This window comes from Moschus berezovskii, chromosome 17, assembly GCF_049115385.1.
Source record: "Moschus berezovskii isolate FMDL1 chromosome 17, NW_MosBer_1.0, whole genome shotgun sequence".
Lineage (NCBI taxonomy): Eukaryota > Metazoa > Chordata > Mammalia > Artiodactyla > Moschidae > Moschus > Moschus berezovskii.
In genome coordinates this window covers 75,747,789-75,819,877 of record NC_142476.1, presented here as the reverse complement: position 1 = coordinate 75,819,877, position 72,089 = coordinate 75,747,789, and the positions used below count along the sequence as shown (strand labels likewise).

Genomic DNA, 72,089 nt, shown 5'->3' with positions numbered 1-72,089 from the left:
AAACCATAGCCTTTACTAGACGGACCTTTGTTGGCAAAGTAATGTCTCTGCTTTTTAATATACTATCAAGGTTGGTCACAACTTTCCTTCCAAGGAGCAAGCGTCTTTTACTTTCATGGCTTCAATCAGCATCTGCCCCAAAAAATAAAGTCTAACACTGGTTCCACTGTTTTTCCATCTATTTCCCATGAAATGATGGGACCAGATGCCATGATCTTCGTTTTCTGAATGTTGAGCTTCAAGCCAACCTTTTCACTCTCCTCTTTCACTTTCATCAAGAGGCTTTTTATTTCCTCTTCACTTTCTTCCATAAGGGTAGTGTCATCTGCATATCTGAGGTTATTGATATTTCTCCCAGCAATCTTGATTCCAGCTTGTGCTTCTTCCAGCCCAGCGTTCCTCATGATGTCCTCTGCATATAAGTTAAATAAGCAAGGTGACAATATACAGCCTTGACTTACTCCTTTTCCTATTTGGAACCAGTCTGTTGTTCCATGTACAGTTCTGACTGTTGCTTCCTGACCTGCATACAGATTTCTCAAGAGGCAGGTCACAAATTTAAAATGTTAAAACTTTTTTAATATCAGTATGATTTTTCTAATACTTTTCTAGTGAAAAATAATTCATACCTTAAAATTATTACCTCATTGAAAAGTTCCTCATGTATTTATAAATGGAAGTTAATACTATGAATTATGCTCACTGAAATTCATTAGAGGTTTCTGCTTCCATGATTGGGGCTTCCCAGGTTCCTCAGTGGTAAAGAATCTGCCTGCCAATGTGGGAAACTTGGGTTTGATTCCTGGGTTGGAAAAAATCCCATGGAGGATGAAATGGCAACCCACTGCAATATTCTTGCCTGGAAGTCCCATGGACAGAGGAGCCTGGCGGGCTACAGTCCAAGGGGTTGCAAAGAGTCGGACAACTAAGCAACTAACACTTTCAACTAATAGTAATAAAATTTGGAGAATCTTCCCATTTTTTAAAATTAATATGAAAATACTTATAATAAACACAAATCTATGTAATCATAATTAAAACTCACATGTGTCTGATTAATGGGAAAAGATATGTTTTCCTAGATATAGATGAAGTGTAAAGAATTGCTTTTTTTCATAGTTACAGTGCTTAATTAAATGATTTTGCCTGTTTGAGCTTTTGGCAAGTATTTCACAAACATTTGTGTGAGGATGAGATTCAAATATCTAAACAGTCATATATAGAAATAAGTAGAAATGTCCTAATGACTTCAGGGATTTTGATCTCATGATCAAATTCTCAAATATCCTGCATATATTTTATGAATATATTATGCATAAAAGATGAATAACTTCAAACTCCTTCAAATCAAGGAAATGATAATAAAACTAAGGTCATTTGTAAAAAAAATATTGCTTTACAAAATGTCAGCAGCCCCAAATAAAACATAATTTTTTAATTAAATATTTGTAAAAATAAAATTAAGGAAATAGGTTAAATGTGATGGCAATCAAGAAATACACACACCCATACACATGCAATCTGCCTGCAAGCAGGAGACCTGAATTTGAACTTTGGGTCAGGAAGATCCACTGGAGAATGGAATGGCAACCCACTCCAGTATTCTTGCTTGGAGAATTCCATGGACAGAGGTACAGTTCATGGGGCCTCAAAGAATCGGACACAACTGAGCGACTAACACTTTCACTTCTATACACATGCAAGCATGCACACACACACAAACACACACATCGTGATGCCACATTGAGAAAATAAACAAGTCTGGTTGATAGACTACAGTGAGTACTTCTTGGTGTTTGGAAAACATTTTAAAAGGATCTGAAGTGTGAGTACTCAGAAGAAAGGAAGACAGAATGAAGATAGCACTACTTTTGTTTATTTTTTTAAAAAGTACATTTGCTCAAACCTTACTCTTTATTATTGATTCATTAGCATATGTTTATCTATTAACAGTACATCACAACATGTTATAAATGACTAAGAATTAATTGAACACATTAGGAAGGATAACTCTTCTCTATTTGAAGCTGTATTTGAGATTGGAATGAAGGACTGCTCTGCAGAGGTGAAACAAATACTTCTTTAAAAATTACTAAAATAGTTCATAGATAGTTTGGGAATAGGATAATTCTTTCCAACCATTGATATGGAAAACATTTAGAGGTTAATATCCCATACCCCCTCTTTTCTCTCAGTCCAATGTCTCTGAAGTTGGGTGACTCAAAACACCTGCAGTGTCAGAGTCAAACATCTACAAAGAGGGACTGGAATATCAGAATCCTATGTAAGAAATTAATCATTAGAGTAAACATGTTAACTATTAATTAGAAATTAACCATTAGAGTGGGAAAATTCCTTATTACTCAACTTCCTAATGCTTGGATATCATCACAGCTGTGATTGATTTTGTACTTAGTAAAGCATTCGCATTTTCCATTGGTGTGATGAAAGAATGAGCTTAGCTTTCGCTTTGTTTCTGTCAATGGAATCAACCTCTATTTTAATATTTTAACATCATAATGTTATAGAATTCTACTTAACATCTCTGAATTAGCCACAATTAAACAAAACCCTTAATGCTGGACATATTATATTTGTATTAGTGTAGAAAGATATCATGCCAGTATCAGATGTCAATAAATGTATATTTATTGAATGAACAAATGAATAAAATTTCATAATAAGACTTTAAGAGTTATACTGTCCATGGAATTCTCCAGGTGAGAATACTGGAGTGGGTAGCCTTTCCCTTTTCCAGTGGATCTTCCCAATCCAGGGCTTGAACGTATATCTCCTGTATTGCAGGCAGATTCTTTACCAGCTGAGCTATAAGGGAAACCCCAGAGTTACTACACTATTGTCTAAATATTAGTTCTTAGAATACACAAAAGGAACCACAAGAAGAAAACAAACCCATAAGACCTACTCCATAAATCACCGGAAAACACAAATATCTCAAAGAGAAATATTTAAAAGTAAAAACAAAGTAACTAATAATAATGAGGCAGCAGGCAAAACAAATATTTTGATTGGGGCAACTTTAATTTTCACAAGTTGTTAATAAAACATGTTAGTTATTTAAATTGTACTAAAATTTGGTCAAAAAGTATGCACAAAGATAATGTGGGAAACAACATCAATACCGGGAAACCAAAACGTACTCACAGTTTCCGGTGGAAATATTAATATCAGAAAAAGTAGAGACCAGAGCAATCAATTTTGGATCAAGATCTCTTTTGAGAAATAAGAGATGAAAGGATTGATGCAATTCAATTAAAGCTGATTGTACTAAATTATTTCATCTCTAGGTTTGACACAGATTTCCACAAGCAAAATACCAGAGACAATGTCACTTTATTAGTATACAGTAGAAAGTAGGGAATTCACTTAAAATAGATCAAAGTTCATGAGATGATCCTCACTTTCCTATTTAGCAAAACTGGTGTGGATTTAAGCTTATTAATTGTAAGATTGACAAAACCTTGTAATTGGCATTATGGACAAATGGATAGTAGATGTTTACAATATAAGAATGTTATTGTTTGAGTACCAAATTGTTATAAAATTGCTTTCATAAGATTTGTACATTTCTAGATTATGTATGCATTTTTCAAAGTTTTAAATAATTTTCATTGAAGCAATAAAACTAGTAATTTATATATATATATATATATTGTCAACGATCGTCGTTCAGTTGTTCAGTTATGTCTACTCTTTGCAATCCCATGGACTGTAGAATGCCAAGCTTCCCGGTCCTTCACCATCTCGCAGAGCTTGCTCAAACTGTTGTCCATTGATTTCAGGATGCCATCCAGCCATCTCATCCTTAGTCCTCCCCTTCTCCTCCTGCTTTCAATCTTTGCCAGCATCAGGGTCTTTTCCAGTGAGTTGGCTCTTCACATCAGGTGGCCAAAGTATGGAGTTTCAGCTTCAGTATGAGTCTTCCAGCCCAAGGGACTCTCGAGAGTCTTCTCCAACACCACAGCTCAAAAGCATCAATTCTTCAGAGCTTAGCCTTCCTTATTGTCCAATTGTTGTATGCATACATACATGACTACTGGAAAAACCATAGCTTTGACTAGATGGACCTTTGCAGCCAAAGTGACACCCCTGATTTTAATATGCTGTCTAGAAAAGCTATGACTTTTCTTTCAAGGAGCAAGTGTCTTGTAATTTCATGGCTGCAGTCACCATCTACAGTGATTTTGGAGCCCAAGAAAATAAAGCCTATTACTGTTTCCATTGTTTCCCTTCTATTTGCCATGAAGTGATGGGACCGGATGTCATGATCCTTGTTTTTTGAATGTTGAGTTTTAAGCCAGCATTTTCATTCTTTTCACTGTTCTTCACTTTCTGCCATAAGGGTGCTGTCATCTGCATAGCTGAGGTTATTGATATTTCTCCCAGAAATCCTGATTCCAGCTTGTGCTTCATCCAGCCCTGCATTTTATATGATATACTCTGCATATAAGTTAAATAAGCATAGTGACAATATACAGCCTTGACGTACTCCTTTCCCAAGGAGTCTATTGTTCCATGTTCATTTCTAACTGTTGCTTTTTGACCTGCATACAGATTCCTCAGGAGGCAAGTAAGGGTGGTCTGGTATTCCCATCTCTTGAAGAATTTTCCACATTTTGTTGTGATCCACACAGTCAACGGCTTTAGCATAGTCAATGATGCAGAAGTAGATGTTTATCTGGAACTCTCTTGCTCTATGATCCAACAGAAGTTAGCAATTTGATCTCTGGTTCCTCTGCCTTTTCTAAATCCAGCTTGAATATCTGGAAGTTCTCAGTTCATGAACTGTTGAAGCCTGGCTTGGAGAATTTTGAGCATTTCTTTGCTAACATGTGAAATGAGTCCAACTGTTTGGTGCTTTGAACATTCTTTGGCATTGCCCTTCTTTGGGATTGGAATGAAAGCTGACATTTTCCATTCCTGTGGCCACTGGTGGGTTTTCCAAATTTGCTCACTTATTGAGTGCAGCTCTTTCACAGCATCATCTTTTAGGTATTGAAATAACTCAGCTGAAATTCCATCACCTCCACTAGCTTTGTTCGTAGTGATGCTTCCTAAGGCCCACTGACTTTGCACTCCAGGATGTCTTGGTCTAGGTGAGTGATCACACCATCGTCGTTATCTGGGTCATCAAGATCTTTGTTTATAATTCTTCTGTGTATTCTTGTCACCTCTTCTTAATATCTTCTGTTATGTCCACACTGTTTCTGTTCTTTATTGTGTGGGGACATAATTTCTTTGCATGAAATATTTCCTTGGCATCTCTAATTTTCTTGAAAAGACCTCTAGTCTTTCCCATTCTATTGTTGTCCTCTTTTTTTCTGTTTCTCTATTGTTTTCCTCTGTTTCTCTATTTCATGCATCTATCTATCTATATATACATTTTTATATTTACACACACATATACATATGTATATGCCTGACTTTTGTGGAAATAAGAGAGATTTTTTTAAAGACTTCTTGATAAACATTTGAGTAGTGTACCCCAAACAGATACAAGCTGTTGAAAATATTGGATCCATGCTTATTTCTACTCTCAGAGCATTGAGACAACTCTTTTGTTGTTGTTGTTCAGTACTTTTCATTTTTTGTACCTACTAAAAATTAAGAAAACACTTTAAGATTGAGATAAATACCTAAGCACCTCCATACTTGAGTATTTTTCATGACAGGATATAATTAAGCAGTACAAGAGTGTCTCCTCTAGCACACAGGCTAGTAGATTGACACTGGAGGTTCTTATCTTTCATAGGATGCTTACTCCAGATCAGTGATTTTTTCTTTTTTTTTCTGTTACAAGTGTTCCTCAATGATACTGTACAGGAGCATCTCACTCACTGCCTCAAAATTACTAAGGAAGGAAACAATTTTATAAAGACTCTGGAAGAAACCTATAGCTTTTCTTCACTTTAAGTGCAAATCAAGAAGGGTTTGTATGTGTGTGTGATTTTCAAGTCTGTACATTTTTTAAAAGAAGGAAAGGATCTATTTTCTTGCCAATCTTTGGTATAAAAGATTTGATAAATCTGTTATCAAAATCTCCAGAGAGCAAACATTCCAAAGTATAAAAAATTTAATGCAAATCTCTTTTACTGCTTCCAAATTTTACATACTAAACACAGAAACAAATTCTTCACTGCCGAGGGGTTATTTCTAAATTGAATAACAATAAACCCCTGTGGAACTAACAAAATAATTTCATGTCACTGTTCTTTTAGACATTGAGACTATCTTCTTCTTTAAAGAACAGAAATGCTAATAAATTTCCCTGGATTTATTTTACCTTGCAAATTATCACTTGAGGGCCTCACACAACTAAAATACCATATGATTTCTGGAAAATTTTAGCATTTTCCTGAGTTTCTGAAATAATATAGTATTTTTAATAATTATTCCTGAACAAGACACATGATACACATGATCAAATCTCAAAATACTTTATATTAATGCAATCTATGTGCTCAATCTTCTACTAGCAACGAAGTATCTAAGAGCTCAAAAGAAGAGAAAATGCTATTTTATATCATATTGCATACTATTTATTAAGCATAATTAACTACATGATTTATATTTAGCTTGTCATTTATAAATATATTCATATCCTCTTTTTAATGTTATTACTACATTGTAATATTTTCCTATAATAAGCTGAAAGTTGATAAGCATTCAGATCCTGCTGAAGTGCCAGTAAGGAAAATAATATTTAAACAATAAACATTCTCTCAGAAACATCATTTAATACTAACAACATGAAATGAAAATATATTAATTTCAAAATATTATTATTTCTAAAACACTGAAGAATTAACTCTTTTGACATTTGCTCTCTAAATTTGGCTTTTCTGGTAAAAATGCCTCCAATAAAAATATTAATACCATAACAAAGTAATGGTATTGCCTGTGAGTGTCCATGAGTTTCTGGCAGAGTCATGAGTCGACATTGCCTGCTGAGGGGTTAGGGGCACTGGATACAACAGTGCTGGCATAAGTCCTTTTGGAGAAGGTTACCATTACTGCCATAATCCCTACCATAGTTTGTCTTCGGGCCAAACAACAGTTTGAGTGAACTCCAGGAGTTTCTGATGGACAGGGAGGCCTGGCGTGCTGTCGCAAATAGTTGGACATGACTGAGCGACTGAACTGAACTGATCAACAGAAAATTGGATTAAAGATTTACTGAGCATGGCCCTGCCCATCAGAACAAGACCCAGATTCCAGACCCACAGCTAGGCCCTCCCATTAGGGAGCTTCCACTAGTCTCTTATCCTCTGATGAGGCCAGAAAGACTGAAAATTAGAGTCACAGAAAACTAACCAAACTGATCACGTGGATCACAGCCTTGTCTAACTCAATGAAACTATGAGCCATGCTGTGTAGGGTCACCCAAGACAGTCAGGCACAGTGGAGAGTTCTGAAAAAACGTGGTACACTGGAGATGGAAATGCAAACCACTTCAGTATTTTTGCCTTGAGAATCCCATGAACAGTATGAAAAAGCAAAAAGATATGACACTGAAAGATGAACTCCACAGGTCTGTAGGTGCCCAATATGCTACTGCAGAAGAGTGGAGAAATAGCTCCTGAAAGACTGAAGAGATTCAGCCAAAGTGAAAACAATGCCCAGTTGTGGATGTGACTGTGGTGGTGTTGGAAGTAAAGTTCAATGCTGTAAAGAACAATATTGTGTAGGAAACTGGAATATTAGGTCCATGAACAAGGTAAATTGGAAGTGGTCAAACAGGAGATGGCAAGAGTGAATATCAATATTTTAGGAATCCGTGAACTAAAATGGACCAGAATGGGAGAATTTAATTCAGATGACCATTATATCCACTACTGTGGGCAATGATCCCTTTGAAGAAATGGAGTAGCCCTCATAGTCCTACTTGTGCATTCAATTTCCCTATGATGAAAAGAACATCTTTTTTGGTGTTAGTTCTAGAAGGTCTTGAGGTCTTCATAGAACCATTAACCTTCAGTTTCTTCAGCATTAGTGGTTGTGGCATAGACTTGGATCACTGTGATATTGAATGGTTTGCCTTGGAAATGAACAGAGACCATTCTGTCATTTTTGAGATTGCACCCAAGTACTGCATCTCAGACACTTTTGTTGACTATGAGGGCTACTTCATTTCTTCTTTAGTTCAATAGTCTATTTTTAAACCAGTGATCCTATATACATGTGTTCAGTTCAGTTCAGTCGCTCAGTCATGTCCGACTCTCTGCGACCCCATGAATCACAGCACGCCAGGCCTCCCTGTCCATCACCAACTCCCGGAGTTCACTCAAACTCATGTCCACAGAGTCGGTGATGCCATCCAGCCATCTCGTTCTCTGTCGTCCCCTTCTCCTCCCGCCCCCAACCTTTCCCAGCATCTGTCTTTTCCAGTGAGTCAACTCGTCGCATGAGGTGGCCAAAGTATTGCAGTTTCAGCTTCAGCATCAGTCCTTCCAATGAACACCCAGGATTGATCTCCTTTAGAATGGACTGGTTGGATCTCCTTGCAGTATAAGGGACTCTCAAGAGTCTTAATCCAATATTTTAGTTTCTGAGAACTTGATATATAGCTAGTTAAAATTGAAATGATCTGCTAGCATAAAATGTACATCAGATGTTGAAGACTTTGTAAAAAAAATAAAATCTATTGATAATATGCTGTAGATTATTTGTTAAATGACAGTATTTTGCACATAGCAGGCCAAATAAATCATTAAAATTATTTTTACATTCTCCTTTTTACTTTTTAAAAATGACTATTAGAAAATTTTAAATCACATATGTTGATTTCATTAAACTGTTAATAAGCAGTGCTGCTATAAGCAATTTGTCTGCCTGCAAACAAGTTTTATTCTTAAAAGAGAAAATGTTGCCATTACATTTGCATCAAAATTCCATACTTTCTGCACATTTATTTGAATGAGAGAATAATCAAAGTGTTTTTGTCTTATAAAGAATAAAATGTTCATTTGCATTATTGTTTCTAACTTCTCTAAAGAAAAGCTTGCTTTTTTGATCAATGAGTATAGAAGTGATGGATGCTAATCTAGAATTATACAGAGTAAACCATAGTGCAGTTAGGTTTTTAAAAGTAATATCTGTAGAATATTAAGCTATATTCCTAAAGGAGAATGTTTTATTCTTATGTTTTTAGCAAAGCAAGCTATCAATCAACAGAATAGCTCAAACATTCACTGGCTGAATAAATAGTAATTGCAAAGAGACTTGCAGGAAGAATCCTTACACATACCATAGCATCTAGTGACCTTTTTTAGATCTCTAAAGGAAGGCAAGGCACTTGCTATAATAAAATCTTTTTGGGACAAAATTATCAATGAAAAAAGCATAATAGAAGCCAAGTGAAAAAAGAAAGTTCGGCAGAATAGTGTCCCATAAAAGCAAGAATATTGAAAACTCAAGGCCACAAGGTCAAATATTTTTATAATGTATTTTTTCTGTTTGCTAGTGATAGAATTGGAAAATTTATTTTCTTAGACTATGAAAATGATTTTGACTTACTGTGGGTATTAGTTTCCCATTGCTGCTGTAATAAATAACTTGTCACAAGCTTAGTAACTTAAAACTGAATGACTCTGAAGGCAGTAGGGGAGAATCTATCTCCCAGTTTTTCTGCATCCTAAAGGCTTTTCCCATTTCTATTACTCTCACCTTCCTGTTGCTCTTCTATAAGAAACTTATGATTACATGGGGCTCATCAGAATAATTCAAAATAGTCTCTCCAACTTTAGGTCATTCACTTAATTATATATGCAAAATACCTTTGCCATGTAAATAAACATATTCCCAGGTTTACTCTGCCTATCATACCATCTTATCACCAGAACATCATGGAGTATTCTAGCAACTGTAATAATAATATGTCATCACAACACATAAACAGATACAGAACACAGTACCATATAAATTAGTCAATTATGATACCATTTTTTGGTAAATGCTCAATTATATTAAATACTTAAAAATGCTAAATGTCAAAAAAACTAATTTTAAAAAACATATGACACTAATTTTACATTTGTTGCTCATGTTTTTGTTGTGAGATCCAAAAAAAATCACTGCCAAGCCCAATATCATGAACCTTTCCCCTATTTTTAATCTTAAGAGTTTTGCAATTTCAAGACTTACATTGAAATATTTAATTCATTTTGCGTGTCATGTAGGGTGTAAACTGGTAGTCTTATTCTTTTTTGTGTGACTATCCAGTTTTCTCAACATAATTTGTTGAATTCCTGACCAGGGATCAATCCTGGGTCTCCTGTGCTTCAGCCAGATTCTTCACCAGCTGAGCCACCACAGAAGCCCCAGTTTGTTGACAAGACAAATTTTTCTCCATTGTATATTCTTTTATAAAAATAACACATTTTATTTAACCCAATATCTCTAAAATATTACTTGAACATGTAATCAACATAAACAATTATTACCGAGACTACATTTTTATACTAAGTTCAGCGTGTATTTAACCTTATAGAACATCTCAATTTGGACCAGCATTCATTCTTATCTTTATTTCCCTAAATGCACTGTCTTTTTCTCCTCCATGCTTTTAAATTTCTTCTCTTAATCACTGGCTCTTGAAATAAGTCAGAAAGAGGGGAAAAAAAGAGACACTCCATTTTGTTTCTTGACAATCTTGTCTAAGATCACTTGATCATATGCATGTGGGTTTACTTTATTTCTTGTCTCTGTATTCTGTTCCATTGATCAAGCAACAAAGGCAAATTTTGATAAAAAAAAAGGCTGAATCAAGTTAAAATGATTACACAGCAAAGGAACCAATCAACAGAATAAAAAGCAATGTACTGAATAAGAAAACAATGTATCTCATGAGGGATTGGTATTCAAAATATGTGGGGACTCAGAACTTCATAAAAAAAAATCTCAAATAATCTAGTAAAAACTAAACAAAGACTTGAATAGACATTGCTAAAGTTTCTAAAGTTAAGGAATCTCTTGTGTATCTTAAAGCATGTGCTTTTTTGTATTATAATCTCGGTAGATTCTGAGCCTTTCTGTTGGTGAGTGGGAGGCCATTCACAATGGGATTACTGCAGCAGCATACATTACTTTAGGAAGAACTTGTAAATGAGTAACATGTTGCTTCTGGTAACCAAAAAAGCCCCCAAAGATGTTGGATTCGTTTTAACATTGCACATGCTGAAAATGGTAGATAGAGGTGTTAAGTGTCAAACAGAGCAGCTCTGATTTGACTATATCATGTCCAGAAAGTAATCAAAGTGACAGGGACTTGTCCTACTGCTGGGCAATGTCTCATCCCTCAGTGAGAGTGTGTGTGTTTGTGCACATGCTCCTTTGTGAATGGGTGTATATCGAGAATGAGTGTGTCAAATTTCTGAGAAGGATGACTTCAAAATATTGTTATATCTGTATCCTGAGAAAATAATGAATATGGTTAGGCTCTTCACTGTAAAGCATGTGTACAATGGCAGAATTGTAATTTACCCAGATTTGGGTAAAAAAAAAAAAATATATATATATATATAGTCTCTTAGAAAGTGAAGCAAACAATGTGAAGAGAGGCTGTTGAAATAGGCACTGAATAGAACATAGAAGGAAGATGCAATAGAAAATTATTTTCTGGTCACCAATCAGATAAAGTCAATAATTTCTATAATACCATGTATGCATGCCTGCTCAGTTGCTCACTCATGCAAAGAGAAAAAGTCATGCTCTTTGTGATCCTAGGACTGTAGCCCACCAGATTCCTCTGTCCATGGGATTTTTCAGGCAAGAATACTGAAGTGGATTGTCATTTCCACCTCCAGCAGATCTTTCTGACCCAAGGACTGAACCCATATCTCCTGTGTCTCCTGCATTGGCAGGCAGATTCTTTAACACTGAACCACATGGGGAGCCCAATGTTGTTTATAGGACACTTATTAAAGGGTGTAATGTATGTTAATTTGCAGTCATCTGTTCCTGGGAGCCAGTCATCTTTTATCAAGTTGGAGCAATGACCAAATTGGGTTGCTAAGGGGAAAGAAAGCAGGCACAACGGCCCCCTCCATAAGTATGTCTATGATAGAACTTAATTAGTTTAAGGCTTTTTTTATTCTATATTGGATTGTATCAGGTATTTTTACTGGGTAAGAGGGTGTTCCATGTGATACCAGTTTGCTAAGGCAATTCTAAGTGCCCAGGTTTGTTGTTGTGGAGGCAATAAGTTGTGTCTCTTTGTGGCCCTATGGATTGTAGCATGCCAGCCACATCTGTCCTTTACTATCTTCCACAGTATGCTCAAATTCATGTCCATTGAGTTGGTGATGCTATCTAACCATCTCATCCACAGACGTCCCCTTCTCCTTTTGCCCTCAATGTGTGCTAGCATCAGGGACTTTTCCAATGAGTCAACTCTTCACATCAGGTGGCCAAAGTATTGGCCAGCTTCAGCATCAGTACTTCCAATAAATAAATATGCAAGACTGATTTCCTTTTGGGTTGACTGGTGTGATCTCCCCGCTGTCTGAGGGACCCTCAAGAGTCCTCTCCAGCACCACAATTCAAAAGCATCAATTCTTCAGTGCTCAGACTTCTTTATCCTCCAAACTCACATCTGTAAATGACTACTGGAAAAACCATAGCTTTGACTAGATGGACTTTTGCTGGCAAAGTGATGTCTCTGCTTTTTAAAAAAATTATTTTTAATTGAAGGCTAATTACTTTACAATATTGTGGTGGTTTTTGCCATATAATGACATGAATCAGCCATGGGTATACATGTGTACAAACATCCCAAACCCCCTTCCCACCTCCCTCCCCATCCCATCCCTCTGGGCTGTCCCAGGGCACCAGCTTAGAGTGCCCTGTTTAATGCATCATACTTGGACTGGTCATCGATTTCACATATGGTAATATACATGTTTCAATGCTATTCTCTCAAATCATCCCACCCTCAGCTTCTCCCACAGAGTCCAAAAGTCTGCACTTTATATCTGTGTCTCTTTTGCTGTCTTGCATATAGGGTTGTCATTACCATTTTTCTAAATTTCTTATATATGCATTAATATACTCTATTGGTGTTTTTCTTTCTGACTTACTTCACTCTGTATAATAGGCTCCAGTTTTATCCACCTCATTAGAATTGATTCAAATGCATTCTTTTCAATAGCTGAGTAATATCCATTGTGTATATGTACCATAGCTTTCTTATCTATTCGTCTTCAGATGGACATCTAGGTTGTTTCCATGTCCTAGCTATTGTAAACAGTACAGAAATGAACATTGGGGTACGTGTATCTCTTCTAATTCTGGTTCCCTTGGTGGGTATGCACAGTAGTGGGATTGCTGGGTCACATGGCAGTTATATTTCCAATTCATTCCCACCAACAGTGTAAGAGGGTTCTCTTTTCTCCACACCCTCTCCAGCATTTATTTTTTGTAGAGTTTTTTGATAGAGTTTTGTAGAGCCATTCTGACCAGTATGAAATGGTACCTCATTGTGGTTTTGATTTGGATTTCTCTGATAATGAGTGATGTTGAGCATTTTTTCATGTGTTTGTTAACCACTTGCATGTCTTCTTTGGCAAATGTGTGTTCAGTTCTTTGGACCATTTTTTTTTTTTTTGATTCAGTTCAGTTCAGTTCAGTTGCTCAGTCATGTCCGACTCTTTGCGACCCCATGAATCGCAACATGCCAGGCCTCCCTGTCCATCACCAACTCCCGGAGTTTATCCAAACTCATGCCCATCGTGTCGGTGATGCCATCCAGCCATCTCATTCTCTGTCGTCCCCTTCTCCTCCCACCCCCAATCGCTCCCAGCATCAGAGTCTTTTCCAGTGAGTCAACTCGTCGCATGAGGTGGCCAAGATATTGGAGTTTCAGCTTTAGCATCAGTCCTTCCAATGAACACCCAGGATTGATCTCCTTTAGAATGGACTGGTGCTTAGTTTGCTATTATTTTCTCTCATTCTGAAGGCTGTCTTTTCAATTTGCTTAGAGTATCCTTCACTGTGCCAAAGCTTTTAAATTTAATTAGGTCCCATTTGTTTATTTTTGTTTTTATTTCCATTACTCTGGGGGGTGGGTCATAGAGGATTTTGTGATATGTCAGAGTGTTCTGCCTATGTTTTCCTCTACGAGTTTTATATTTTCTGGTCTTACATTTAGATCTTTAGTCCATTTTGAGTTTATTTTTGTATATGATATTAATGAATGTTCTAGTTTCACTCTTTTACAGGTAGTTGATTAGTTTTCCCAGCACCACTTGTTAAAGAGATTGTCCTTTCTCCATTGTATATTTTTGCCTCCTTTGTCAGAGATAAGGTGTCCGTAGTTGTGTGGATTCATTTCTTGGTTTTCTATTTTGTTCTATTGATCTATATTTCTGTCTCTGTGTCAGAACCATACTGTCTTGATGACTGTAGCTTTATAGTATAGTCTGAAGTCAGGTAGCTTGATCCCTCCAGTTATATTCTTCTTTCTCAAGATTGCTTTGACTATTCAAGGTTTTTTTTTTTTTTTTGTATTTCCATACAAATTGTGAAATTATTTTTATTTTTATTTTTTTTAGAAAGAAAATTAAAACAATCAATTACAAAGATGTCACACAATCATATACCTTTGGTAACCATAAAGTAAGGCTGATGCAATGTGTATTGCTAGTAGTTGTGTAATTGAAGGAAGTCTTTTGAAAAGCAATTTAGATATTTATAAATGCCGTAAAAATGTTTATAATCTTTGACCCAAGTAATCCCATTTGAAACTTGATCCTAGGAAGTAATTAAATTATTTGTTCTAGTTTGAAAAACACCATTGGTAGCTTAATAGGGATTGTATTGAATCTATAGATTGCTTTAGGTAGTATACTCATTTTCACTGTATTGATTTTTCTGATCCATGAACATGATATATTATTCCATCTATTTGTGTCATCTTTGTTTCCTTTTATTAGTGTTTTATAGTTTTCTATATATATATGTCTTTTGTTTCTTTAGGTAAATTTCTTCCTAAGTATTTTATTCTGTTTGTCACAATGGTGAATGGGATTGCTTCAATTTCTCTTTAATTTAATTCTCTTTAATGTTTTCTCATTGTTAGTGTATAGGAATGCAAAGGATTTATGTGCATTAACTTGATATCCTAAAAATTTACTATGTTCACTAATTAGCTCTAGTAATTCTCTGGTGGTGTCTTTAGGGTTTTCTAGGTACAGGATCATGTCATCTGCAAACAGTGAGAGTTTTACTTCTTCTTTTTCCAATCTGGGCTCTTTTTATTTGTTTTTCTTCTTTGATTGCTTTGCCTAAAAATTCCAAAACTATGTTGAATAGTAGTGGTGAGAGTGGACACCCTTGTCTTGTTCCTGACTTTAAGGGAAATGCTTTCAATTTTTTGCCATTGAGGATATTTACTGCAGGTTTATCATGTATGGTTTTTATTATGTTGAGGTATGTTCCTTCTATGCCTGCTTTGTGGAGAGTTTTTGTCATGAATGAGTGTTGAATTTTTTCAAAGTCTTTCTCTGCATCTATTGAGATAATCATATGGTTTTTATCTTTCAACTTGTTAATACAGTGTATCACATTAATTGATTTGAGAATATTGAGTAGTGCTTGCATCCCTGGGATAAAGCCCACTTGATCATGATGTATGATCTTTTTAATATGCTGTTGGATTGTGTTTGCTAGAATTTTGTTGAGGATTTTTGCATCTATGTTCATCAGTGATATTGGCTTGTGGTTTTCTTTTTTTGTGTGGCATCTTTGTCTGGTTTTGATATTAGGGTGATGGTGGCCTCATCAAATGAGTTTGGGAGTTTACCTTCCTCTGCGATTTTACGGAAGAGTTTGAGTAGGGAAGGTGTTAGCACTTCTCTAAAATTTTGGTAGAATTCACTTGTGAAGCCATCAGTCCTGGGCTTTTATTTGTTGGAAGATTTTTTATTACAGCTTCAATTTCCGTGCTTGTGATGGGTCTGTTAAAATTTTCAATTTCTTGCTGTTTCAGTTTTGGAAGGTTAAACTTTTCTAAGAATCCATCCATTTCTTCCAAGTTGTCCATTTTATTGGCATATAGTTTCTGATAGTAGTCTCTTTTGTGATCCTTTGTATTTCTGTGTTGTCTGTTGTGATTTTTTCCATTTTCATTTCTAATTTTGTTGATTTGATTTTTCTCCCTTTGTTTCTTGATGAGTCTGGCTAATGGTTTGTCTACTTTATTTACTTTCTCAAAGAACCAGCTTTTAGTTTTGTTGATTTTTGCTATAGTCACCTTTGTTTCTTTTTCATTTATATCTGCTCTAATTTTTATGATTGCTTTCCTTCTACTAATTCTAGTGTTCTTCATTTCTTCTTTTTCTAATTGCTATAGGTGTAAAGTTAGGTTATTTATTTGATTTTTTTCTCTTGTTTCTTGAGGAAAGCTTGTACTGCTATGAACCTTTCTTTTAGCACTGCTTTTACTGAATTTCACAGGATTTCGGTTGTTATGTTTTAATTTTCATTTGTTTTAATGCATATTTTTATTTCCTTTTTGATTTCTTCCATGATCTGTTGGTTATTCAGAAGCATGTTATTTAGCCTCCATGGGTTTGTATTTTTAATAGTTTTTTTTTTTTTTTTTCCTGTAGTTGACATCAAATCTCACTGCATTGTGATCAGAAAAGATGCTTGAAATGATTTCAATTTTGTTGAATTTTTTAGGGGTAGATTAATGGCCCAGGATGTGAGAATGTTCTGTGTGCACTTGAGAAAAAGGTGAAATTCATTGTTTTGGGGTGAAAGGTCCTATAGATATCAATGAGTTCTAACTGGCCCATTGTATCATTTAAAGCTTGTGTTTCCTTGCTAATTTTCTGTTTGGTTGTCATAGAGTGAGTGGGGTATTAAAATCTCCCACTATTATTGTGTTACTGTTAATTTCCCCTTTCATACTTGTTAGTGTTTGCCTTATGTATTGAGGTGTTCCTATGTTAGTTAAATATATATTTATAATTGTTATATCAGCTTCTTGGATTGGTCCTTTGATCGTTACGTACTATCCTTCTTTGTCTCTTTTCATGGTCTTTATTTCAAAGTCTATTTTATCTGATATGAGTATTGCTACTCTTGCTTTCTTTTCGTCTCCGTTTGCATGAAATATCTTTTTAGAGCCTTTCACTTTCAGTCTGTATGTGTCCCTTGGTTTGAGGTGGGTCTCTTGTAGACAGCATATATAGGGATCTTATTGTATCTGCATTTTTATGCACTGTCTATGTTTGTAATAACTTTTCTTCCAAGTTGCAAGCATATTTTAATTTCTCAACCCAACAAAAAGGTCTAGGACAAAATACTTCACTTGGGATCACCTTCATGGGAAATAGATGGAAAAACAGTGGAAACAGTGTCAGACTTTGTTTTTTTGGGCTCCAAAATCAATGCAGATGCTGATTGCAGCCATGAAATTAAAAGACACTTACTCCTTGGAAGGAGAGTTATGACCAACCTTGATAGTATATTAAAGAGCAGAGACATTACTTTGCCAACGAAGGTCCATCTAGTCAAGGCTATGGTTTTTCCCGTGGTCATGTATGGATGTGAGCGTTGGACTGTGAAGAAAGCTGATCGCCGAAGAATTGATGCTTTTGAACTGTGGTGTTGGAGAAGACTCTTGAGAGTCCTTTGGACTGTAAGGAGATCCAACCAGTCCATTCTAAAGGAGATCAATCCTGGGTGTTCATTGGAAGGACTGATGCTAAAGCTGAAACTGCAATACTTTGGCCACCTCATGCGACGAGTTGACTCACTGGAAAAGACTCTGATGCTAGGAAAGGTTGGGAGCAGAAGGAGAAGGGGACGACAGAGAATGAGATGGCTGGATGGCATCACCGACTCTGTGGACATGAGTTTGAGTGAACTCCGGGAGTTGGTGATGAACAGGGAGGTCTGGCGTGCTGTGATTCATGGGGTAGCGGAGAGTCAGACACGACTGAGCAACTGAACTGAACTGAACTGATCCCACACTGCTCTCTCTAAAAACCAATTACAAAAACTTTCAGCAAATGTTGGTTAAGTCTATAGCAGAAGCTCAGTAGGACTCAGTAAGTGCAGCACAGCCCAACACAAAGCCACACAACACAAGGTACTACATAACTAGTAGGTGGCATCTCAATGCACATTCATGATCAGACAACAAGTCATTTAGCAAGCCCAGAGCAAAACAGACAGATTCTGGTCCAAGTGAAGACTGTTTAACTACTGTGTTCTCTGTGCCAACTGTCTTGTTGTTGCCCCTTGGAAGCAAGATCAACTCCCCACTGAAATAATGGTTTGGATATAAAAACTTATGATCCTGCACTCTCACTAAGGGGATACATGAAATGTTTCTTCCTTACATAATGGATAAAGTAAAGTGCTCCTAAGCTGATCATAAAATTAGTTAGCAAGGCTGAGAAGCAAATGACTGGAAGGGTTACTGTGATTACGGTTCCTGGAATTTCATGGTTTGAAGTTCCCATCACCACCAAAAGAGAGAGCTATCTAGCTTTCTTATTGGCCTTCTCAGAAAATAGGGTGAAAGCAAAAAAAGGAGGGGTGAGGCTACACAGATGCCAGTAGTTTAAAATATAAAAAATGGAGTCAAAATTCGAATCGTAATTTGCTTCTGGGAATGATAGATTTCTTAGGGTCTATGTTTAAGTTAAAAGGCACAACTTCTGCCATTCAAGGAAAACTGTTAACAATGAGATCAAACTACTACTTAGTTATGAGTTTAGTCTGTGTCTTAAGGATTTCTTAGCAGCCTGGGAAATCTGGCCTGCATCAGGCAATGTGAACTCAAGGTACAAGACATACATTTCCTCCCATCAATACTCAATGGTAAATAAGTTAGGAATAAGGGTGGAACTATGCAAATAAGAGCCAAGAAAGAAAACAAGAAAATAATCTGACTCCTTGGTCTCTGGCACAGGTGACCAAACTGGCTGCTCCAGAAAGCGAGACTGAGAAGATCACCGTTTGATAGCCTGCAAAGATGTACAACATCAAAATCCAAACTACCAATCAACTAAAGGAAGTCAACCTTGAATATTCATTAGAATGACTGATGCTGAAGCTGAAGCTCCAATACCTTGGCCACCTGATAAAGAGCTAACTCATTGGAAAAGACTCTGATGCTGGGAAAGATTGAGGGCAGGAGTAGAAAGGTCTGACAAAGGATGAGATGGTTAGATGACATCACTGACTCAATGGACATGCGTTTGAGCTAATGCCAGGAGATAATGAAGGACTGGGAAGCCTGAACATGCTGCAGTCCGTAAGGTCTCAAAGATTCAGACATGGCTTAGCTAATAAACAACAACAACAATCAACCAACCAACCAAAGACACATACAAATGAAAGAACCATAGATTTGTAACATCTCTTGGACCTTGTTTTATGCAAAACATAGACCTGCTTGCAAAAAAACCCCACAAAACATAAACCTACTCACAAAAGAACTCTTTTCACTAGTTATCATCTCCTACAGTTTTGGGTGTAAACTTGTAGTGACCTTTCAAAATATTATCATATATTTTACTTTCTAAAAATGAAAAGTATAATGTATATAGAGAGAGTCAGGAGTTTCTGTTTTTTATTCTACACAAATGATTTGTTAATAGATTTTAATACATGGTTTCTATATCAATACATATAGATATGTCTCACAAATTGCTTTTGCAATTAATTTTATTTCCTGTTAAGGCAGACCCTCATTAGTCTTCCTGATTTTTTAAATTATACATTTTATTCTGGAATAACTGTAGATTCACATTCAGTTGTAATAAGAAAGAGATATTTCCTACCACTTTACAAGACGGTATCATCTTGCAAGACTACAATACTGAGTTTGTCAAAAAGTAATTTGGCTTTTTCTATCAGATGTAATAGAAAAACCGGAATGGACTTTTTGGCCAACCTAGTACAACACTACAACCAGGATACTGACAGTGCTTTAAAAATGTAGAGAACACTTCTATCACCACAAGGATCCCTGTGGCTACCTCACTTCCCGTCTGCCCCTACTCCTTCCTTAGGCCTTGGAAAACTGTAATCTCTCCATGCTATAACTTCATCATTTTAAGAAATGTTATGTATGAATGGAATAATACAATATGTATTTAGAATTATTTTAATGTAGCATAATTCTATGAAGATGTATTATGAGTTTTGTATGTATCACATTGTTGAAAGTATGCATTGATGTTTGTTTACCCATTCACTTGTTGAAGGACCAGTTCGTTTACCCACTAGTTTGCTAAGGTGATTCCAGACTTTGGCCATTACAAATAAACATGCTATAAACATTTATGAAACAATTTTGTATGAAATATAAGTTTTCATTTATCTGGGATAAATGTGCAATGGCAGATCACATGTTAGTTTTATGTTCACTTTTAAGAAACTGTCAAATTACTTTCCATGGTGGCAATGCCACTTTACATTCTCCCGTCTAACGTAAAAATGACCTGATTTTTTGCATCCTGATCACATTTCGTATCACTGTTTTAAAAAATCAGCCATTCTGATAAGAAAGGAGTACAGTTATATTTCATTGTGTTTTAATTTGTATTTCTTGAATGGCTGATGTTGAGTATCTTCCATAGGTTTGCCATGTGCAGAGTTGTGATTGTTAATTTTATATATCAACTTTACTAAGCGATGGTACCAAGGTATTTGATCAAAGACCAGTCCAGGTAACATCAAAGGAACTTTTAGATGAAATTAAAATTTCAGTCAAAAGACTTCGTAAAGAGCAAATTATCCTTCATAATGTGGATCGACCTCTTCTATTTAGTTGAAGTTCTTTTAAAAAATTAAGCATTCTTGAGGAAGGCAGAATTCTGTTTCCAGGATGACTCCAGACTTGAACTGCAACATCAACTCTTCCTACAATAGGTCTCTTAATTTCTCACTCTCTTTACCCCTCCCTGCCTCTGAAATATACTACTGTAGAAATATGCTACTCTTTCTATTTTTCTGGAGAACGCTGAGTAATACAGTTCTCCTCAATGAAATATCTATTCTGCTTGTTTCCCAATTATTCAACCCTTGAGGTTTAAGTTTTTAATATATCCTATAAAAAATTTGCTGTAGAATTGTAGCTTGCAATGTTTTTCCCAGGATATAACTTGTCTTGTCATCCATTTAACAGGATATTACACTATTTTGTTGATGAAGTCCAATTTATCAAAGCAAGAGCAACAACAAAACCCAAACTCAAAACCTAGAATTCCATATCTAATAAAACCACCCTTTGTATATAGACAAAATAAAACCTTCTGTGGATACATAAAACATGAGAAAGTTTCCAGGCATCAGATCTGAACTGCAAATAACAATAAATAGATGTGTGTGTGTGCTTATTCTTTCAGTCATGTCTGACTCTTCATGACTCCATGGACTGTAGCCTGCCAGGCTCCTCTGTCCATGGGGCTTCTCCAGGCAGGAACATTGAAGTGGGTTGCCATTCCCTTTTCCACAGGATCTTCCAAACCCAGGGATCAAACTCAATTCTCCTGTTTTGCAGGTGGATTCTTTACAATCTAAGCCACAAAGAAGACCCTAAAATAAAAGGAAATGACACCAAATAGAATGTTAGGTATAGGAAGAAATGAGGGGCAAGCAAAACTCTAAAGATCACCCTTGTTGTGTTGTCTTTAATGTATGTATGTAGATATAATACACATGAAAAACATTGCACAAAGGATGAGGATAATTAATTGTATGTATCTGTAGCAAGATTTTTCCATTTTAGGTACTAGATTAAGGGTACTGTGATACATTAAAGTCACATTTAAAAATATATTTCTTATATTAAAGCATTCTTTATTTAGATTATTATATTCATTTCAGGTACAATATAGTGATTCAATATTTTATAGATTTATTCCATTTAAATTTATTACAAAATATTGACTATATTCCAAGAATTAATTCTTTAACCTCCAGAGAAATCACTAAAAAATGTATAGGCACAGCTAAAAAATCAATAGAATAAATAAACTACAATAGTTTTTCGAAAAAAAACAGTGGTTAACTCAAGAAAGAACCCAATAGTAGGACAGAAGGATAAGAAGACAGGATTGGGCAAGCAGGAAATAGTAAAACAGACCTCAATCAAACCATTTATATTAATTTTGTTTATAATTAATGATCTAAATATTCCAAGTGGTGGTGTCATCCCATTGTCACCCTGCTTATTTAACTTATATGCAGAGTACTTCATGTGAAATGCCTGGCAGGATGAAGTACAATCTGGAATCAAGATTGCCGGGAGAAATATCAACAACTTCAGATATGCAGATGACACCACCCCTATGACAGAAAGTGAAGAAGAAATAAAGAACCTCTTGATGAGAGTGAAAGAGGAGAGTGAAAAAGTTCGCTTAAAACTCAACATTCAGAAAACTAAGATCATGGCATCAAGTCCCATCACTTCATGGCAAATATATGGGGAAACAGTGGAAATAGTGAGAGACTTTATTTTGGGGGGCTCCGAAATCACTGCAGATGGTTCCAGCAGCCATGAAATTGAGGGACACTTGCTTCTCTAAAGAAAAGTTATGACCAATCTAGATAGCAAATTAAAAAGCAGAGACATTACTTTGCCACCAAAGGTCAGTCTAATTAAAGTTTTGTTCTTTCCAATAGTCACGTATGGATGTGAGAGTTGGACTATAAAGAAAGCTGAGTGCTGAAGAATTGATGCCTTTGAACTGTGGTGTTGGAGAAGACTCTTGAGAGCCCCTTGAAATGCAAGGAGATTCAACCTGTCAACCCTAAAGGAAATCAGTCCTGAATATTCATTGGAAGGACTGATTCTCAAGCTGAAACTCCAATACTTTGGCCACCTGATGCGAAGACCTGACTCACTTGAAAAGACCCTGAGGCTGGGAAAGATTGAAGGCTGGAGGACAAGCGAACAAAAGAAGATGAGATAGTTGTATGGCATCACTGATGCAATGGACATGAGTTTCAGTAGGCTCCAGTATTTGATGACGGACAGGGAATCTGGTGTGCTGCTCTCCATGAAGTCACAAAGAGTCAGACATGACTGAGCAACTGAACTGAACTGAACTGAACTGAGCAACTAAGCACAGAACTCATATCCAATAGTTATAGAATATTTATTCTGCACCCATACCTCTCATCAGAATAGACCATATACACCAGTCTCAAATATAGAAATACTAGAAAGAATTTTCTTTGAAAATATTGATTTTAAAATAAATATTAATTATTAAAGGCATTTAGAAATATACTATATATTTGGACATTTAAAAATCATTTGTAAATAACTCATGGATCAAACGGGCTTACCAGGTGGTGCTGGTGATAAGGAACCTGATTGCCAATGCAGGAGAGGTAAGAGATCAAGGTTTAGTCCCTGGGTCGGAAAGATCTCCTGGAGGAGGGCATGGCATGCCACTCCAGTATTCTTGCCTGGAGAATCCCAGGGACAGAGGAGGCTGTTGAGCTACAGTCAGTTGGGTTGCAAAGAGTCAGACATGAATGAAGCAACTTAGCATGCATGCATGGGCCAAAAATGCAATCACAGAAATAATTATAAAATATTTTGTAATTAATTATATTAAAATCTCAATATATTTACATTTGTGGACTACAACTATAACAGTGATTAGAGAGAAACTTATAAATGATCATATATAAAATGTAAAAATAAATAATCTCATAAAAAGTAAATGGAAGTTCAGTAATTTAAATCTGATGCAATTAGTAAGAAGGAAATAATAGTCATAAAAGCACAAACAAAAGAAAAAGCACAACAGTAATAGTAGAAACAGCAAAAAAAATTAATTTTCGAATAGGCACATTAGCAAGATCAAGTAAGAGAGGAAACAAGTGAGAGTATAAATTGCTTACATCAGAAATTAAAGAAGGAATATAAATACTGATCTTTGCATAGACAATAAAAGGTAATTAAAGGGTTTTCATGCCCAACTCTATGCCAAGAAATGGAACAATCTTGAAAAACCACAACTTGCCACACTTGTCACAGAATTTCCCTCTGCAAATTAAAGAACCTCTCGAGACCCCTATGCTTTCAGAGTTGAGTTTGCTCAAATGTGTTTGGAAGAGTTGATAGCAACCCTATATGATATCTTTTATAAATCAGAAAAGAAGCAAACTTCCCGACTCATTTTGTGAAGGCAGAATAACACTGACACAAAAACATAAATATTACAGCTTGCATTGCATCCCACAAAAGATATGTTGAAGTCCTAACTCCTGGTACCTTTGAAGGTGACCTTATCTGGAATCACGGTCTTTGTGCATGTAGATGCTGCTGCTGCTGCTGCTAAGTCGCTTCAGTCGTGTCTGACTCTGTGTGACCCCAGAGATGGCAGCCCACTAGGCTCCCCTGTCCCTGGGATTCTCCAGGCAAGAATACTGGAGTGGGTTGCCATATCCTTCTCCAATGCATGAAAGTGAAAAGTGAGTGAAGACACTCAGTCGTGTCCGACTCTTAGTGACCCCATGGACTAAAGCCCACTAGGCTCCTCCGTCCATGGGATTTTCCAGGCAAGATAACTGGAGTGGGTTGCCACTGCATGTAAATAAATTAGTTTAAACTTATACCAATTAGGGTGATCCCTAATCCATGGGACTTCTCTCCCTATAAGAAAAGAATACACTGACTCATAAGGAGAGAAGACCACATGACTAGGGAGGCAGAGATGGAAGACTAGTGGAGAGTCACAAACACTTGAGCTGGAAATGTCAATTACTTCATTGTGAATATTAAATACCAATGGTGATGAAATGGAAAAAATAGAGGAGAAGAGGATGGGAATATATGATAGAGAATATCAATACTAAATATTCTCTGAAAATGGAGAGGTTCAACAGATGCAAAGTATGAGTGTTAGAAATAGATTAGTATAATTAGGATGACAATAACTAGAATTTACTGAAAACTTTACATATGCTTAACACCGTATAGGCAAGCAGAATATCATTAAGACATTCAATGAAACCTCTTTATATTGTACAAAATTAATAAATAATTATGTAACAAACTATTAAAACCAACAAACAGCTTTGAAAGTTAAAGTTGCTGAGTCGTGTCCAACTCTTTGCAACCCTATGGACTATCCAGTTCATGGAATTCTCCAGGCCAGAATACTGGAGTGGGTTGCCTTTCTTTCCCTTCTCCAGGGCATCTTCCCAACCCAGGGATCAAACCCAGGTTTCCCACATTGCAGATGAATTCTTTACCAGCTGAGCCATCAGGGAAGTCCAAGAATACTGGAGTTGGTAGCATATCCCTTCTCCAGTTGATCTTCCTGACCCAGGAATTGAACAGGGGTCTCCTGAATTGCAGAAGGATGCTTTACCAACTGAGCTATCAAAATATATTTCATTTATGATTCCCCCCAAATGCTTTAGATTGATTTTTAATATTTGAATACACTCAAAAAATCCTCAATTAATGCATTCTTTCTGTCAAATATAGCTTTGGAAATATGGCAGGTCCATGGAACCACCATATTTCCAAAGCTGTATTTGACAAAAAGAATGAATTAATTGAGGTTTATTTGAGTGCATTCAAATAATAAAAATCAGTCTAAAGCTTTTTTGGAGGAATCATAAATGAAATATATTTTATACTATCATAAGGTCATTTAACATTTTTTCCCAGAGTTATCATACACATAAAGCTATAAACAGCCACAACAGGATAAAAAGTATCTTGTAAATTATTTTTTACAAATTCAACAGCAAGAGGCAGGAGAGTGGAAGAATGTGTATAGTTGTAGTTACTTACATTTTAGAAGTCTTGTTTCTTCTTGAAAGTGATGCCAAAATATTATAAATTTCTCAAGAGGCCATTTTATAGCAAGGAACTCTTGTATTTACCTATAAAAATCCAGTGTCAGATGTGTAGTTTCTTGTACTGAACATCAGAGAGACTAGATGTGGTGTCAGACAATATCTGTGGTGGTGAGGATGAATGGATAAAAGTCTCGGGGTTTTCTTGTCAGTTATTTCCAAGTTTTTCTTAGTTGTAACTGACAGTGTTATAAATCCATTCATCCTGTTACAACTTTTGTGGAAAATAACTTGTTAAAACTACCACTCAACTTTGAGAAGTAAAAGAGCACTTTTATTAATAATGCTTTATGATAGCCTTTTATTTCAAAACATGATGCACTTTGTCAATTTTTAAATAGTAATGACTTTGTGGTCTTGTCTTTATGACTAATTCATCATATTCATTGAATGGTTATTATGTTTGGGAGGTATAGAGATGCCCACAATATTCTGAGCAATTGATCAAAACTTCTTAAAGGGAAAGAAAAAACATTCTTTTGATGAAATGCAACTTTATAAAATATAGCCACCTTATGGTGACTGGCCTCTTTTGTTTTTCTCTTGTTCACGTCTCTGCTATAATCTGCAAAGAAATGGATAGGAGCAGCTTTTACTCTAGATGGTTTTGAATTAGCTACATAATTCTTATGCAGAAACATTACTTAAAGAACAATTCTTTTCCCTCCCTAAACATACCAAAATTTCTATATAAGGTATGTAAAGTTTTACATTATTTTCAATTGTGTGTGTGTGTGTTCAGTTGCTCAGTCATGTCCGACTCTTTTGCAATCCTATGGACTGTAGCCAGGAAGGCTCCTCTGTACAGGAAATTTTCCAGGAAAATCCACAGTTGCCATTTCCTATTCGAGAAGATCTTCCCCCCCCCCCCCCCCGGGATCAAATTCACATCTCTTGTGTCTCATGCATTGGCAGATGGATTCTTTAAACCTTATATTTTACTAACTATACTAATCAAGTATTTTACTGTGTGTGTTAATTGCTCAATCATGTCCAACTCTTTGTGATCCCATGGACTGTAGCCCTCAAGGATCCTCTGTCCATGGAATTCTCCAGGCAAGAACACTGGAATAGGGTGACACTTTCCATTCCAGGGGATCTTCCTGACCCAAGAATTGAACCCAGACCTCCTGCATTGCAGGCAGATTCTCTACCATGTGAGCTACCAGGGAAGCATCAGATGAGTATCAAGTACATCTCATGCCTGCTGATAAGCCATGTTGAAAAAGAAGTATCTCTATAACCTTCTCACTGGTAAGCAGACTGTAGGCAACATGAACCAAAGTGAAGTAAAAGCTTAGTAATTCAAGCTGTTCTCTACACTGTAAGCAGGTCTCCAACCAAAGTGGAAAGCTTCTATTTTGGTGCCATAATAAAGCTGATAAACAGCTGCCAGATCTGACAGGTAGACCAGAGACCGCAAAGTAATTGCACCTATGGGCAGAGTTTTATTCACAGTCTCATCAGAAATCTTGTAAAAGTCACTCTACCGGTTTCTAGCACATGGATGAATCACATTTAGGACCCAAGAATAAAGGAAGAAAAACACGGCCAGGCTTATGAGTACCACCACTGGCCCTCTTCAGAAGGTAAATAGTCACAGGGGTAAATTTGCAATTGCTCGGATTCCAAATCAACAGGAATGAAATTCAACTGACTGGCAAGTTCAATTATCTTCTGTGGAGCTTGAATATTGTTGCTGCACATATAAACATGCCAGCCAGCATCCTTAGGTCATAATGGAAGTGCCCAAGCTGTTGCTCAGTCGCTAAATCATGTACGACTTTTTACTACCTCATGGACTGAAGCATGCCAGTTTTCCCTGTCCTTCAGTATCTCTTGGAGTTTGCTCAAACTCATGTCCATTGAGTCAGTGATACCATCCAACCATCTCATCCTCTGTCATCCCCTTCTCCTCTTGCCCTCAATCTTTCCCAGTGTCAGGGTCTTCTCCAATGGGTCATCTCTTTACATCAGGTGGCCAAATATTGGAGCTTAAGCATCAGTCCTTCCAATGAACATTCAGGGTTGATTTCCTTTAGGATTGACTGATTTGATTTCTTTGCTGTCCAAGGGACTTTCAAGAGTGTACTCCAGCTCCGCAGTTTGAAGCATCAATTCTTTGGCACTGAGCCTTCTTTATGGTCCAACTGTCATATCAATACATGACTACTGGAAAAACCACAACTCTGACTAGATAGATATTTGTGTAAATCGATGTCTCTGCTTTTTAATATGCTGTATAGGTTTGTTATAGCTTTTCTTCCAGGGAGCAAGCATCTTTTAAATTCATTCTTGCAGTCACTGTCCACAGTGATTCTGGAGTCCAAGAAAAATTCTGTCACTGTTTCCATCGTTTCCCCTTCTATTTGCCATGAATTGATAGGACCAGATGCCTAAGCTAAGACAACATTAAAACCTTTCACAATCAAAGAGTCCAGTAATAATGAAATCAAATATTCCACATTGGATGTTGGGTATTGGTTTATCCTCGTGTTATTGCTCACATCGATTAAAATTCACCCACAGTAGATGTCTAGGTCCCACAGCAAGGTGTCATGTTCCTATATATTGCAACAACATTATATTTGATATGATTTGATTAGATCAACTTCTTGGTGAGTGGCATCTGCCACATGAGGATAAAATTCAGCAGAAAACTTAGAATTTCTGCTTTCTATGACTACATCATGAGAGTCACACCTAATAAGTCAAATTGTCAGGGAGTTAGCAAAATTTCTACTGCCAATTAAATGCCTTCCTTGCATCCTTCTTTTTTTTTTTTTTTTTGCCATGCCCTGTGGCATGTGGGATCTTAGTTCCTTGACCAGGGATCAAACCGGTACTCCCTGAATTGGAAGCATAGAGTCTCAACTGGACCACCAGCAAAGTACCTTCCTTGCATCTTTGATACCATTTTTTCCCCTGAGGCCAAAGAGTTTTTCAAAGGCTCTTGTGGCTTCCCATCAGTGTTTCATTCCTTGATACAGACTCTTCCAAAATCACCAGAGATATCCCGAGAATCTGGTTAAAACAAAGATTCTGTTTCAGTAAGTCTGGAGTGAGGCTGAAGAATCAGCATTTCTAATAAGGTGATGCCAGTGCTGCTTGTGTGCGGGCTCCTCTTTGAACAGCAAGGCCCTCTGTACCCTCCTATTGGCCCTTTTCTGTGATGCCCCTTGTCAGTTTCTCCCTTCTCTCTGAGTCACAACAGAAAATTCGATCATGGCATTTCAGAAGCTGTCCATGGCTTCTGTCCCTCAGAGGATGTGAAAATGTAGAGCCAATAGTTTGGCTCAAGCAGTGGAAGGAAAAGGGTACATTTTCTGTGTAGTGATGAAGCAAAAACAAACTTGACAGCAGATGAAATGAATATTTTATGGACATGCAATGGAAAAGATAAATATTTAAGTATTAGTAGCTCAGTCATGTCTGACTCATTGCAACTCCATGGACTGTAGCCTGCCAGACTCCTCTGTCCATGGGATTTCCCAGGGATACTTAGGCAAGAATACTGGAGTGACTAACCATCCCCTTCTCCAATGGATCTTCCCAACCCAGGGACTGAATCCAGGTCTCCTGCTTTGCAGGCAGATTCTTTACTGTTTGAGCCCCCAGGGAAGTCTAGAAATATTTAAGGGAGAGAGATAAAATAAAAGAGAGAAGAAAACAATATTAAAGGGATGGGATGAAGCACAAAGGCAATTTCTATGGCTGAAAAGCTTGACAAGCCATTCAAGAAATACCTGGGAAGTCCCATCCCTAGAAGTTTTGCTCTGTAACTGTGTTCTCTTCTCTTGCTGCTGTAGTCACCAGCTTTAGAAAACAGTCCATTGTGAATATTTTTATGTTTCTTTAAGGCCCAGGCTTTCTGACCCAAGAGCACTGGCAAGCATGATTAAAGGATGATTGCTCAGAAGCTCAATTGTATATCGTTCCAAAGAGACTATGGGGATTAGACTCATCTGACCTGGAGACGTTTGCTCAGATTCTAGGACACTAAAAATCTAGGTACCTCCCTAATACTCTCCCCCCAAAATATTTATTTTATTTTGTTTTGCTTTTTTGCAACTCAAAGTAAAGGGCTTTTCTTTCAACCAAGGGGAGGTTGGGCCCCATAGACTGTCTTCTACAAGTTCTAAATCACACAACAGTAAGATTCTTGCGGACTTCCCTGGTGGCTCAGTGGTAAAGAATCCATATGCCAATGCAGGAGACATGGGTTTGATCCCTGGGTTGGGAAGATCCTACCTGCCTTGGAACAACTAAGCTGGTGAGCCATAACTGGTAAGCCTATGATTTACAGCCTGGGAGCCACAACTACTGACACCAGACGCCTAGAGTCATGCTCCCCAACAAGAGAAGACACCGCAATGAGAAGCCTGTGCACAGCAGCTAGAGAGAAGACCCCATTGAAAATAGAGAAAATAGAGAAAAACCCACCCAGCAATGAAGACTCTGCACATCCAAAAATAAATATAAAAATTTAAGGAAAGAGATTCTTGAGCTGCAGGAACTAGCAAACATTTGGCTGACGTTGTACCCCTCCGTCGGCATCAGGGCTCCAGGAAATAGCACTGAGATTCCCTGTGAGAATTAAACTTTTCTAGCCCTGAGATTACAGGGTTTCTGTCAACACACACACATACAGTTTCGTGCAAACACTTATCAACCACCTGACAGAGGAGTTCTATGCCGGTTCCTCACTCTTTGGGCCTGTATCACTGTTTCCAGGACTCTGACCCTCTAGGCCTCATCACCTAGACTTTGCTTCACTCTTCTGACCCAGGTCCACTGGGATCCCCAGCATTAAGTGTCCTGTTCTTCACTATGACCAACCCAATCCTGTAGTTATCAATATCAGTTCTTTGCAGCCTGCTTCTAAACCCTGATTTTGGTCAAATGTCCAAGACCTGAATGTGTTAGGTACATCTCTGAAAGACATACTCTCTAGTAACTTAGAAGCATTTGATCTCAGAAAATGCAAAGATTGGGTGATTCTCATTTTAAGAACTGTTGAAGCTGCCCAAAACATATTTCAAGTATATTTGCTTTCATAAGACTAGTCAAACTCTAAATGGATTATATTTTACTTATTACAAGTATTTATTCATAGTACAAGTATGACTGTAAAGATTTCATTGCAATTATTTTAAGCTTGTCTTATCATGCACATAATGTTCTGAAATGTGTATTTATATACTATAGTAATAAAGAACACAATGTAATATATACTAATACATATCTCAGGGAAAGCTATGCCTGTGAATAGCCTCATTATCCTATTCTTGTGCCTGAATTTTACTCCTAAAACACTCTATGATTAGTTATCTATTTCTCATTAAGTGAAAACAGAAGACTAAACTTGGATCTAAAATGGAAAATACAACCCACAGGATGAAATTTTATTATAACAGATGTAAGATGCCTTAGTTTAAATCAGGAATATGCCAACAAGGGTTTTAGGATAAATAACTAGGTACCAGTAATGGGGTATAAACATGAATTAGATACAAAGGTAAAAATGAAAAGAAGTACACAAGTTGTGGAAAAGATAAACCTGAAAATGACTACAATATTATATGATTTATATTACCATTAAATTTAATGAGAAGTGATACTTGCTGTGAAATGGATGAGCTAGAAAATTCTACTTTGCCTGAAATTTACTATGGGCAAAACCTGATAACTCATATTCATCTCCAGATAAAGTTGTATTAATTCAAGTTGTACCTTCTCTCCAAATTCAAATCCTTTTTGGCTGTATTAAGTGTTCTTATAACTTTTTAGGTTGAATTAAGTCTTCTTAATTTTTCCAAAAAATCTTTTCAAGCATCAGTTATACCAAGGTATAGTAATTTTGTAATATATTTTAGTTAAAAATCTGTCTCTTTCACAGATAAAAAAGATTGGGTAATATTATTATATATCATGCATGTTCTATCTCCATTATTTAGCACAGTATTAGGGTTTTTCACACTGTTCTCAGTATAATTTCAAATCTTCAGAAATGAGAAATCAATAAAGATTCACCTAGTCTCCTTAAATTTTCTCAGTTATTGTCACAAGAAATTATATTACTGCAAAATCTACAGCACAACATTGATTCTTGATTGTTTGAAGAAAAATTATACTCAATGTTAAAACCGATAAATGTTTTAAAATTACTACAGATGGTTAGAAATGACCTATGACAAAAACCTTATAAAGATTTCCCTCGGGTTTTTCACAGAAAAATTACCAAATTAATATGTGATTAGACAAAAGTAGAAAAACCATTTCCTAAGTTAAATAAGTTTATACTATCAAGATCTAAGAAAAATTGGAAGAAATTATCTTAAAAGTATTTTTCTTATAACTAAGTCTCTATAATAAAAGATTACAGTCATCACATGAATTTTTTGTTTGTTTGTTTATTTTTAAGGAATTAATGTAGGCCTGTATTTTTTTCTAAAATATCAAATGTAATTTATACCAATTTTTCTCTTTTTTGTATCTATCTGAATTTTATCCTAAATTGCTATGACACTGTGAGAGTCATAATTGTTTATTTAAATATTAATATGGTTTTTGTTGTTAACAAATTCTTATCATTCTTACAGTTCTAATAATCTCATGATCTTAATGCAAAACTATTAAGTCCATAATAATTTTAACTTAGCCTATGTATTTATTGGTGTTTTACTTTCAAAATGAATCCTTTATTTCTATTTATCCTATATCTGCATGTAAAATGCTTAAATTATATATCAAACTTTTGCTATTTATACCTGTAAATTTGAAGCATAATGCATGTGGAAGAATACATCAAAGAATGCAGTGCAAATGTATTGCTTTGATCAAGTAAGATTATATTAATTTCATATTGTTACATGCTATTTATGATATATACTTATTGATAGGGCATCAAAAATAAGCTTCAGTAATCTCTAAAAACATACTGGAAGATAACAAAACATTTTCCATTACATTCCAAATTTATCATACTATAGTCTGTTTTAAAAGAGGTTCTGATTAAATGTCTTATGTTAGATTGTTCAAGTATTACAACAAAAGATGTAACTCTAGTTTGTCAGGGAGATTCTTACTTTCAAGAGCCAAGCATGTTTATAATTGAATTCTTCTTGATTTTAAAAATAAAATGTCAATAAATACATAGGCTAAGCTAAAGTTATTATTGAATTAATAGTTTTGCATTAGAATCATGAGATTATTAGAATTATAAGAATGATAATATATAAATAGGATTATATGAATGATAATGTGCCAAGAATGTTCAAACTATGGCACAATTGCACAGATTTCACAAGCTAGCAAAGTAATGCTCAAATTCTCCAAGCTAGGCTTCAACAGTACATGAACTGAGAACTTTCATATGTTCAAGCTGGATTTAGAAAAGGCAGAGGAACCAGAGATTAAATTGCCAACATCCATTGGGTCATGAAAAATCAAGAAAATTCCAGAAAAAACTCTACTTCTGCTTCACTGACTATTCTAAAGCCATTGACTGTGTGGATCACAACAAACTGTGGAAAATTCTTCAGGAGATGGGAATACCAGACCACCTTACCTGCTGCCAGAGAAACCTGTATGCAGGTCAAGAAGCAACAATTAGAACCAGACATGGAACAGACTGGCGCCAAATTGTGAAATCAGTATGTCAAGGCTGTATATTGTCATCCTGCCTATTTAATTTATATTCAGAGTACATCATGTGAAGTGCCAGGCTGGATGAAGCACAAGCTGGAATCAAGATTTCCAGGAGATATATCGATAACCTCAGATATGAAGATGACACCACCCATATGGCAGAAAGTGAAGAGGAACTAAAGATCCTCTTGATGAAAGTGAAAGAGGAGAGAGAAAAAGCTGGCTTAAAACTCAACTTTCAAAACACGAAGATCATGGCATCCGGTCCCACCACTTCATGGCAAATAGATGGGAAACAATGGAAACAGTGACAGACTTTATTTTCTTGGGCTCCAAAATCACTGCAGATGGTGAGTTCAGTCATGAAATTAAAAGACGCTTGCTCCTTGGAAGAAAAGCTATGACAAAACTAGACAGCGTATTAAAAAGCAGAGACATTACTTTGCCAACCAAGGTCCATCTAGTCAAGGCTATGGTTTTTCCCGTGGTCATGTATGGATGTAAGAGTTGGACTGTGAAGAAAGTTGATCACCCAAGAATTGATGCTTTTGAACTGTGATGCTGGAGAAGACTCTTGAGAGTCCCTTGTACTGCAAGGAGATCCAACCAGTCCATTCTAGAGGAGATCAATCCTGTGTTTTCATTGGAAGGACTGATGCTAAACCTGAAAGTGCAATACTTTGGCCACCTCATGCGACGAGTTGACTCACTAGAAAAGACTCTGATGCTGGGAAAGGTTGGGGGTGGGAGGAGAAGGGGACAACAGAGAATGAGATGGCTGGATGGCATCACCGACTCGATGGACATGAGTTTGAGTGAACTCTGGGAGTTGGTGATGGACAGGGAGCCCTGGCGTGCTGTGATTCATGGGGTCGCGGAGTGTCGGGCACGACTGAGCGACTGAACTGAACTGAATGTATGCATGTGAGAGATGGACTATGAAGAAGACCGAGCACCTAAGAATTGATGTTTTTGAACTGTGGTGTTGGAGAAAATTTTAGAGAGCCCCTTGGATTGCAAGGAGATCAAATCAGTCAGTCCTAAAGGAAATCAGTTCTGGGTGTTCATTGGAAGGACTGATGTTGAAGCTGAAATTCCAATACTTTGGCCACCTGATGTGAAGAGCTGACTCACTGAAAAAGATCCTGATGCTATGGAAGACTGAAGGCAGGAGGGGAAGAGGATGACAAAGAATGAGATGGTTGGATGGTATCACCGACTCAATGGACATGAGTTTGAGCAAGCGCCAGGAGTTGGTGATGGACAGGGATGCCTGGAGTGCTGCAGTCCATAGAGTTGAAAAGAGCTGGACACGACTGAGTGACTGAACAAAGAATGATAATGAGAATTCACGGGAAAAACTAGAAAAAGCGAGAAACAAAACCGAGAACTAGAAAACAAAATATGGAAGAAAAATTTCCCTTCTATACATAGTATAAACAACCCTGAAGGATGGAAATTATCCTCTTTATATTCTAGTTGAATTATAAATAAAATTTAGTATCACAATATTTACAGTAGCTTCAACTAGATTCATTACTTTTTTGTTTACATCACATGAGCATTCTGTGTAAGCTCTGTATATTTAAAGCTGCATATATTTGTATATATGACAGGACCCAATTTATGTGTTTAGTTCCTCAGCTGTGTTTTTGCATCATAATTACAAATAAGACTTAATATTTAGCAAATTTGCTTAATAAATGTATAAACAAAAACTCCCTAAAGCCACACTACTATATAGCAATTAAATTTCTGAATGTTAGCATTTATTTTGAAAATTTCTTTTAAAGTCAGCTTTAACAAATTTAAAATTTACTGAATTATTTGGTGCATATGTTCTTACTTAGTAAATGCATCATATTAGTAAAAGAAACATGTAGAAATGATCAATAATCATTTATGAGACAGATACATCTTGTCAGTTCATATTATTTTATATATTGTTGTGTTGGTAATGAGTGTGAAAGTAAGAAATGACTTAATCAAAATAAATTTTAAAATCCTACTTTAAAGTAAAATCTTCCTATTTGAACTTAGAAAACGTTTTTTCTATGATAAAGTTTTTCTCATATCTGGATACAGCATTGCCATTGTAATTCTGGTCTTGACACTGATCTAAGACTTAGACTTCATTCTCTACTCCTTTCAAACACTCGTCTGGTTTCTGTTTAGTGTTCAATAAAAATGAATGAGGTAACAGAAATCACTTGCTTAAGGCTGAAATTTTTAATTTTCCACTTGGAAAATCTTTGCACAAATCTTAAAGTATTGTTGGAAGAAATCAATGTTCTCTGTGCCAGCTAATTTATGTATAAAGTAACTAGTTTGGGAATTATCCATTATATAATGGTCTATTGCCACATCCCCTGGTCAATGTTCCCCAGTTTCAGTACACTTGGGTTCCTCATCTTGTACCCTCTTACTAGCAAGATCTGCTCTACAATTCTTTGCTACATTTTCTTTCTCATGAAATAGAAGTGAAAGAATTAGTTTTTCAGTCATGTCCAACTCTTTGTGACCCCATGGGACTGCCTGTCACTCTCCTCTGTCCATGGAATTCTCCAGGCAAGTATACTGAGTGGGTTGCCATTCCCTTCTCCAGGGGATCTTCCTGATCCCAGGTGTCGAACCCAGGTTTCCTGCACTGCAGGTGGTTTTTTACCATCTGAGCCACCAGGGAATCCTTTCATTCTCATACTCCTATCCAAAGACTAATTTGCCAATAAGATCATTTTTTAAAAGGGGTAAAAAGCATTTTTATATCCTTATATATTAAATGGGTTCCAAATATAAGATTGTTATGAAATAAAGCATACAATTTGAATCTTCATTTTATTTGTTTATAAGATCGACTTCTATTGATGACTTCTGCCAGTCCTTAGTGCTCTCTTCCCTTGGCCAATGGCTCTAAATGACTCTGATCCCCGTGCTAACTCAGCGATAGTCTTTACTGGTCCCTGTTCTTCAATCCAAGCCAAGAATTGTTTCTGTTCAGGTTTTTACTCTCTATTTCAAGTCATTATTATGCCATTCTTGAATTACTGCAAATCTTTCAAGACAATTTTCCTTATCTCTGGCATTTTCCCTCTCTGAAATCATATTCTCTTAGTAACTTTCATTGTTACTGTGTGTATACCTTAACTTAGCACTTATGACACAGTATTGCAATTGCCAATTCAGTTTCCTTGTTATACATCTAGACAGTAAATTCATTAAAAACAGGACTATCTTCTCCAACACTGTATTACTAGCTCATTGTAAAATGTGCAAAACATATGATAAGCAAAATACAATTTTCAGTAAACAACACCCTTGATCTGCTATTTAGATTGCCATCTTGTGTTTTTCAGTGCTTTTTCTATCACATTTATCAGAACACCATAATTATCCAATGGTTCCACTGATTAATGAAACACACACCATTAGCAAGCATGGGCTGTAGATTTTTGTACCTATCATCACAATGAACTTGTTCTCATAGAAACTGTTAGTGCTGTAATGTTACTATTAACTAACAATTTCTTCTATTATTTATTGTTAATATGCAGAAAGTAGTATAAATGGACATTCAACAAATGTTGAGGTAGTGCATATGTTGCATTTTATTTCCTTCTAGGCTCCTAGTCACAAAAAGATTGTCATTAATTTACTAATTAATTCAATACATACTTTTGAAATCATGCTATGGGATAAGAATTTCAATGAGTTGAAGCTAGAAAAGTGGGTAAAGTCATTCCTGAATTCCCATTAAAATTGGATTACAGTTAGAATATGTGGATATAGGTCAAATAATTTAAAAAATACATCTTATAAACAGGAAATAACAGGATGCTTTGGGGAGCATAAAATAAGACAAACTAGTCTAGAAGATAAGAGGGAAGTAGAAAACTGTGAAGCTGAGGAGGTCAGTGAAAAATGAAGACTATCCTTTAAAGAAGCAAGATCATGAGCTTAGAAACCTGAATGAATAACTGGGTAAGATGAAATTACAGACTGATGCGATAAGAGAAAAGCATCACTGGAATGGGGGGCACTAAAGCAAAGTCTTTCATTTGGGACAGGTGATGTTTTGAGATGCTTGTGAAATACCAATGGTTAGTGCTAAGAAATAGTCAACTCTAAGGAAATGAGGCCAAAGAATTAGATGTGGACCTCAGATATATATGTATGAGACTATAGTATAAGATGATTATAGGCTACACAGGAGTACGTGCCATCATCTGTGGCAGGTTTAAAGAGTGAAAATTTTAAGACCTTGGCTGTGGCTCTGATGTTCCCCCAAGATTAACCAAAAAGCAAAGGAGAAGCCTGTAAAGGAATCTGACATGAGCCAAAGGCAGATAGAAAGACAAGTGATTAAAATATCCTAGAACCAAAGATTGTATTGAGGAAGAGGTCAACAAGTCTAATACAATGGGTGTCAAATATGTTTAAAAAGAAGTTTCCACTGGATCCATTGGCACATAGTTTATGAAACTCATTTTCTTCGAACAAAAATAATAAAAACAGAATGTTAGAAGTTGATTAGAAAGAGTTTAGGGAGGGAGGAAAAAAACAAAATAAAGGAGCACGTCAAAGTTTTATATTGTCACCTTGCTTATTTAACTTCTGTGCAGAGTACATCATGAGGAACGCTGGGCTGGAAGAAGCACAAGCTGGAATCAAGATTGCTGGGAGAAATATCAATAACCTCAGATATGCAGATGACACTACCCTTATGGCAGAAAATGAGGAGGAACTCAAAAGCCTTTTGATGAAAGTGAAAGAGGAGAGTGAAAATGTTGGCTTGAAGCTCAACATTCAGAAAACAAAGATCATGGCATCTGGTCCCATCACTTCATGGGAAATAGATGGGGAAACAGTGGAAACAGTGTCAGACTTTATTTTTAGGGGCTCCAAAATCACTGCGGATGCTGATACCAGCCATGAAAGTAAAAGACGCTTACTCCTTGGAAGGAAAGTTATGACCAACCTAGATAGCATATTAAAAAGCAGAGATTACTTTGCCAACAAAGGTCCGTCTAGTCAAGGCTATGGTTTTTCCAGTGGTCATGTATGGATGTGAGAGTTGGACTGTGAAGAAAGCTGATCACCGAGGTATTGATGCTTTTGAACTGTGGTGCTGGAGAAGACTCTTTAGAGTCCCTTGGACTGCAAGGAGATCCAACCAGTCCATCTAAAGGAGATCAATCCTGGGTGTTCATTGGAAGGACTGATGCTAAAGCTGAAACTCCAATACTTTGGCCACCTCATGCAACGAGTTGACTCACTGGAAAAGACTCTGATGCTAGGAGGGATTGGGGGCGGGAGGAGATGGAGACGACAGAATGAGAGTGCTGGATGGCATCACCGACTCGATGGACATGAGTTTGAGTGAACTCTGGGAGTTGGTGATGGACAGGGAGGCCTGGCATGCTGTGATTCATGGGGTCGCAAAGAGTCGGACATGACTGAGCGACTGAACTGAACTGAACTTAAATAATTTTTTAGAAATTGCTATAGACGTTTGGATAGCAGCCATTCTGACTGGAGTGAAATGGTACCTCATTGTGGTTTTGATTTGCATTTCTCTGATTATGAGTGATGTTGAGCATCTTTTCATGTGTTTGATAGCCATCTGTATGTCTTCTTTGGAGAAATGTCTGTTTAATTCTTTGGCCCATTTTTTGATTGGGTCATTTATTTTTCTGGAATTGAGCTGCAGGAGTTGCTTGTATATTTTTGAGATTAATCCTTTGTCGGTTGCTTCATTTGCTATTATTTTCTCCCATTCTGAAGGCTGTCTTTTCACCTTGCTTATAGTTTCCTTTGCTGTGAAGAAGGTTTAAATGATGGAGAGGGTGTGGAGAAAAGTGAACTCTCTTACACTGTTGGTGGTAATGCAAACTAGCACAGCCACTATGGAGAACAGTGTGGAGATTCCTTAAAAAACTGGAAATAGAACTGCCATACGACCCAGCAATCGCACTCCTGGGTATACACACAGAGGAAACCAGAATTGAAAGAGACACATGTACTCCAATATTCATCGCAGTACTGTTTATAATAGCCAGGACATGGAAGCAACTTACATGTCCATCTGCAGATGAATGGATAAGAAAGCTGTAGTACACTTACACAATGGAGTATTACTCAGCAATTAAAAAGAATACATTTGAATCAGTTCTATGAGGTGGATGAAACTGGAGCCTATTATACAGAGTGAAGTAAGCCAGAAAGAAAAACACCAATACAGTATACTAACGCATATATATGGAATTTAGAAAGATGGTAATGATAATCCTGTATACGAGACAGCAAAAGAGACACAGATGTATAGAACAGTCTTTGGGACTCTGTGGGAGAGGGCGAGGGAGGGATGATTTGGGAGAATGGCATTGAAACATGTTTATTATCATATGTGAAACGAATTGCCAGTCCAAGTTCGATGCATGATACAAGATGCTCGGGGCTACTGTACTGGGATGAACCAGAGGGATGGGATAGGGAGGGGGGTGGGAGGGGGTTCAAGATGGGGAACATATGTACACCCGGGGCCGATTCATGTCAATGTATGGCAAAACCAATACCGTGATGTAAAGTAAAAAAAATAAATAAGTAAATGTGATATATTTTATATATTAAAAAAAAGAAAGAAATGGCTATAAAAAGAAAATGGGAGAGACTAGAGCCTGTGGGCAAGCTGAAGAAAGTACCAATAAAGGGAAACAGGTGGAACAGAATTAGAAAAGAAGATAACTGGAAATTTAGGTCTCTTAAAAGAGACAGGAATGAGGGTTACACTGGCATCAGGAGAAGAAAATATTATTCCACCAAAACCAATAAGAAGTAGGAAAGAATAACTTCAACTACTGTAGGTTTGCATATTTAATGGAAGAAAATTGAAAACAAAAGAAACTCAATATTTTTAGAATTTTTTATGAAAATATGGCAGCTTAAACATTGGCTCTGTTTTAGAAGAGGAAGCAGGAGATAATAGATAAACAAAATGAGAGAAGACAGTCAGAATGTGTGGAGATTATAGGTGTTACCACAGAGTAAATTTACAGAAGCTGTGAAAATTTCTTAATTAGCACTGTTCAATGATGAAGGTAGTTTTTAGGTGAACTAATAATTGCTATTGTACTGTAAATTCTAAGCTGTTTATTTTCTTTTATTCCTCTAAATTCAAAAGTAATACTTGTCTTTTCATCATTGCTAATTACTCATGACCTTGAATTTTTAACTTTTTTGTTGAAACCTATTTTACACAGGGTAAATGTGTACATATATTGATTTCCACTGTGATGACTTTTAACATATTAATCAACTGTGTAAACCATACCACTATCAAAATACAGAAAATTCCTGTTGGCTTAGAAAGGCCCTTCATGGAACTTCTTTTTTCATCTCCTCCACATGAGATTTCTACTGTGTGCTTCAAAACAGATTGGTTTGATGGAGCTCCAGTGTTTCATAAAAATGGAATCTTACATCGTGTATTCATTTGTATTTGCTTCTTCCACTCCTTATAATGATTATGACATTCATTCACATTGCTTTCATTGATCATTAGTTTTTTTATATTCCTACATAGTATTATATTGCAGGATGATGCCAAATTTGTTTATCCGTTATACATTAGTTGACATTAGGATAGTTCCCAATTACTGGCTATTACATGTAAATATCCTTGTACCTGCCTTTGAATTTCTGCTTTTATATTTCTTGTCTAAGTACTTAGGAGTGGAATTGCTATGTCATAAAGTTATTATAATTTAATTAAAGAAGGAGCTGGCAAAGTTACTTTCCAAAGTGACTGTACTATTTTAAGCTCCTTTTAGCAATGTATGGAGAATGTCTGCTGTTCCACATCCCTAACAAAAATGTTTGTCACTGTTTATACCATTTTATTGAATTTTTGTCTTTCTTCTATTATTGGTTTATAGGCTATCTGAATAATTCATTTATTTTGGAAAGAAGTTCTTGTATATTTAATAGTAGTAGTAGTAATAACTATTATTATTATACTTTTAAGGTTTCCATAACAAAATATGGAAGTCTGGGTGGCTTAAACAACAGAAATTTATTTCTCACAATTCTGGAGTTTAGATGTTCAACATCAATGGGTCAGCAGGTTTGGTTTCTCCTTAGACCATTCCCCTTTCCCTGAAAGACTGCCACCGTATTACTGTGTTCGCATGTCACATTTTCTCTGAGTACATATAACCCTGGTCTCTCTCTCGCTCTCTTTTTATGAACATACCAGCCATATTGAGTTAGGGCTCCATGCTGATATCCTTCTTTAACCTTTGTTAACTCCTTAAAAGCCCCATCTCTAAATACCGTCATATTGGAAAGCCATGTGAATTTTGGCTTCAACATATGAATTTTGGAAAGATAAATATATATAAACATATATTTATTTTATATAAGTATAAAATACTTCCCCATCCTGTTCTGCCATCATTTTGTGAAACATATCTTTTGATGGGTAGATTGTAATTTTGAAGGAACCTGCTTATGCTTTTCTAGAAATGTTACACTTTCTGGGTCCAGTTTAAGAAATACTTGCTCACTCAAAATCTGAGAAAATATGTACTTACGTTTTCTTCTAGAAACTTTTTAATACTTTTGTTTATATTTATCTCAATGATTCATCCCAAATTAATTTTTGATGTATGGTGTGAGATAAGTGACAATTTTCCATGTTTTAAAGTGTTTATAAGTTGTCCCAGCCATTTGTTTCAAAGATTTTCCATTTTCCTTGGAACATCTTTGACATGATTTTTTAAAATATTTTTGACTATTTAAGTGTGTGAGGAAAGTATTAATCACTCAGCCATGTCCGACTCTTTACGACCCCATGGACCCCATGGACCAGGCTCCTCTGCTCATGGAATTCTCTAGGCAAGAATACAGGAGTGGGTTGCTATTTCTTCCTCCAGGGGATTTTTCCCAATCCAGGGATCGAGCTCTGGTCTCCAAATGTCTTTTGTACTTTTCTGTCCTCAGGTCCATGCCACACTCTTTTGGTTAATGTGGAAATAGAGTCAGTTCAGTTCAGTTGCTCAATCGTGTCCCACCCTTTGTGACCCCATGGACTGCAGTACTCCAGACCTCCCTGTCCATCACTAACTCCCGGAGTTTACTCAAACTCATGTCCATTGAGTTGGTGATGCCATCCAAACATCTCTTCCTCTGTCGTCCTCTTCTCCTCTTGCGTTCAATCTTTCCATAACTCAAGGTAAATTAGTATATGTCTTTTTAACTGGTTCTTCTTTTTAATGATCACTTGGCTATCCATTTTTTTTAATGTGAGATATTTTATTGTCATTTATTTATTTTAAAATCAATTTTAATATAATCTAAACACAAACCATTTAGAAAACACTGAGGAATCAATGTACAAAGTTGATGCTATTGTATTTGGATACAGTTGGCAAGTTCTGTTACTTACTTTTAGTCCAGGAAATAGAATCAAGGAAACCTAATATATTGGAAGAGATGTTTGAAGTTTGGCCCCCTGTGAACCTGAAGTTGTCAATAATTAGAAAGAGATGTAAATTTTATCAGTTCCCCTGCAACCATTTAGACTCATTACACATATTCTATCTATTAATACTTCTCTTGCCTAGGTCCAAATATTCTGGAATAGTCTGCAGTACTAATCTTGAAAAAAAAATTAATCCCTAAGCCATCAAAACACAGTTTGATAACTGGCACAAATGCTTCAACGACTCCTAAATCTTTTACTTCTTCCTGTAAATTCAATTTATAGAATGAGGTGAAAAAGTCACTTCAATCAATATATCTTGGTGCAACACACAGCAGTATTGGCACCTTTTGTCAGTTCAGTTCAGTTCAGTCGCTCAGTCATGTCTGACTCTTTGCGACCCCATGAATCACAGCACGCCAGGCCTCCCTGTCCATCACCAACTCCCGGAGTTCACTCAAACTCATGTCCATCGAGTCGGTGATGCCATCCAGCCATCTCATTCTCCGTCGTCCCCTTCTCCTCCAGCCCCCAATCCCTCCTAGCATCAGAGTTTTTTCCAGTGAGTCAGCTCTTCGCATGAGGTGGACAGAGTATTGGAGTTTCAGCCTCAGCATCAGTCCTTCCAATGAATACCCAGGGTTGATCTCTTTTAGAATGGACTGGTTGGATCTCCTTGCAGTCCAAGGGACTCCCAAGAGTCTTCTCCAGCACCACAGTTCAAAAGCATCAATTCTTCGGCGATCAGCTTTCTTCACAGTCCAACTCTCACATCCATACATGACCACGGGAAAAACCATAGCCTTGACTAGACAGACCTTGGTTGGCAAAGTAATATCTGCTTTTTAATATGCTATCTAGGTTGGTCATAACTTTCCTTCCAAGGAGTAAGCGTCTTTTAATTTCCTGACTGCAATCAGCATCTGCAGTGATTTTGGAGCCCCAAAAAATAAAGTCTGACACTGTTTCCAAAGTTTCTCCATCTATTTCCCATGAAGTGATGGGACCAGATGCCATGATCTTTGTTTTCTGAATGTTGAGCTTCAAGCCAAACTTTTCACTCTCCTCTTTCACTTCCATCAAGAAGCCTTTGAGTTCCTCTTCACTTTCTGCCATAAGGGTGGTGTCATCTGTATATCTGAGGTTATTGATACTTCTCCTGGCAATCTTAATTCTAGCTTGTGCTTCTTTCAGCCCAGCGTTCCTCATGATGTACTCTGCATATAAGTTAAACAAGCATGGTGACAACATACAACCTTGACGTACTCCTTTTCCTATTTGGAACCAGTCTGTTGTTCCATGTCCAGTTCTAACTGTTGCTTCTTGACCTGCATACAGGTTTCTCATGAGGCAGGTCAGGTGGTCTTGGATTCCCATCTCTTTCAGAATGTTCCACAGTTTATTTTGATCCACACAGTCAAAGGCTTTGGCATAATCAATGAAGCAGAAATAGATGTTTTTCTGGAATTCTCTTGCTTTCTCCATGATCCAGTGGATGTTGGCAATTTGATCTCTGGTGCCTCTGCTTTTTCTAAAACCTGCTTGAACAATTGGCAAGATCCAAGCATAAAAATTTTTCCTTCAACATTTTCAGTTACAGATTGTGGTAGATTCTTGCTTTTGCTGATATCTTGTATCCACTCTTTCACTAGGCTAAATTTCCCAAAGTTAGAGTCTTGCATTGCAGTTCCTCTTACTCTACAGAAACCACAAAGGGCTTCAGAATCTCGATTAGTTTAAGTCAGTTTCCTTTTGGGTCTGCTAAACAGATAGCATAGGATGTTATAATGCTTGTGTGGTTGCTGCATTTGTTGTGATCCCTGCGTTGTTAATAGAAAGAACATTACCTCCCGCACAGGCACCACTTAGTCACGTCCCCAGGACAACAGTTGTTACCAAGGATCTGAGATAGAGGGAGGGAGGAGTCTTACCTCCGCCCTGAGTCTAACTGCCTAAATAAGAGATACATATTTAAGTGTATCTTGTCAATTTCTGCCAAAAGACTGCTAGAATTTGGCAGTAAATATTTTGGAAAGAAAGGACATCTTACCAGCTTGAGTCTTCTTAGTTATGAAGATTGATTCATCTTTTCATTTGTCTTTTTTTTTTCCTTTCCTTTATTCCCTTTTTTGAGGTTTTAAATAAAGAATTTACACAATTTTTGACAAATTTCTATTTAAACCCAACTATTCCATTTCCTTATTTGGCTTTAAATTGGAAATGCTACTTTATCTTTACTGTAAAACAAAAATTGTAGTTATACAAAAATAGATTATATATTGAGTTCATATGCAAAAAATTTAATATAATAATTTGTTTTGTAGGTTCTTTTTAAAAATTGTAACAGAATTTTCTATAATCCTATCACTGTAAATATAAATACTTTCACTTTCAAATTCTTATCAAATTATTTATTTTTTCATTACGTAAAGTCTCCAGTCTGAAGAAATAGTATCTCATTCTCAGGTTTAAATTGAAAATGCAGAGACCCTGAAAATTAAAAACTATCTTATGTGAGGCTTCTTTCCTAAGTTACTAATTATCTAATTGAGGGATTCACTTCTAATTTTTATTTTTTAGCTTAAATATGTGTTGAATTCTATTAAAGACTTTTTATTCAAATATTGAGATGTATTATTTTCTTCATTCTGTTAATGTAGTGAATTATATTAATTGACTTTTTAATATGAGACAAACCTTGTCTGCTTTTGTAAAAATTAATTTATTGAAGCATAGCTCACACATATGTTACCCATTTCACGTGTACAAATCAATGACATTTGAGTAAGTTTATCAAGTTATGCAATAATTACCATAAATTTTAAAACATTTCATCATTTTAATAAGATTCTTCATACATATTTTCTGTTAAACCTCTGCCCATTCTCAGACAATTACTAATCTACTTCTATAGATTTGCATTTCCTTAACATTTCGTATAAAAAGCAATACAATATACAGTCACTTATGTTAGATTGCGTTTTTGAACTGAGCATAATATTTTGAGGTTCAGCCACATCATATCATGTATCTGTAGTAATTCCTTTATTGATCTGTAGTATTCCATTCTATGGATATACCATATTTTGTCCATCCAGTCAATAGGTGAAAATCATTTAGGTGGTTTCCAATTTTTATTACTAATATGATAAACAATCCTGCAAAAACCATCCACCTGTAAGTTTCTATGTGGAAATATATACAATTTCTCTTGAACAGACAACCCTAGTGGTGTTGAAGTGCTAGGTCATAAATTACATATATATATATATATATATATATACTTAATATTCTAAGAAATTTCCAAAATGTTTTCCAAATGCATTCATGTTACCACCAGCAATGCCTGAGCAGTCTCCTTTCTTCACATACCCTTCAACATTTGTAGCTGTCTTTTCATTCTTTTTTTATGAACTGCTGGAAGGAATTTGATAACAGTTTGTTCAGAATTTGAATTATAATTTCATAAAATATAGTGTAATTTTCTCTTTTCAGTAATATTGTTAAGATTTTCACTTCCACAATTTGTTCACTTTGTAAAATTAATACAAAACTGTTCTTTTACCCTCTATTTTCTAAAGATTCTGTGAGAGAAGCATATATTTATGATACTCTTGGAGACAGGAGTTTTCTATAGAGATGGTCTGGTTTTTTAAATATCTTTTTCTTTTCACAGCTATAGAACTGTTCAGATTTTATATTATTTTTCATTTAGATGCTCAGTTTATTGACATGCAACATTTTGTGAAAGTCTCTGATATTTATTTTATTGTGTGATATCTTGCCTTTCATATCGGATACTGGAAATTTATATTTCCCCACTCTTTTCTTTGAGTAGTCTTGCTGTTGTCGTCCAGTCACTAAGTCGTGTCTGACTACTTGTGATGCCATGAAGTGCAGCTGAACAGCAGCACATTGGGCTTCCCTGTCCTTCATATCTCCCTGAGTTTGCTCAAACTAATGTCCATTGAGTCATTTAACCATCTCAACCTCTGTCACCCCCTTCTGCTCCTGCTTTCAATCTTTCCAAGCATCAGGGTCTGAAAGTCCACTCTTCGCATCAGGTGGCCAAAGTATTGGAGCTTCAGTTTCAGTCCTTCCAATGAATATTCAGTCCTTCCAATGAATAGTCAATCCTTCCAATGAATATTCAGGGTTGATTTCATTTAGGATTGATTGGTTTGATTTTGTGGTCCATGGGACTCTAAAGAGCCTTCTTCAGAAAAACAATTCCAAAGCATCAATTCTTTGGCGTTCAGCCTTCTTTATGGTCTAACTCTCACCTCTATACATGACTCCTGAAAAAAACCACAGCTATGACTATTCAGACCTTAGCTGGCAAAGTGATGTCTTTGCTTTTTAATATGCTGTCTAGGTTTGTCATAGTCTTCCTTCCAAGGAGAGTCTTTTAATTTCATGGCTGCAGTCAACATCTGCAGTGATTTTGGAGCCCAAGAAAATAAAATCTGCCACTGTTTCCACTGTTTCCCCATCTACTTGCCATGAAGTGATGGGACTGGATGCCATGATCTAAATTTTTTGAATGTTGAATTTTAAGCCAACTTTTTCACTCGCCTATTTCACCTTCATCAAGAGGCTTTTAGTTCCTCTTTGTTTTCTGCCATTAGTTTGAGATCATCTGCATATTTGAGGTTCTTGATATTTCTTCTGGCAATCTTGATTCCAGCTTGTGCTTCTCCAGCTCCACATTTCATGTGGTGTACTCTGCATATAAGTTAAATAAAGAGAGTGACAATATACAGCCTTGATGTAATCTTTTCCCAATTTGGAACCAGTCAGTTGTTGAATGTCCGGTTCTAATTGTTGCTTCTTGAACTACAAACAGGTTTCTAAGGGGGCAGGTAAGGTGGTCTAGTATTCCCAACTCTTGAAGAATTTCCCACAGTTTGTTGTGATTCACACAGTCAAAGGCTTTAGTATAGTCAATGAAGCAGAAATAGTTGTAATTTTGGAATTCCCTTGATTTTGCTATGATTCAACAGTTTAGCTAGGATTTGATTTTTGCATCAGTTCAGTTCAGTCGCTCAGTCGTGTACGACTCTTTGCAACCCCATGAATCACAGCACGCCAGGCCTCCCTGTCCATCACCAACTCCCGGAGTACACTCAAACTCATGTCCACAGAGTCGGTGATGCCATCCAGCCATCTCATTCTCTGTCATCCCCATCTCCTCCCTCCCCCAATCCCTCCCAGCATCAGAGTATTTTCCAGTGAGTCAACTCGTCACATGAGGTGGCCAAAGTATTGGAGTTTCAGCTTTGCATGTTGCTGCTGCTGCTAAGTCACTTCAGTTGTGTCCGCCTCTGTGCGACCCATAGACAGCAGCCTACCAGGCTCTGCCATCCCTGGGATTCTCCATACTTATTTTCAAATAATAAAATTTGTTTTGTTGATTTTTTTCTGTGGCTCTTCTCTTTTCTACTCATTGGTTTCCTCTTTTATCTTTATTATGTATGATCTTCTAAATAATTTGAGTTTAATTTGGTCTTTGTTTTCTGCCTTCTTAATGGGAATATTGGAAGGACTGATGCTGAAGCTGAAACTCCAAATCTTTGGCTACCTCATGTGACGAGTTGACTCACTAGAAAAGAGTCTGATGCTAGGAGGGACTGGGGGTAGGAGGAGATGGGGATGACAGAGGATGAGATGGCTGGATGGCATCACTGACTCTATGGACATGAGTTTGAGTGAACTCCGGGAGTTGGTGATGGACAGGGAGGCCTGGCATGCTGTGGTTCATAGGGTCGCGAAGAGTCGGACACGACTAAGCGACTGAACTGAACTGAACTGAACTGAAGGGGAATATAGACACTTTAAGAATTAATTTCATTTTAATATTAGTCTTTAGAATTATAAATTTGCCTCTAACACCCTTCTAACACTATCCAACAATTTGTGACATTTGCTAAAAGGTAATATCTTAATATAATTTTTATTAACAATGGATATCAGCTGTTTAATTTACATGTATTTGTTTCTCACTATCCCTTTCCAGGGGATCTTCTCCTCCCAGGAATTGAACCAGGGTCTCCTGCATTGCAGGTGGATTCTTTACCAGCTGAGCTACCCATGTTGAAGTATAATATTGCACAGATATCAATTAAAATTGTTGTTATTGTGATTTTCTAAACAAATGATATCATTCTGTTTATTTTTCAATCAACTATTGAGAGAAGACTAAAATCTCCATCTGAGATTTTGTTTTTGTCTACCTTTATATAACATATTTTTTTTCTTCATCTATTTTTTGTTCTGTATTAAATTAATGCACATCTGGATAAATTGGCACTTTTCTATTAATGTGTTATTAAGTGAATATGTTAACCTTTTTTTTTTAATTACATGAAATACAATAGCTTAAGTAGAATACACACTGCGTGGCAAGTAAACAAGTGTTGAGTAAATCTTCTAAAATTATAGTTGCTATGTAATGTTATATAAATTACGGGTGAGCGACACAGTGATTCACAATTTTTAAAGGTTATTCTCTGCTAACGTTTATCATAAAATATTGACTATTTGCCACTATGCGCAACATATACTTGCAGCTTATCTCACAGCTAATAGTTTGTATCTCCTATACCCCTTCCTTAACTTCTTTTGTTATTTAGAAGAATATATGTCTCTATTAGCATTTCGTATCTTGGTGGTGGTGAATTGCCAAGGCCTGTCCAACTCTTGAGACTTTAAGGATTATAGCTCGCCCAGCTCCTTTGTCCCGGGAATTTCCCAGGCAAGAACAATGGGGTCGGTCGCTATTTCCTTCCCCAGGCTATCTGATTCAGCCAACCCAGGGATGGAACCTAAGTCTCCTGCATTTCAGGTGGATTCTTTAACTAAGGTTTTCTTCTTGTTTATCTTGATATGGGTTTGCTGTTTTGTTGATAAATGAGCTAGTATTATTTCAAAATTTTTGAAAAATGTCTGAATTAATTCTTCTAATAATTTCTCCGCTGCAATTTTTCTTTCTTTTTTCTTTTAACTCCCCCCACCGCTTTCCTCTGTGCTTCATCTTAGGTAGCTTCACCTGACCTATCTTCAAATTTTAACTAATCTTATCTTCTGTAGTATTTAATCTGAGTTTAAATTCATCTATTATGCTTTTATATATAAAATCCCTTATGACTGTACAGTGGAAGTGAGAAATAGATTTAGGGGACTAGATCTGATAGACAGAGTACTTGATGAAACAGGAATCAAGACCATCCCCAAGAAAAAGAAACACAAAAAAGCAAAATGGCTGTCTGAATGGCTTCTTTTCACAAATAGCTGTGAAAAGAAGGGAAGCTGTGAAAAGCAAAGGAGAAAAGGAAAGATATACCTGTTTGAATGCAGAGTTCCAAAGAATAGCAAGGAGAGATTAGAAAGCCTTCCTCAGCGATCAGTGCAAAGAAATAGAGGGAAACAATAGAATGGGAAAGACTAGCAATCTCTCCAAGAAAACTAGAGATACCAAGGGAACATTTCATGCAAAGATGGGCTCAATAAAGGACAGAAATGGTAGGGACCTAACAGAAGCAGAAGATATTAAGAAGAGGTGGCAAGAATACACAGAAGACTAGACAAAAAAGATCTTCATGACCCAGATAATCACGATGGTGTGATGACCACTCACCTAGAGCAAGACATCTTGGAATGTGAAGTCAAATGGCCCTAGGAAGCATCACTATGAAAAAAGGTGGTGGAGGTGATGGAATTCCAGTTGAGTTGTTTCAAATCCTAAAAGATGATGCTGTGAAAGTGCTGCACTCAATATACCAGCAAATTTGGAAAACTCAGCAGTGGCCACAGGACTGGAAAAGGTCAGTTTTCATTCCAATCCCAAAGAAAGACAATGCCAAAGAATGCTCAAACTACCACACAATTGCACTCATCTCACAAGCTAGGAAAGTCATGCTCAAAATTCTCCAAGCCAGGCTTCAGCAATATGCAAACGGTGAACTTCCAGATGTTCAAGCTTGTTTTAGAAAAGGCAGATGAACCAGAGATCAAATTGCCAACATCTGCTGGATCACCAAAAAAGCAAGAGAGTTCCAGAAAAACATCTATTTCTGCTTCATTGACTATGCCAAAGCCTTTGACTGTGTGGATCACAATAAACTGTGGAACATTCTGAAAGAGATGGGAATCCCAGACCACCTGACCTACCTCTTGAGAAACCTGTATGCAGGTCAGGAAGCAAAAGTTAGAACTGGACATGGAACAACAGATTGATTCCAAATAGGAAAAGGAGTATGTCAAGGTTGTATATTGTCACCCTGCTTATTTAACTTCTATGCAGAGTACATCATGAGGAATGCCGAGCTGCAGGAAACACAAGCTGGAATCAAGATTGCCGGGAGAAATATCAATAACCTCAGATATGCAGATGACACTACCCTTATGGCAAAAAGTGAAGAAGAATTAAAGAGCCTCTTGATGAAAGTAAAAAGGAGAGTGAAAAAGTTGGCTTAAAGCTCAACATTCAGAAAACTATGATCATGGCATCCGGTCCCATCACTTCATGGCAAATAGATGGGGAAACAGTGGAAACAGTGGCTGACTTTATTTTTCTGGGCTCCAAAATCACTGCATATGGTGATTGCAGCCATGAAATTAAAAGATGCTTACTCCTTGGAAGGAAAGTTATGACCAACCTAGACTGCATATTGAGAAGCAGAGACATTACTTTGCCAACAAAGGTCCATCTAGTCAAGGCTATGGTTTTTCCAGTGGTCATGTATGGATGTGAGAGTTGGACTATAAAGCAAGTTGAGTGCCGAAGAATTGATGCTTTTGAACTGTGGTGTTGGACAAGACTCTTGAGAGTCCTCTGGACTGCAAGGTGATCCAACAAGTCCATTCTAAAGAAATCAGTCTTTGGTGTTCAATGGAAGGACTGATGTTGAAGCTGAAACTCCAATACTTTGGCCACCTGATGCGAAGAGCTGACTCATTGGAAAAGACCCTGATCCTGGGAAAGATTTAGGCAGGAGGAGAAGGGGATGACAGTGGATAAGATGGTTGGATGGCATCACTGACTCAATGGACAATGAGTTTGGGTGGACTCCGGGAGTTGGTGATGGACAGGGAGGCCTGGAGTGCTGTGGTTCATGGAGTTGCAAAGAGTCAGACATGACTGAGCAACTGAACTGAACTGAAGTGATATATTTTGCAGTTCTAGATTTACATATGGCTCTTAATATCTTTGGTGGTTGGTGGTTTAGTCACTAAGTTGTTTTGGACTCTTGCCCGCCTGGCTCCTCTCTCCACAGGATTCTCCAGGCAAGATTACTGGGGTGGGTCGCCATTTCCTGCTCCTGGATCTTCCCGACCCAGGAATTGAACCCTGGTCTCCTGAATTGCAGGCAGATTCTTTACCAACTCAGTTCAGTTCAGTTCAGTTCAATCGCTCAGTCGTGTCTGACTCTTTGTGACCCCATGAATCACAGCATGCCAGGCCTCCCTGTCCATCACCAACTCCTGGAGTTCACTACCCCATAGCTATATCAGTAGATATATCTTTATCAGTAGAAAATCTTCATTGGTTCCCTTATTATGTGTATCATTTATATTAAATCCTTACACATACTTATAATTGTATTTTCTAAGCCCTTAACCTACAAACTCCAACACAAAGTTATTTTGGAGTCTATACTTACTACTATTAATTTAATTTCAAGTTTTTCATACATTTTTTTGCTTCTTCACAATTTAGTAACTGTCTTAATTGTATTCCAGATGTTATGGATGTCACTGTGTAAAGAGTCTGAGTTTCCCATTCTTCTCTTAAATGTAAATTATGATGAAAATATAATGCAAATATAAATAGATAAGAGAAAATATACTAATAAATGATCAAACAAAGCAAATTAGATTGGCTTAAAATGTCATGAAGTGAAGTGAAGTCACTCAGTCGTGTCCGACTCTTTGTGATATCGTGGACTGTAATCTACTAGGCTTCTCTGTCCATGGGATTTTCCATGCAAGAGTACTGGAGTGGGTTGCCATTTCCTTCTCCAGGGAATCTTCCTGACCCAAGCATTGAACCCAGGTGTCCTGCTTTGCAGGTAGATGCTTTACCCTCTGAGCCACCAGGCAATTAAATTATTATGAAATTAAGAAATTGAAAGTCAAATTTTTAAAATGCTGGAACTGAAAGAGTAAAGATTTTAACCAAGTATCTGAGTAACATATACAAGTAGATTATTATGCATATTTCTCTTCTTTATAATTGTTTTGTTTTTCTAACTTGATTTCAAGCTTTTTGAAGACTGTAAATTTGTTTACCTATTTTATAGACTAGGGAATATATTCTTTAGGAATGTTGGGCTGGAAGAAGCACAAGCTGAAATCAAGATTGCTGGGAGAAATATCAACAAGCTCAGATATGCAGATGACACCACCTTTATGGCAGAAAGTGAAGAGGAACTAAAAAGCCTCTTGATGAAAGTGAAAGAGGAGAGTGAAAAAGGTGGCTTAAAACTCAACATTCAGAAAGCTAAGATCATGGCATCTGGTCCCATCACTTCATAGGAAATAGATGGAGAAACAGTGGAAACAGTGTCAGACTATTTTTTTGGGCTCCAAAATCACTGAAGATGCTAATTCCAGCCATGAAATTAAAAAAGACTCTTACTCCTTGGAAGGAAAGTTATGACCAACCTAGATAGCATATTAAAAAACAGAGCTATTAACTTTGCCAACCAAGGTCCGTCTAGTCAAGGCTATGGTTTTTCCCGTGGTCATGTATGGATGTGAGAGTTGGACTGTGAAGAAAGCTGATCGCCGAAGAATTGATGCTTTTGAACTGTGATGCTGGGGAAGGCTCTTGAGAGTCCCTTGGACTGCAAGGAGATCCAACTAGTCCATTCTAAAGGAGATTAGTCCTGGGTGTTCATTGAAAGGACTGATGCTAAAGCTGAAACTGCAATACTTTGGCCACCTCATGTGACGAGTTGACTCACTGGAAAAGACTCTGATGCTGGGAGGGATTGGGGACTGGAGGAGAAGGGGACGACAGAGAATGAGATGGCTGGATGGCATCACCGACTCGATGGACATGAGTTTGAGTGAACTCCGGGAGTTGGTGATGGACAGGGAGTCCTGGAGTGCTGTGATTCATGGGGTTGCAAAGAGTCGGACACGACTGAGCGACTGAACCGAACTGAACTGAATATATTGTTTAATAGTAAGTCAATAGGAGTAGGTATATATCACTAAGTCATAATCGTTAGAGGAATATGATAGTTACCAAAGTGAATTCTTGGAGTAAAATAAACAACGGTGGAATTTATTTGAGCTAAAACCTCACTGCTTATGAAAATTAAAATTCTGTTATCCCAGAACAAATGTCTTTGACCGTCAGTATTTAGATGTTTTATATCTTGTCAAGTGGCTTTCTACTTAATATTTCATAATCATTTGATGATAACTATGCATATATTGTTGACTAGGGAGATTAAGAATGTTTGTGAGGTATTTTTAAAGGCAAAGCATAATGAGATCATTGGATAGTTAATGGAGATAATGTTTTTTTTTAAATATATTTTGAATAAGTACCTTGAACCAAGAATCGGGAGAGCTGTAGTTGGCAGTAAACTATAGAATCCAATAGAAGATTATCTATTCAAATGATGTGTGTGTACCTTTGTGTATGTATCCTAATTGTATTGTAATTTGTGACAAAGTACAATTCAATTGAAGTGATCAAAGAATACTCAATTAAGGATTAATATTTAATTTATTTGACAAGTTATGTGAAAGAATGATAAAACCTCCAATTGATAGTATCATTTATACAGATCCAGTAAAAATAAATTCAGTTTTGAATATTTTAAAGTCTGGATATTTCTACCTAAATTTTCTAGTCATTGTTTAATAGTCAGAAATTGTCCTTATCTTGTTCTATTTAGCATTTCAATTTTGGTTATCTAGCTTTCATTAGTAAAGTTAGCCCTACTTATATTGCTTTGAAATTTGTTGCTGGAAAAAGTTACATATTGGTATTGATTTTTCTTCATGCAAGTTCTAATTGCTTATTTCCTGCACCAGTTGATATAATTGTTCATTAATGATTTCTTGTTCCTTCTTTGTATCACTGGTTGGTGATTTGTTTCTCCAATAAATTCAAAATAACATGCCTTAAAGTAAAGACCTGAAAGCAATGCTCAGTTTTACCAACTCTGTGTTTTCAAAATCAAGATTTAGACATAAATAAATGGGAAGAACTGACAAATAAAGACTAACTCTTTACATGAAGTAGAATCTTTTTCTCCACTCCCCAAAAAACCCCCTCTTCTCCCTTCTTCTACTTTCAGTTCAGTTCAGTTCAGTTACTCAGTAGTGTCCGACTCATTGCAACCACATGAATCGTAGCACACCCTAAATTACTATTCTCTCCACAAGGTAAAAGCTACTGCACTCATATATTCCAGTTCAGTTCAGTTCAGGCACTCAGTCATGTCTGACTCTTTGCAAACCCATGAACCAATTTAGTAGGGGTATTCTTATGGCACATCCTTACTTCTCTTCCTCCGTGAGTCAGAAAAATTCTATGACCTGAGTTTACTAGAAACGGAGAGAAAGTCTAAATACGTAGAATTACCTTCTGCATTCATTTCAAAGCCTAACTTTCAAAATTATTATTTCATACAAACAAATAATGATTTGAATTTCAAAGCACAACAGTAAGATAGTAACTCTAGTCATTAGGATACTCTCTTCCTTGAAGCATCATCTATTTGATACTTCCAATACTGAGGGAAAGTCCCAGAACTAAATCACTTAGAATGGATAAGCACAAAAATCTGAGGAAACAATTTCAAAATAATCATGACTACCATACACAAAGAAACATAAAATCAGATGAATATATCACCATGCAAGCGTACAGTTCAATGTGGTTCTTATGTATTCAAAATATTTTCTTTGGTAACTATTAAACTGATAGATAGGGACTAGAGTCTGTTGAAGCCCTTTTAAAATTATTTTAGGTATTTTTATTTTGATTATTAAGGCCTTCAGTTGTGTTTCCTAATGTTGATAGATTTTTATCTCATATTTCTAAAATAGTCCTAAAATCTACTATCAAGACACATCTAGATAACTGAACAAAATTGGCCAAAGAGAGAAAAAAACTTTCTGTTTGGGCCTAAAACAATTATTACTAAAATTTTTAAAAGAATGGTATTCATATATATTTTATATAGTCAATGAACAGTAATTAAATCACTATTATGTTGAATAAAAATATGACATACTGTATGATTCCTTTCATGTTACATTCTCAAAGTGACAAAGCTATACTGAAGGAAATGATATCAGTGGTTGCCAGTGGTTATGTTTAGAGACAAGGTGTGCCTGCAAAGGGTCAGTACAACAGAGTCTTGTAGTGATGGGAACTGTTCTGTATTCTGATTATGGTGTTAGCTACACAAATCTATGCATCTGTTAAGTTCTATGGAATTGTGCACTGGAAATTATAAATTTATGATGTAGAATAATTTAAATAATCAAACAGTACAGTATAGTATAAGTTCTTGTTTATATTTACTTTTATTTAGGTCACTTATTTTTATATCAATAAGTAGAAGCAAAAATAATGTAAAAATCAGTGAAAAATATGAAAGAGACAGAATCATGATATTTGAGGCAAATATAATTATTGAAAATTTATGAATTATCAAATTGTTACATACTCAATATTAAAATGCTTGCATGTGTTGTGTGTGTGCACATGTATGCATTGGTGTACAGAGATAATTAAACCTAATCAATCTGGGGCTTTGGCATTTCTCAATTTAAATATAACAAGATTGAAATAAAGAGCAGTTATAATTATAGCAAATTCTGATTTGATCAACAAACGCATGTAAGATTTGACTACTGGAATATACCATATGTATTTTGAGACTGTTTTTATTTCTAGATATCACAACTATCCCTTTTATACATAACAAATCTGTGACTACACTAGCTTTATTTCAAAACCTAGAAAGAACAACCACATCTTATCCATGGCAACAGTAGCTCAGAAATGTACCACTCAACATGTAAACCACAGATGAGCAACATCAACATCATTAGAGAATCTGCTAAAAATGCAGAATCTCAGGCCTCAGTTCAGACACGTTAAATCAGAATCTATATTTAAACAGATACCCAGTTTTGTCTACATAATGAAATTACAGAATATGGACATAGGTTAACTTGCAGTTCTATATATTCAGCAACCAAATAATAAAATGATCATGGCTTTACCTGCAGAACACATTTGTTTCTCTCCATTTACCATGCCGAAACTTCCTTTGAGAAATTGACATCCTATATTAGAGTTAATTCAATGAAAACTATTTAATGATAGCATTTTCACTTATCATAACTTGAAACATTTCTCTGTCAGGCAGCCAGAGTGTTTTTTTCTGAAACCAAAAGGTCATGCTATCCTCTGATTAAATACTTCAGAAATTCCCACATACTTCTGTTCTAGTCATCTGTTTCTGCCTCACAAATCATCTAACAATGTAGTGACATAAAACAACCATTGCACTACTTGATTCAGAAACTCAAAAAGCATGTAAAATAAATATGCCTATATGTTAAAAAATTTTTCCCGATATCTAGGCCTCCATTTGGGGTGACTGAAACAGCTACAAGCGGTCTATGTGGTTGGAGGCTAGAACAACGGGCTCTGTAGCATCCAGTTTTGTGGTAGTTTCAGGACACATATATCTAGTGCCTGAGCAAGGAGAGTGGAAGGACTAAACAGTAGGATGGTGGCAGGGTGCCCAGACTTCTGACACCTAACCAAAACCTCCAAGAGAAAATGTTCCCCATGCCCAAGGCAGGCACTGCACATGTCTCATAGAATTACTTTGTCTATGTTGCTAAAAGGAATCTCAAGGCTGGCCAGATTTAACAGTAGTGGCTGTAAATCTTACTTCATCATCAGAGGACTGTCAAAGAACATCAAGTTTTAAAACTATCAAAGTACACCTTCCTGACTAAAATTATTTATGTGTGTGTGTCTGCTCAGTTGTGTCAGACTCTGCCACTCCATGAAGTATAGGCTATAAGGCTCCTCTGTTCATGGAAATTTCCAGGCAGGAATACTGGAAGGGGTTGCCAGTTCCTACTCCAGGGGATCTTCCCAACCCAGGGACTGAACCTGTGTCTCTTTCATCTCTTAAATTGGCAGATGGATTCATTACCACTGTGCCACTTGGGAAGCCCCTAGTCTTCCCAAATGAAAAATGCACTTGTCCTTCTCTAGAGCTCAAATAGTTGTACTTTTTGTCTAATAATATCAATAAATGAAACCCAGAAAAGAAAAGGGATTGAAATGTACAATCTTAGTTTCTGCAAGCATGAAGACTTTTTATAAAATGTCTTTATTTTTAGCCCAAGCTGATAAACTTCTTATAAAAATATTTTGGATTTCTTATATATTGCTCAGGCTCCACTCGACAAAAGTCACTTATACAAACTTTTGGAGGTAATTCCTTCTCCATTTTGATCTCCTTTGAAGCTTCACTGCAAAACAACCCTTAATATTTGCAAATGCTCTCTCATTTAGCATAGTAGATTTTAACAGAATTACAAGAACTTTCGTCTATTTAAAAATAGTTTTGAAACATCAACTGAAATCTTTACAAGGTCTTAAAAAGGGCTTTGTTCATTGGTCATTCATCTTTATCCTGAGAACACATTTTCCTGTTAATACTCTGGATTTGCCATTCACCCTGTGACCAATAAAATGCTAAGATCTATCAGGAATATTTCTTGAATAAGCTAATATAGAATTTCTTTTGTCATGGGTAAAATTACCTATACAGGAAACAAAATATATAAATTTTTGTATGATATCAAAAGTTATTTGAATATAACCTAGGCCTTATAGAATATAAGATACATAAATATACAACACATAATACATGCAGATATAGTATTCAAAAGGTAGTTAAATTTTAGGAACTACATGAAGGTTTATACTAACTTGGAAAAAAGAGTCACTACATGTGGAACTTGGAGATAATTGCTGACTGAACGATGTGAAATTACCTGACGAAAATTTACAATATCAAAACTATGCCAAAAATTCCCTAGTGATTCCTTTTCTTGTTTCAGACACAAACTGGACCTAAACTTAGAATATTCTGCTTTCTCCATTTCAGTGTTTTAAAATGAATAACTTTATCGCTCTTGGCTTCTGTTACCCAAATCAACCTCAAACCTCATCCTATTATATTGGAAGTTGACTCTCTAACGCTTTTATTTTAAACTGTACTATATTTAAAGTTTTAATACAAAATTTGAAAATTATTTCTCTGCCATATTTTTATGTGATATACTTTTATGTTCATTCCAACTTGATAGAATTATACAACTTGAAAAACAATGGGCAAAAGAACCATAATGAAAAATATTTCAATGGTGATCTTGATCTTAAGATCTGCAACAAATTTACCTTATAAATTTGCATTTAACTTATCTTATTGTCCGAGATTGAGAAATAAATTACTAAGCAAGTAAATCTACTATATTATTTGTATAAAATACTAACACCCTTGCTATTCATAATAGTATAGCTTCTTTCTCAGCCTCACCAAGTTGTAAACGTCGAAAGATTTCCACTCAGCAAGGTAAGTGTGATATACACAGTGAATAAGTGTTGACCAATTTTCCGTTGTTTTCTTATTTCCACTCTTCAAAATTTTTGATTTTGTTATTGTTATACTGGAAAGACTAGAGGTGTGTATTTTTAGCAGGCAAATAAGCGATGAATTCAAGAAACACTCTGGCTAAAGCACTGGTAGACAGTCTGGAAATTATGTACCATCTTCCTCTCTTAGATATTATTGTATCTTCCATTTAGTCGAAAGTCCATTCTAAAGGAGATCAATCCTGGGTGTTCATTGGAGGGACTGATGCTAAAGCTGAAACTGCAATACTTTGGCCACCTCATGTGACGAGTTGACTCACTGGAAAAGACTCTGATGCTGGGAAGGATTGGGGCGGGAGGAGAAGGGGACGACAGAGAATGAGATGGATGAATGGCATCACCAACTCGATGGACATTAGTCTGAGTGAACTCCGGGAGTTGGTGATGGACAGGGAGGCCTGGCGTGTTGTGATTCATGGGGTCGCAAAGAGTCAGACACGACTGAGCGACTGAACTGAACTGAACTGAACCTTTATTTACATCAGAATAGAAACCCATGCTTTAATCCTCACCTCTCAGTTGGCTATTGGCTGGGTTCCAGTCAGGAAGTTTTCTCTGGTTTAACATATTGATTATAGGATTACAAAGATGAATCTGATTTTACATTCTTTTTTAAGTATAATTCTAAAATACTTAAAAAAATATAATGAACTAAATAGAACAGAAATGTTGCTTACCTGCATAAAAATCAAGGAAGTAGGAAAAAAAGCATTTCTGTAGATTACCATCCTTCTAATACATTATTTTGCTTAGGCTATGTTTTCTTGTTGAATGTAGATACACTTACATATTTCATTTCATTACCAAATTATCCTTATTAGGAAACTGCTTAAGTATTTTTCTTTCTTTCTTTTTTTTTTTATTGGAGGCTAATTATTTTATAATATTATATTGGTTGGTTTTGCCATACATTGACATGAATCCCCCCCAGGTGTACATGAGTTCCCCTTCCTGAACCCCCCTCCCACCTCCATCCTCCCTTTATCTTCCCTCTGGGTCATCCCCGCACACCAGCCCCGAGCATCCTGTAACATGCATTTAAACTCAGGATGATGAAATAATAAAAAAGATGATGCTAAAGCTATCAAATGTCTTCACTGAATTTCATACAAGAATAGAACATTAAGATCTCAAGTGCTTTAGTCAAAGACAACGAGTGTTATCACCATGAAGTATTAACAAAGTAATGTCATTTCCTGAGTTTTAGTCCATGAGTTTTTGAAGGTTTTTCTAAGACAAACTATTTTTTTAAACTAAATAAATATGATTAAGTTAACTGAATTTAGTTGTGATTACATAGGCAAGTGAATGCAATGGAGATATAAGTGGAGGATGAGCAGAAAGGAGAGAAATGCCAGTATGATATGTTCCTCTTTTATAAATAGGCATTTACAGCTCCAAAGGAGCAAAGAAAAGGTAGTTAACTGTGGGAGGGCTCTGGCATTTGTATTTTCCTGAAAGATATTTCTATAAAAAAAAATTGAAATAATCTAAATATTTTTCAAGTTTTGTTAGAACTATGAAAGCAACGTTCACAATATAATTTGTTTCACTAGAATAATAACTAAAAGTTCATGTATCTTCAAACAAATACAGCAACCATAAAGACTTAGAATTGCTGAGTTTGGGGTATCTCAAGGAACATAATTGCCAAGTAACACAAGTCACGATATCATTCAAGAAAACTAGTATTCTGTTTTTGCATATTGCATATGCTTTCCAAAATGTCTAATGCTGTATAAACATAACTGAAAAGCATGTTTAATGTTATAGTTTTAAACCCATTATTTTATGTAAATATATAGTATTAAATTATTTGTGATTGTAAGAAATGCCAAATGAGCAGACTGAATATTGCAAAGCACAATTACTGCAATGACTAAATTTTATAACTGAAACCAACAAAAGAGAATACTGAATACTGACAAAAAATGAATTAGCTAAATATACTGTATTTGTATAAAGCTGATATAATGAAATGCCAGTTCTCTTAAAGTCTGAGTTTCATTTGGTTTGTGAATATTAACACATTTGTTTAAAGACACTAATTATTTAAATATAACTAGTGGCTCAGAGGTTAATGCGTCCGCCTCCAATGCGGGAGACCCAGGTTCGGTCCCTGGGTCGGGAAGATCCCCTGGAGAAGGAGATGGTAACCCACTCCAGTATTCTTGCCTGGAGAATCCCATGGATGGAGAAGCCTGGTAGGCTACAGTCCACGGGGTCGCAAAGAGTCAGACACGACTGAGTGACTGAACGGAACGGAGTGCAGTTTTTAACTTTGTTATTATTACCCTGTAAACTTAAAACTTTGTACTTATAAATTTTCATATTCAAAGAGTACACATTTAAGAAACTAAAACTCACATAAATACATGTGATTTACAAAAACGGAAAATAAAATAAAACATAGTTATGTATAATGGACAGGAAGAAATAGGATGGAGAGGACATGAATAGAAATTAGACTGCTCTGAATGCACCACATTTTGCAGAATTAATTTTATAGTAGATGAATGGTTTACATAATAATCACTGAATGTTAAAATTTAAGTCATTTGTAAAAATAGAAAGCTAAGTGAAATAAATAATCCCAACATTTTTGAGCTGTTTCTGCTGCCATTCCTTACAATGAGAAATTACATACATTGCCTTTAAGTTCAAAAATTTTATAACATTTTCCTAGTGAGATACTTCTCTAAGGACCAAAAGACCCTGAAAAAAAGTGAAACGATTAAATCTGATTATAAAGTAATTAGTGTTATTACTAATATTTTCTTCTGAAACTGTTGATAATACATAAATGGATATGCCAATAGGATGAAGCAGGTAATTCATTGTGATGATGTTGTTAGGAACCAAGATTTTTACTTTAAGGTAAAATAAACAGAAATATAAAATAAATAGCATGTAAAAAAAATCCTAAATTCTTATTTGAATTTCAAGTATTATTTAAACTTAAATAGTATACTAATAGACACATATATACTTTCTGATTTTATCCATTAAAATATGTAGAAACAGTGATCAATAATTTAGAATGAGTAGCTCATACAGTAGGCTCTAAAGATTATTTTCCCCTAAGAGCATTTTTTTTTTTTTTTTGTATAATTACCAATTTTAGAACTGAGGCAGAAAAAGTACAAAATGATACTGAAATGCATTGTCATATTAAAGTAAAAGGAAACTATCAAAGACTGATATTATTATGGGAAAAATAAGTTCAGAGTAAAGACATATATAAAAGAGTGAAAGGAAAGTATTAGTTATTCAGTTGTGTCTGGCTCTTTGTGACCCCATGGACTGTACCCCATGGGGTTCCTCTGTTCATGGACTTCTCCAGGCAAGAATACTTGAGTGGGTAGCCATTCCCTTCTCCACATAGTCTTCCTGACCCAGGGACTGAACCCAGGTCTCCTGCATTGCAGGCAGATTCTTTACTGTCTTGAGTCACCAGGCAAGTCCCAAGTTAAATAAGGGCTAATATGAGCCAATCTGAAGAAGATTCTACAGCCACAATTGATAATTTGAGCACCAATGAGCAATATAACTGACACGCATTTCAAAACATCACATATGTTCTTAATGATATAAAAATAAAATTTAAAAATTAAAAAATACAAATCCTATTGCTCTTCATTGGCGAACACTAGAGAATAAATCGATTCTTTTGAAAACTTTTCAGTAAATTTAAAAAAATTGAATATTTAACATACATTTCATGTGTAAACTATGCTCTCATAAGTTAAACATTTGATGACATGAAATTTTTCATTCTGAAAGCATGCCAGCTGGAAAATGAGAAAGAAGTCATGGGGTAAAAAAAGCATCATTTGCAACAACAAATGAAATAATGGATCTGGACAATGATCATCACTAACTGCTAACTTCACAAAAGCTACTTTCACATAAGCAATAAAACAAAAACAGGAAACATACACAATCACCTAGGAAGTGGTCTTGCTGAAAAAATGAACCAAAATCTGGTCAAATCTCTAATTCTAAACATCTGTTTATAGTAAAACCAAAGGAGAGAGGAGGGTGCTAAATAACAATCTTTAGTATGCAGAAACTAAAATAAACAATATGGACGAATCTCCTTTGCATTAATTACGTTCAATCATATTCTTTGGACAAAGTCATATAGCCAAAGCACAAGGGCATCACACTATTAACTACAGTTGGTTTATTGAAGGACACGCATGTTCTAGGAGTAACAGTTAATTGCAAGTAAATAATATTTTCTACCATCTCTATTTTTGTTCACTGCATAATCTTCAGTGGAACTCATTTAGATTTATTTGGATAAATATGTCAAGTCTAACATTGGCAAAATCACTTCATGGGAAATAGATGGAAAAACAGTGGAAACAGTGTCAGACTTTATTTTTGGGGGGCTTCAAAATCACTGCAGATGCTGATTGCAGCCATGAAATTAAAAGACACTTACTCCTTGGAAGGAAAGTTATGACCAAACTTGATAATATATTAAAAAGCAGAGACATTACTTTGCCAACAAAGGTCCGTCTAGTCAAGGCTATGGTTTTTCCAGTGTTCATGTATGGATGTGAGAGTTGGACTGTGAAGAAAGCTGATCGCCGAAGAATTGATGCTTTTGAACTGTGGTGTTGGAGAAGACTCTTGAGAGTCCCTTGTACCACAAGGAGATCCAACCAGTCCATTCTAAGGGAGATCGATCCTGTGTGTTCATTGGAAGGACTGATGCTAAAGTTGAAGCTGCAATACTTTGGCCACCTCATGCGACGAGTTGACTCACTGGAAAAGACTCTGATGCTGGGAAAGGTTGAGGACGGGAGGAGAAGGGGACGACAGAGAATGAGATGGCTGGATGGCATCACCGACTCTGTGGACATGAGTTTGAGTGAACTCCGGGAGTTGGTGATGGACAGGGAGGCCTGGCGTGCTGTGATTCATGGGGTCGCGGAGAGTCGGACACGACTGAGCGACTGAACTGAACTGAACATCGGCAAAATATCAAATATCATGGTAGCTACTTATTTAGGGAATGTTATCATCCAAAATATTCCAATGGTTTTCAAAATGGGTGACCATAAAAATCAACTTGTAAGCTGAGATATGATTCTCTGGTGATAGAGAATATTTCAAAAGTTAATAAAATTATGCAGATATCACTGAGAATCTTAACATCTTTTGAGAAGAGAAAAATGGAGATTTACAAAGGTTATTAATGAGAAAATTTCTTTGAGTTAGGGCTAATTTAAGTGTACACATAAAATAGCATAAAGAATTTAGCAAAATTAACAAAAATGGTGGGCCTTTAGCCTATAGTTTTAAAATGATTCTCAAGTCTGATTATTAAATTATAAGTATTTAGACAATATAAAGTTCTTAAGAAGAATGAAAATCAAAGGAGTTTAGACTTAACTGCAACACTAAAATATGGAAGACAATGGAATAATATGTATTATATATCAAAAGGAAAGATCTATGATCCAAGAATCATATATTCAGGGAAAACGGTGTTGAAATGTCAGCACAATATGAAGATATTTTGGAAAACCAAGGCATTTCAAATGACCTAATCCAATGTAAATGCTAAAGAAATCACAGTAAAAAAAATGAACAGCTTCACAGAGCGTTATTGTAAGAAACTGGTCTGGATCTAAGTGAGGACATAGATACAAGCAGGAATGGGATTGATTTCTTGAGTTGCAAAGATTCTTTTGTCTTTTATCAAATTTTCTGTAGCTCAGTATGGAATAAAAAGCCATGTATATAGCTCAAGAATTAAACAGTGCTTGCTTTCACAGGAAACGTTTTAATATTGAAAATTCTACCCCAACTATTTTGAGACACCAGCTAATGTGAAACTCTTGTGCATTAGATTTGTGCTCAAACTAAACTGCTTTCCTACCAATTTCCTTGGCAAAATATTTTTTTCCTAATGGCTGGAAGGTGTTTTTTTTTTTTTCAATGCTAAAGGAAAAAGTTGTTGGAGGCAAGTCCATCTTTTACTGTGTAACATAATTCAAGTAACTGTAACTAGTTCAGAGATTAGTATAATATGCAATTACTTATGGAACAGATCCAAATTGTGACCCTAGCTACAAGAAATTAGATGAGAGCACAAAGTACTAAATGGTAAAATAATGGCTACACACAAAATGAAGAATTGATGCTTTCAAATTGTGGTGCTGGAGAAGACTTGAGAGTCCCCTGGACTGCAAGGAGATCAAACCAGTCAATCCTGAAGAAAATCAACCATGAATATTCACTGGAAGGACTGATTCTGAAGCTGAAGCTCCAATACTTTGGCCAATGGATGCAAAGAGCCAACTCACTGGAAAAGACCTTGATGCCAGGAAAGAATGAGAGCAAAAAGAGAAAGGGACAGGAGAGGATGAGATGGTTAGATGGCATCACCAACTCAATGGACATGAGTTCGAGCAAAGTCCAGGAGAGAGCAAAGGACAGGGAAGCATGGCATGCTGCAGTCCGTTGGGTCACAAAGAGTCAGACAGGACTTAGCGACTGAACAATAGCAACAAAACACAATGAAAAGTAAACCACTGGAGCATAAAGTGACTATAACAAACCAAGTTCATGCATCCAGGGATGGACAAAATCCAGTTGTGGGAAACCAGTTCCTCAAGTAAGCACTCAAGTAGGTCCAGACTACTGTGGAGTCATGAAGAGGAGGTGAGTACCACCCACTTGGGTTGAACCTCTGGCGGAAACTCACAAGGAGATGGAGTCACAGCCAGATGTGTCTCGACTCACGGTCCCAGCTCAACCCATATGTATAGACCCTGGAGCCTCTTACCCCAAGACCAGATGTTCAGTTTGGAAGAGGGAGGATTTCTAATGTCCTCAGGTTGGCCTGGCAGGAGATCTCCAAAAGTTGCAATTTGAGAGGAAAGGTTTCTAGTCATCTCAGACAGTTTTTCAGGAGACTCCCCCAAAATGTGTGTCTCTTCTTATCACATGCTCAGATCAACCTGGGCTGGGTTACAGCAATAGCTAAAAGTGAAACCTATAAGGCATGGAGTCAGTCTCCAGTGAAGGCTTTATTTCATGTTTGATGGGGCTGACACTTTGCCTCAAAGGGCTCCTTCCTGTTTTATTATGTATGAATTTGTGTTATTTATGAGTTTTACTATATATATGTGTGTGTGTGTGTGCATATATATATGTAAGAATTGCATCAGTATGTATATATATATATATATATAAGAATCACATCAAGAAATTACACACTAACAAAAAACAAATATAGGCTTTTCTGTAATTATGAGTATTTCATAAAACACAAACACCAATTTTCAGTGACAGTAAAAAATGACTAAGAATCTGTATGATATTAGGCAATATTTTATATTTTTTGTTTGTTTTTTATTCAATGTGGCACATGACAAATACTATCTCAGTTTAATACGAAAGAGAAATAAGAGGCAGGAGGCAAAAAAGATCAATGATAATATCCAAATCCTAAAATTATTAAATTAGATTAAATCATTAAGATAAAAATACAATTAAAAGAATTGTCTATGTGTTATATAGACATACTTGATGAATTCCTATCATTGCTATCTTTGAGAACTTTGAGCAGATTCCTGTGAGGAATTATTATCCCACAGTGACAGGTGCAAGAGACCAGTGAGTGTCAGAAAGAGAATTCAAACCAGCAGAAAAGAAACTCTGCAATGTACCACAGATTTAAGAAATATATTTCTTTCTATCGATATATCCAAACTGACTTTCTCAATCAAATCTTTCCATTCTGCCACTCTCATAAGCCCCATTTATAAGATTTACTTCCATTTTATGTTTCAAGCTAAGAGATGACAAAAGTATTTACAGAGTGATTTTTCATAACACTACCACTAGAAAAAGAACATTAGATCTACTCTCAAATGTGTGTACAATTTCATGATGAGATATCTAAAATCTTTAGAAACACACGTCTGTTACTTTTCTAACATGGAAGACATATTTTTCCTAAAGTGTCATATTACAGCTGCCACTATTTTACAATCTAGTTATAGTATGAACATGACTTATGAGACACTAGGGCAAGAGTTCTCAGTAAACTTTTCTATAAGCCCTAGAAGCTATCATTTAAAAATAGTAGAAAATAAAAGCATTTCTGTTGTTTAGGAGCCTATGAACTATTTATTTGAACTCATTCTCATCATTGATAATTTATTATATTTCATTTATGGGATTCCCTGGTAGCTCAGCTGGTAAAGAATCCACCTGCAATGCAGGAGACCCTGGTTCAATTCCTGGGTCCAGAAGATCCACTGGAGAAGGGTTAGGCTACCCACTCCAGTATTTTTGGGCCTCCCTGGTGGCTCAACTGGTAAAGAATATACCTGCAATGTGGGAGACCTGGGTCAGATCCCTGAGTTGGGAATAGCCCCTGGAGAAGGGAACAGATACCCACTCCAGTATTCTGGCCTGGAGAATTCCATGGACTATGTAGTCCATGGGGTCGCAAAGAGTCAAACTCAGTCACTCATTCTCATCACTGATAATTTATTATATTTCATTTAAATGCACTTACTGCATTTAAACTTCCTCCCATGTTTTTTCATGGCTTGATAATGCAAGTTATTTTTAGTGCTGAATAATATGTCATGGTCTGGATAAGCCACAGTTTATTTATTCATTCCCCTACTGAAGGACCACTTAGTTGTTTGCAAGTTTGGACTATTAGAAATAAAGTTGCTATAAATATCCATGTGCAGGGCTTTCTATGGAACTAAGTTTTGAATTTCTTTGGGTGAGTACCAAAAAGTGTGGCTGCTGGATCATATGGCAAGAATATGTGTATATTTGTAATGAACACCAACAATTTTCTTTACTTCTTTTTCAATGTATTTTTACTACAATTTTTAGGCAGTTGTGAGTTGAGTAAAACTGAAGCAACATTTAAATTGTTAATACACCAACAAACAAATGAAGTGTAATGTCAGGGGACTTTGGACAATCCTGCCTGAGGTGGACTAGGTAATATGTGGCATTTATCATGTGATGATGCTTCCTTTTCTGTGTGTATAAACAGATTATGAAAACAATGTGTTTAATAACTAGTCATTACCTAAATTTTTCTTGAAAAGAAAAGCAATTTTTTGGAAAAGACTTTCTGATAGATACTTGATTCTGGAAGTTTTTATTTTGTTTCATTTATTATTTTATAAATTAATTTTTAATTAATTTGAGGATGGAAAAGAAAATGGAATCTTCTTCTTAAATGTCCAATATTCTCTTAACAAAAGGCTTTAATCTATAACAATCATTTCAGTTGAGAATGAGTGGTTTTCCTAAAATGGCCTTTTAAATACAGATGGATTTGCCAAAAAAGCATTTTAGAAATATGTAGATTTAATTTACTTAGTGAATTAGAGTAGGAAGGATTCATGAAACAAAAGGCAAAAATGACATTAGATGATTTTTATCATGAATATTAATATTATGTAGGAAACAGTACCTATTCATCAATGACACGTCACTAGAGTTAATTTTTAACTCTAGAATGTTTTATCTCAAAATTATTGGTGAAAACTCATCAACTTTTCCTAACAATATTTACATTAGTTTCATTCAGAAATACAGCAGATATTTCTATAAGCAAATTTTTGACCAGGAAGCCCCTCAGAATTTTAATTTATAAACTTATAAGTTCTCAATTTCTTATTTTCAAAAAAACAAAAACAAAAGATATGGTATGATCAGTTTGGTAACAATGAATATGGCTTTGTAGGAATTACTGCTGTAGTTTAATTAAAATTATTTTGCAATTATAGAAATCTGTGAAAAACTAGTAACCCTGTTGATCATTAAAAATCATGTTATTAGCAAGTTGTATTTTATCTAGATACAGTTGAAACACTGTATACAGAAATTATTTCCCATCTATATTAATGATATTGTTTTTTAAAGAGAACATGCAGTTCAGATTCCACTTTTTCAGCCAGCACCTTAACTCAAACTGAATTTCCTCTTCTTTTTGCTCCTTATTTCTTATTTCTAGATCCTCACTTTCCTACAGTAGAAGCTTTTTTTTTTTCACTTGAGATTCCAAAGATATTAAATTTGCCTCTTAATGGAGGACATCATGTGGGTCATTTGTTTTATTTTGTTTAGGCTCTCAAGAGAAGCATTTGATCATGCAACAATAAGTCACTGAAACTGACTATGCTTGAAATGGTTTGTGTAAGACAGGCTAAGAATAGAACATATTAACAGGTGAATTTTCTAAAATTTTTAAGACATTAACAATAAAACAATATAGAAGGGTTTATTATTTCTATTTCAGGTGGTATTTATTACATACTTTGCAAGCTTGGTGGAAAAAAATGAGTCTTAATAGAAGGTCAATTGGAAACACAAACTAGTCATGTACTATAAGACTGTTTTACTTGCTGACTTTCTAGATAAATCAAAGGCCTACGGAAACAAACCACAAGAGCAAGCTGAGTGCAATACAGTGCTGTTCCTTTTGTTAAAACAGTAGTCCTCGCTTGTTAATATTGGAGAGAATGGCATCTTGCAAGCTGACCAGTCAAGCAATGAAGAAAAATGACTCAATATATTTAAAAAATCTGTGCAGTTTCTTCCCAATTATTTTTTAATGTGCCTTTTGACAATTCATCAGGAGTGAAAGTTAGCAGACTTTACTTTGTAACCATTACATTTTGCATCCTGTCAAGAGATGAGTACCCTGGTTCTGAAAAGGATCAGGACAGTGAAGAAAAAGATTTGCCAGGAAGAATTTATGATGACAGGGCATGTATTTTGCTGACAGAAAGCAAATGTGAAAGGTGGTTTGAATCAGAATTAAAATGTCTTCTTAGTGCATATGGGCAACATGAACTACTGTTGAAAACAGAATTTGAATAAAAGGAAAACCATGCTTTACCCACCTCATTATCTAGTGTCTTCACCCTACATAACAATATGATTGTTGGTATATAAATTATAACAATATATAATGTTACAGATATATATAACTATAAACAATAGAAAATAGAGAAAAGTTTCTAAATAATAATATTTGTATTACATAATTATTTATGAGTGAAAAGCTGGATGAAATCTAAAATTTTGGATTAAAAATGAGAGAAACTTAAAGTAAATAACTGTTGCATAGTTATTGCATATGTTTGTAGAAAAGAACCAAAAAAAAATTGTCCTCTGAAAATCCTAAGCGGGGAGTGTTATCACAAAAGTCACAATATATGCCATTCCTGATAGCGTCCCATCACAGGAAAAACAACTGACAACAACTATTCAAGAACAAGACACAGCAGAGAGAGTCCTGGAACAGAGAGGTGATTGAAGCACCTCCTGGTACCACAGAGGCAAAGGCAGACTGCACGAAAATGAAAAAGGTAAGAGAAGTAGATACACGTTAACAGCTGTTCCCAGCCCAGCACAGCACCATGCAGAGAGGTGTCCCCTGAGCCTGTGGTTCCTCCAGTGAAAATGAAAACCAGGAGACAACTAGCACCCTAGCACTGTGGGTGGCTTTATAGGATCCCCTTCTCTGACCTCACACCATGGAGATTTCAGGGAAATCTTCAGGGCTCAAATGTTGGGAACCTGAATGTGAGAGAAGGGGGGGATGGACCTCTGCAACCAACACAGGAATCCTGGCTGAGAGAGTTCATACCTGCAGTGGACACAGCAGGATAGGGAAGGGAGGGTGACACAAATCTCAGGGCTCAGTAGTAACCTAGATGGGTGAGAAAGGGTGTAATGTAGAAGGGAGGGTCAGCAGTGGGGGGGATGTATGTATACATATAGCTGATTCACTGTTACACAGCAGAAACTGAGACAACGTTGTAAGGCAATTATACTCCAATTTAAAAAAAAAAGAGAGCAAAAACAAATACTGGCATGGATGTAGAAAAGCAAACCTTGTGCACTACGGGTGGGATTGTAAATTGGTATAACTGCTATGGAAAATATTATGGAATATCCTCAAAAAATAAAAAATAGAACAACCATATGAGCCCACAATTTCACTTCTTATATTGTATCTAAAGGAAAAGAAAACACCAACTTGAAAAAAATCTGTGCCCCCATGTTCACAGCATTATTTATAACAGCCAAAACATGGAAACAACCTAAGAGTCCACTAGTAGCTGAAAGAAAAACAAAAATGTTGTGGTATATATGTATATTATCTGCCTCAAAAAATGAGGAAACCCAAACATTTGAGAAAACATGGATGAAACTTGAAGGCATTACACTAACAGAAATAAGTCATATAAAGGCAAATACTGTATGATCTCATTTTTGTGAGGAATCTAAAACAAAAATAAAAACAAAAAACCCAAAAGCATAGAGAAAGAGATCAGATTTGTGTTATCAAAG

The 72,089-nt window shown here is 36.1% G+C and overlaps 2 pseudogenes; both read right to left on the bottom strand.

Annotated features, from left to right (window-relative positions):
• Positions 1 to 27,070: 27,070 nt before the first annotated feature.
• Positions 27,071 to 28,640, bottom strand: LOC129550992 (metalloreductase STEAP2 pseudogene; annotated as a pseudogene).
• Positions 28,641 to 42,862: 14,222 nt separating this feature from the next.
• LOC129551116 (poly(A) polymerase alpha-like) lies at positions 42,863 to 44,844 on the bottom strand (annotated as a pseudogene).
• Between the last annotated feature and the right edge of the window lie 27,245 nt (positions 44,845 to 72,089).